Below are 72,089 nucleotides of genomic sequence, written 5' to 3'. Positions count from 1 at the left end.
TGTCAACTTAAGAACAGATCAATCACCACTGAGAAATTCAAATATGAGAGTCTTTATTAGCCTACTGGCTTATTGTCTCACACAATGGCCCCAAAATGGCTATTGGGAGAACAGTCCCAACCATAGGGTTGCAGGGGTTTTAATAACATAAATCAGTACACCAATCTTAAGTGTCTGTTGCTATGATTTAAAATTATAAACTAAAATCGTGAGATCTAAAATCATTAGCAGAGGGGGAAGTGGGTCAAAATGACCTTACTTAGGTACAAAATAAAGAATGGTTACTAACATCTAGACAATCACTGTTGACATCACTGTTGACATGGTACAGTGCTTGGGAAAATAGGAAGCAAAAAGAGAACAACTTTTCATTATACAAGAATTGCATTTTTTCATTTTGTATTGCCAAACAAGTCATGCTAAGTAACTGATGATGGGTAGAGAGGCGGAGTGTTCCCATGGGAGAAGCATTTCCTAAGTAACATGGAGTCTCAGAGTCTGTTGAGTCAGTGCCCATATAGCCTGTCCTATACTTTTCCATGGAGTCAAATCTGTCAGCCCTTCACACATAACATTCTAAAATAAATAATGCAAGCAGAAAGTAAAAAGAAAAGGCAATATTTTACTGTTTTTAATAGAAGATAGAATACCAACTGGGTATAATTGTGTTTCATACTTTCAAATATTTTCAGTTCAATAATGGGCGCACAGATGACTTGAGCGTGAAGCCATATAAAAAGTAATATTATATTTAGAAAGCAAAACACAAAACATAATGAATATTTCTTTCTGTCTCTAAACCTAGAAAAGGCTTAACTTTGAAATCTAAATTCTGTCTTCAATAATTCTAAACGGTTCCTAGTGAAATTAAAAGGAAATTCTTTTTTCTTAAATAAAAATCCCTTTCACATTCCACACAGTAAGAGATATGACTGGATATTTCTACTTACTTATCACAAACACTTGTGTAAACACAGTATTTTTCATAAAGTTCATAAAATGTTAACTCTACCTCCCAATCCTACCCCGTGTTACTAGTATTCCATGATTCGTACCTTCCTTGAGAAATAGCAGCCGAGAATCAAACTGTCATTACAAATATTCTCCATGGTGCTTTTAATTTGACTATGTTTAGTACACGTTTTTGAAACACAGCTGTATATACTAGGTATAATATTTGCAAAGTATTAATTTAAACTTCATGTATCATTACCTTTCATAAATGAGAAATGAAAAATGATTATTGAATGGACCCTGAGGCTCCCAACAGGTGGCCTCTGCTGTATTGGCACACTCAAAGTAACATCTGTGATAAATGGTTTTTACTTTAGCCATGATCTTCAACTTCATATTATTTTATGAGCCTTTCACCCTGGTTTTAGAAATTAAGATATGTGAGCTCTTCCAAACCTAGACAGGAATGTCTATGCATATATTAATTTATATTCATACATTTTATATATGTGAATGTATAAATATACATTTTTGAGACTTTGGAAAATTTTTAATTTGAAACTTTGTAAACAAAGCTAATAAAAATAAAATATTGAAGGATCATAAAATCATGCAGTGTTTAAAGTTCACACTGCATTTCTGACCCTCTAGCCACTTTTTCCCTTATAGTTAAATTTCTTGAATATTTGTCTTTACAGTTTTACATTTCACTTCTCCTTATGATTCCTTTATCTCCAGTATCTCTAATTTGGCTACTGATCCCACCATGTCATTACAACTGTCTTTTTTTCTCTAGTTTTCACTAGCGAAATCCTTGTTGCTAGTTTCAGTCACTTATTTAACCCCTGTGTCCATGTTGATCCTATTCCCAAAATCCACAGTCTACATCTGTACTGACAGAATTACAATTTTCTTTGATGTAGCAATGTCATAGACTAAACACACACACACACACACACACACACACACACACACACACCAAATTTCCTAGCTTTCAAAGGGGCAAAGTTTATTCTTATGACAAGACAGTCCAATGAGATAAAAATTAAAGATTACAGGAGATTTCAAAGCATGTTTAGATCCACCCTTATAGACACCATATCCATCTTAATTCGTTGCTATCTTCTTTCTGTTTGTAAAATAGAAAGTGAGAGGTGGATAACATTTTTTTCTATAACTTCATAAAAAGGGATTTTTTTTTTAGCATGTAGTATGATATAACCAGTCCTTCACTGATACGACCTCTTTGCTTTATTTATCTTTGATCATGGTATTTTCATGGAATTTTCATTTCTTTAGTTTCATGGCATGTTAATACTCCTCTATTTTTTTCGTTCCTCTCTGTTCCCTCTTGCTGTTGGAGTATTTTCTTCTGCTGTGTCTTCATTCATGTACTGATTGTATTTTATTTTACTTTTTGATTTTTCTGAGCACTGGCAAATCATGTTACAGCTTTTCCGTTGTCTATTTCTCCTTTCAGTACCTATAACTCTGCTTAGTTTTGTGAATTAGGTGAAATTAGGAAAAAATACTACATTTCAAATTACTTAAACTCTCTAGATTTTAGGACTTTAAAAAAAATTTAAATAGTAATAATAAAATTAACTTGTAAGAGATTTAGAGAAAACTAAATACATGTATACAATTGTATAAGTCAAGTTTTCTAGAGGAACGGAACCAGTAGCATGTACATGTAAATATAAGAGGAAATTTACCAGAGGGATTTACCGGATCAGAAGGTGAAGAGTCCCACCTTGGCCATCTGTTCGTTCAGAACTGGGGAAACCAGTAGCTGCTCAGTCTGAGAGACTGGAGTCTCAGAAAAAGGGCATAAATGCTGTAGCCCCTGTCTGAGGCTGAAGGCTTGGAAGTTCCCTGGACAGGTGCTACTGGTGCTGTGAGGCCCTGTGTTCAGACATCAAAGAATTTGGAGTCCAATGTCCAGGGTAATGCAGTAGCAAAAAAACCCACTCACTTAAGAATAGATCTCTAAGGCCAGGGTTGTGGCTTAGTGGTAGAGCACTTAACTAGCATGTGTGAAGCCCTGGGATCGATCCTTACCATCACATTAAATAAATAAATAAGTAATATAAAGGTATTGTGTTCATCTACAACAAAAAAAATTTTTTTTCTTTAATTTTTAAAAAAAGAATAGATCCAGTGTGTCTGTGAGCTTTGCTCTTCTTCTCTGACCATCCAGGTCCCCCGCATGGTGGACTATAGGGTCCAAATTCAGGGTCAGTCTTCCCTACTTGACTTCATTGATCTACAAGCAAATTGTCTCTGGAAATGCCCTCATAGACATAACTAACTTGTGCTTTACCAATCATTCAGGTGTCTCTCAGTCCAATCCATGTTGACAACCAAGGTTAATGACGATGGCAATCAAAACAAGATTTGGCACAAAATCAGCATTCAGAAAATAATAGTTATTATCATTTTATTAAACTGATTGCTTCTTTCATCTTCTAGACATTTTTATAGAAACATAATCATCGAGAGAAAATAACATAGCTCAATGAATGACAAAAATGAAACATGAGGTGTCCCCCTGACGCTCATGTGTGAGACAATCCAACAAAGTTCAGAGGTAAAATGATCGGAGTTGTAACCCAATCAGTGGATTAATTTCCTAATAAGGATTAACTGAGAGATAACTGAAGATGGGTAGGTGTAGCTGAAAGGTCACTGGGGGCATGACTTTGGGGTTCATAATTTGTCCCTGATAAGCCAAGACTTCTCCCTCCACTCCTCCCTTCTCTCTCCTTCCTGTTTGCCATGTCCTGAGCTGTTTTCCACCTCCACACCCTTCTGCCATGATGTTCTGCCTCACCTTCAGCCCACAGCAATAAAGCTGGCTATCTACGGACTTGAGACCTCTGAAACCCTGAGCACCAAATAAACTTTTTCTCCTCTAAAATTGTGCTTGTCTGGTCTTTTTTGTCACAGCAATGAAACATCTGAATAAAACAAATCATTTATATTTTTCTTCAGGTTAAATATTTTTCCTTCAGTCTGATAATTTCCCTCTATGAATGACTTTATGTCCCTTGCTCTTTGACATGAAGAGGTTTTTTTTTTATAACTGAGTTTAAATTCTTTTCCAATTTTCATTTTATTCTTTCTTTGGCCTATGGGTTATTTAGCAATTTGTTTCCTAATTTCTAATTATCTTATGATATTTTTATTGATTTGTAGCTCACTTCCTCTGGTCAGAGAATATACTCCACCTGGCTTTAAGGCTTTAACCTTTAAAAATGGGTGGTGATATATTTTATAACTCAAAACTATTTGTAAATTTTTGTAGACATTACATATGAAATTAAAAACGACATGTATGCTGCTGTTTGGGAATACACAGTTCTGTATTTATTTGTTTGGGAATACACTGTTCTGTATTTGTTGAGGTTATAGAAGACATTGCAACTAGCCCCAATTCCCTGTCTCTCCCTGGTTTCCATTTCTGCCATGGCCTTAATGAATAGAGTGTATCTTCTAGCCCTACCCATGTGATTTTCTTTGGTGTACAGCATGTGTGCAGAAGTGAGAATATATAAGTTTGGAGGTTAGGCTTTTTAGAAGTTTCCACTTGTTTTGTACACTTTTTCTATTAGCATGAGATGAACACAGCCCAGCTAACTTATTGACCCCGGGTGGAGCAAAGTCACTTTGGAGTTACCCCAGGAAACCTCTGTTCCCTGGAATAAATAACTGTTATTATAATATCTTGAATTCTTGACTGATAGCAAATTTATCTATATTTTCTATATCCCTATGAATATTTGTCTTTATTCCTTTAGCAATTCACAAAAATGCATCTAGTCATTGCACTTAGCAATGTTTAGTAAAATCATTTTCTTTCTATAAATTCTGTGTTGACCTTATTGTGACTTTTTATTACAAGAAATTCCGGATATCCTGGAAAGTTTAAAGAATTTCACACTGAATCCTTTTTTTTTTTTTTGGTGCTGGGGATTGAATCCAGGGCCTTATTGCAACCACTCTACCAACTGAGCTATATCCCCAGTTCCACACTGAATACTCTTATACCACCAATTATTTCAAAATTAATACTCTAATCTATTTGCAAATATTAAATATTTATCATATATATTTTTCTAGCCATCCGTCAACCAGTTTATTATTTAATGCTTCTCAGAATAAACTGCAGATATAAATGTACTGCTATATTGTTAATATTATATCAGTATATACATAATAGTTTAATACATACATGTTATATGCATTATAATGGTGTTGACCGGAGTTCAATTTTTTTTTTTTTAGTTTTGTCTTTTGACTAAAATTTGTTTATAATGAAACACATAAATATTTAATGTACATTTGCCAAGTTTTAACAGACACATACAGCTGTGCATCCAATTCTTAGCAAGATATATAGAATATTAACATCAGTCTAGAAAACTTATTTGTGGGTCTTTTGAGTCACTTGTCCTCAATCTCTTATGACCATCCACTCTTCTGAAACTTTTCAGGATTAATTTGTATTATACTTTGAATGTGTCCTCCAACTGTCATATGTGGAAACTTAGTCACCAGTGTGACAGTGCTAGGAGGGGTCCTCATGGATGCCCGCATAGACAGTGACCTTACAAAAAGTGTTTGAGGGTTTGAGGTTTGGGTTGTCCCTCCCTTGTCTCCCCATCCTTCTGCCATGTGAGAATGTAGCATTCATCTCCAGCTGGAAACCAGAGGCCGGAATACACAATAAGACCCCATCTTGAAGACAATGACCAGATCCTCCGGGAAACCTTGATTTTTAACTTCCAGGCTCCAGACAGTGAGAAATTTAATTCTATTGTACATAGATGACCCAGTCTCAAGTATTTTTCTCAAGCAGTACAAACATGAGATTTCCTGTTCTAGAATTTGATATAAATGAATTCACACAGTTCTATAGGCTTCTTTTACTCGGCAAAATGGTTTTGAGATCCTTCCACATTGCGTGTCAATAATTTATTTAATTAATATACAATATTGTCTTTTTTAAAAGCATATGCATTTTGATCCCCTCTGCCTTTGCTTATTATATGTTTAGTTCACTAGCAATTTATGGAATGGTCATTATGTTTAGTTTTAGATCTAATCATTTTACTATTTTTTTTTTGTTTTTGATTCTCTATTCCTTTTTTCTTTTTGTTACTTTTTTGTGTTTAAACTTTCTGTTTTATCTAATTTTTATTTATATATCTCCTCTTTGCAATGTTTAGGTTTTGCCCCATGAATTGGAATATACAACCTCTATTTTCTTAGATAATTCTGACTTTATATTGCATTTTCTCCATTTTGATAACTCATGTTTGAATTAAATGATTTCTGTTGGTCTAATTATTTGAAGGAGTATTTTTCCAAAGGATGGGCCAATGTTATAGTCCAAGTTGGTGGAAAATGTTTTTATACCCTTGGTTGCTCTGTGTGGGAAGTTTATTAGCTTTTACTTATCCAAAAATATTGAGGTCAGCAGCTGGCAGGCAGCTCACAGTGATGTGAAGATCTCTCATCTCCCTTTCGACTGATGTGCAATGTGGGTTTTCTGTATGATTTTCCATCTTCTCAAAACCAAGCCAAACCCAAGGAGCTCCCTCCATCTCTAGGCACCCTATTACCATTTTGTTGCAAACAAAAGCCAGTTGCTTTTGAATCTTAGGATTATGCCACCTACTTAAGAGTAAGCAGTGTTTATGGCATTTTTTTATTGAACACTCCAACCACAAGTATTTTCTCTGCAGCCCTGTTGGTCTCCACTCTTTGGACAATCTTTTCTCCTAGTCAATGTCAGTGTAACTTTTTGATACATCTGCATTTTTGCTTGTTTATATTTATAGAATGGATTTCTTGCTTGTATTTCTATTCTTCCTTATTGCCTCTTGATGATTATCAAAAAAAAAAGAAGGGAATAATAATTTTACTCATCCATACTAAAATAAATAATTCACCCTTCTGGTATCTCATTTTCTTTTTCACCTATTTTATTTTTTATAGCACATATTTAAGTTTTATTTGTTTTTTTCTTTGTTACTCCAACTTGGAAGTACACTTAATGAAAACAACAGTTTTGACTATCTCAAATGTTTCCGCATCCACAGTGCATAGAAACACTTCTAACATTTTAATTGACAATACTTTTTGTGATAATATGAATTCAGGAAATACCTGTGTAAAACCAATCTTCACACCTACATAAAACTAATTTTTCTTAAAAATAGGTTAGATTTCCAATTGGTTGAATGAGGTATAGGTTTAGACACAATACACAGATTTAAATTTTATTTTTAATATCTACACGTATGTGCACACACAATAAAGGCACCCATGATTTCACATAAATCATTATACTCCATATAGGGTTAAATTTTTAGAAGAATCATTTACATTTAATTCAATAAAATATTAAGAAGTAGTTTGGGTTTATACAGATATGATAAAAATCACTCAAATGATTTGGGAATGATAAAAGTTTGTCAAATGCTGCTTTGATTCATATATTTATACATCACTGGGCCACATCAGTCTGGGGCTATAAAATAAAATGTTATTCAAATTGCAGTGACTCTTATCTTCTGCCTGCCCAGACATTCTTTCCCCAGGACGTTTCTCCTCCAGTATTACTGGCGAGATCTTTTCCTACTGTCTCCATCACTGTACCTGATCAAAAGAATAAGAACTCAGATGGGTCTCAACCAGGCAGCCCACAACTGTTGAACTACCAGAGGACATACAGGAGGAAGGAGGAAGATGTTTTCAGGGTTCTCTGTTTTCATTGGATTTAGGTAATTTTTAGTAGGGGTCGCAGGCTTAAGAAAGGTAGGCAGAGATGAGATGGATTTTGAATAAATTTCTAATTTCCTCTTTTTCCCCTGCTTCTCCCTCTTCCCTAGTTTCTCTTTTTCCTGGTGGAACTGCTTCCAGACAACTCTGTTAAAGGCATGTAATTGAAGATCCACCACACCTTATTCCATATCTCTTCTTTCCCATTCCAAAAGATAAATTAGCTCTATGAATGGTCACATTTCAGAATAAGTGGCATGATCCAATGGCTTACTAATATGCCAGGAGATAAAGTAGTTAATAATGAAGTTGTATTTAAATTCTTATTTCTTGATGTTCCTAGTATGTGAAACTCCTTTAGAAAACCTACCAGGAAGGGCAATGGTGGTCAGGATAGACTATTAGCATTCCTTGGACATCTACCTAAATAACTCAGAGAGCAACATAAATTCAGATACAAGTCTTTGTGAGTTATAGAATAGTGACAATAACTATCAATGTTAACAAAACTATTATTTGCCAAATACTCCCTGTGCACTGGAAGCTGTGCTACATACTTTTATATGCAATATATTACTTAAATATTCAATCCTCCTGTTAACCATAACAAGGGGTATTATTTTGTCTATTTTACATGAAAAAGATCTGAGAGAAAAAGAAATTGTGAGCTTTTCAAGATTTCATAATCAGTAATTTTGAACTCAGAGATCACCTAACTTCCTAGTTGAGGCTCTTCACCCTGTGTTAAGAATGATATGCTTTCAAACTTTTAAGTGAATAGGAGCTAAAAAGGTTAATTTTATGTGTCAACTTGGCTGAGTTGAGATGCACAGCAGTTTAGTCAAACGCTAGTCCTGATGTTGCCATGACATCTATACTCAATTGACTTTACATAAAGGAGATTACCTTCAATAATGCAGATAATGCTTATCCAAACAGCTGATAAACTTAAAGGAAAACAGTCTCAAGACAATAATATAGAAATCCTGCTTGAGTTTCTAGCTTGCTAGCTTGCCCTAAAAGCTTCAAACTCAAAGCTACATCAACTTCTAAGTTTCCAGTTTGCTAATCATATCTAAGAATTATAAATTTGAAACCCCAATAGTGCAGGGGCCAATTCCTTAAAATTAATTTCCACAGACTATACATATACACGTATATTTAATTGGTCTTGTTTATTTGGAGAAACAGGCATAGGAGGCACTCACACCTATTCTAACTTACATTATGTACTCAGTTACTTCTAAGGTAGTGAGTGTGTTGGTCATAAAGCTGCTTAAAATAGACTTAGTGTAACAGAACCTACAAATATCTTCCTGTGTTACATAGTGACCATGTGAACCATTGTAAACTAAATTCTTCATGCACATTTTCCAAAAGTTCTAATCTCTTCTATGATTTAAAACTATACCTTGTTTTTAAATTTCAGGCAACATCAAGAATATCACCTTGTGTTACAAAAGATTAAAACATCTCCCCTAGCCCACTGCTGCTTTCCCAAAGCTTCACGATCCTGTTCTCAAATTCTTCTCGATAAAGTTAAATTCATTGACTTTAATGACACTACTGCATACCCCATGAGAGGTATTTAGTTCTATATATTTTACATTCTTAGATGAGACTTAAATTCCCTACCTTTGTAGAGGTTCCAAGATTCTATGTGCAATCTTGGTAAAATTTGTTGGTGTGCAAAGAGATCTGCTGTTCCTCTTTTCTGCTCAAATTCTGAACTAATTATGGTCACCAGTAAAATCCAAGATTCTTGGTTAGTTTAAATGAATAAATCTTGAATATAAATATGTCCCAAATATTATATAGAACATACTGACAATTTAAAAATTGCCATTTATTTGAAATTTCAGTAGGTATGCTATATTTTATATGCTAAATCTGGCAATACTTAATAGTAATTAATTGATAAATACAATTACATAGTAAGTAAAACAGAACAGAATATCTTATTTGCTATTGGTATGGTAATTAATAATATTGATGAAATAATTAACTCTTCCCAGGGAGTTTTGATTTTAATACTGATATGAATACTATAATAAATTCTCATAAAAATGATAAAAGAGCTCTAGCTTTTCCAGGTGGCACAATTGAACAGATAACTTATTCAGGTGCAGTGGGGGTTGATGGCCAATGATACTTTAAACTTTAGAACTCAATATTTTAAAAAACAAAAATTGTATAGAATAAAGAAAAATGGCATTATGTGTAATTTAAACACATGTAGATGAACATTATTAATATCTGGGTCTATTTGCTTCCAGTCTTCTATGTGGAGTGTGTGTGTGTGTGTGTGTGTGTGTGAGTATACGTTTATACAGAATGAGTGAGATGCAAATATACATGTGCAGAGTGAAGAATTAATATGTTCTTTCTGTTGCTTTCTGTCAGCCTCTAGTTCTGAAGCATATCATGTTCCTTTATTTTTGATCCCCTATGATAACTTGATATGTCAACATTTAGCAAAATCTTCTTAAATGAATGAAAGACAGGCTATTATGAAATGATCAGTAGGAGAAAAGTTAAACTTAATCACTCACTGAGTGGCAAGAACGGTACTTCACACAACCATGTGTTCAGTAAATGGTACCAGCTTGAGGACTAATATAAGATGTACTGAAGAAAAAATCTAAAGCAGGATATACAAAGGAAGATAACAGGAAACAAATTTGAGTTTGAAGGAATCTTGAGAGTCTCAATGAGAAAAATGATTTTTTGAGAAGGAGGAGCAACACATAAAAACAAAGGGAAAGACACAGATGAAAAAACTGAGGTGGGAAAGAACTCGTTCATTGGAGGAAGTGACTCTCAGGTGTGATTTAATATCTATGGGAAGTGAAGCATGTGACTGGGAAAATGGGGTGGGCGAGGCAGGAGGCCATAACGGAAACATAGCCATGGTTGTATTAAGGATTTTATATTTAAGTATGAGTAGAAGAAAGAATCAATGCTTATTATAAATGGCCAATGGCACCAACAGAAAACTTAAAAAATAATAGCAGTATAAAATTATGTACCTTAGACAATTTAAGGAAGTTCAAACCATGGGCAACATATTAAGTAAAAATATAAAATTTTATAATTCTTTCCATGAAAAAGTGCCCTCGTTGTTATAAACCAAATATCTAAATTTTCCCAAATAAAGCAGAAGCAGTTCAGATTCCAGAGATGTTTATTTGGTGATTTAGATGAGACGAAAGATGAAGTTGGTCTTTACATGCAGTGTGTACGTTAACCAAGGTACCACATATCACTTTTTCAAATATTTTGTTAATTACTAGTAAATATAGCAATAAAAATCACTTTTAAACTCCTTTTGTATGGTATATTTGCTTTTAATATCTAACTATAATTTTTATTAACAATTATGAGATGATAATATTTTAAAAAGTTAAAGATTGAATTATAAGATTATAAGATAAAATAAGAAGAAATCAAACTTATTAGCAACTTGTAAAAACTATACTAAATACCATCTGAATCTGCAGAGTAAAATTAATAGTTGGGGCATACGAAATTTGGATGATTTGGAATCTGAATCAAGCTTAGAATTAAAAGCTTATTCACCTATGCCAGTTGTGAAAGTCAAGCTGAAAATATATCATTTTGTAAACAAATCCATGAATTCATCAAAAAATTTAGAACAATTCAGTTAACCAAGTTAGACAGCATAAAGAAACTTCAGTTAAAAGAAGACCAGATATTAATCATAACACAGCCAAGAGACATTGGAGTTAGAAAACTTGGTAGCATAGCTTTAAGACTGTTGACATTAACATGCATGAAAGTCAGAAGTCAAAGAATATTCTGTAGTAAGAACATCATAAATGTACTATGTGATACAGTTTTCCTGCTTTGGCACAAACCTCTTTTGATTTCAAATGTTTTTCTTACCAAAAAAAAAAAATATTTGCTAAAGGTTACAAAATTTATTGAGTTTATGTATAAGGCAGACAGTGTGTGGTTACACTTGCAGACTAATGCAGAAACCCTTCCTTAACTAGAAGTAGTGACAGTGGGAGGGATAGTTACCTTAGCAATCATTTCATTTTAAGACAGTCTACCCTTAGCCCAGTATGATCCTTTATATTTAGTCTATGTTCTAACTGCACCCTGAGAACTTTGTAAGGGCTTGTCTCTAGTACAGTGCTTGTGATAACAGTAGGAGCTTAAAAAGGAAAGCAAATCAGTGAGTAAATGAATATACTAATTTGTGTCATTGATATAAAGTGACAATACTGAAAAAAATTAAAAGTTTTAGATTTACAGAAAAATAACTCAGGTATATAGAGACCCTTCTGCACACACTTCCTCTACTATTATCTTGCCTTAGTATGGAACATTTGTTTTAATGAATGAATCACTATTACAAAGTGTGCATTGTTTATATTATAATTCACTACTTTTGTTGTGTGGTTCTATGGGTTTTGCCAAGTGCATAATGTCCTATATTCACCATTACAGTATCATATATAACAGCGTCAGTGTCTTAAAAATCCCTGTGCTTCACCTGTTCATCCACAACCACCCTTTCCAAATTGTTGTTCTGGCAACTGTTGATATTTTCACTGCCTTGTAATTCTGCTTTCTTGGAAAGTAATATGTTTGGATTCATATATCTAGACGTTTTGAATTGGCTTTTATTTGTCAGTGTGTTCAGTTTTCCTCTAAGGTTTTTGGACTTGTTAAATTTTGTTTTAATTTCTGAATAATATTCCAACTACATAGAAATACTACTTTTTTTATTGATTCACCTATTAAAGGATGTCTTGATTGCTTCTAGACTTGGACAATTTTGAACAAAACTGGTATAAAGAGTATTCCCAAATCTTCCTCCCCATCCATTACAGCATTGATGTTGTTCATTTCATTTATTCATAATCACTCAATGCATTTTTGCTATTATTATTTTGAATAAACTTATTTGCTAGATACATTATGCATAAGAGAAATAAATAATTTTACTTCATCATCACTTATTCCTTCTTTAATGATTCTTCTTCCTTTACATAGGTCCAAGTTTAGGACCTATATCATTCTCCTTACCTTTAAAGAACTTTTAAAATTTCTTCCAAGGCAGATTGTTGGGGACACTTCCATCAATTTACAATTGTGTGAAAAAGTCTTTATTTCTTAATCACTTTAAAAGACAATATCAGTGGATACATAAGTAAATTTTATCTACTTTTCCAAACACAAAAAATGATAAGCCATGCTAGAAGGTAAGAAAAACCACTTTGAGGAGACAAAATAGGCATCAGAATAAGATTCAGATATGACACAGATTTTTAATTATTAGAAAGAGGATGTAAAAGAATTATATTTAATCTGTTGACAATGATCATGGAAAAGTTGATAACGTGAACAGATAATGGAAGGAAATTCTAGAAAAAAAGATATTTCTAGGACTCTAGGATTTGTGTTTCTCTTTTATTCCACACTTCAAATATTTCACTCTCTTCTTGCTCATGTGATTTCTGTTAAGAAGTTTCATACAATCCTTATTCTTAATCTTCTAAAGATGCTTCCTTCACTGTTGAATTTTTTCAAGATATTTCAACGCTTTTCTTTGTCTTTGATTTTGTGAACTTTATATATGATATTTCCAGGTATAGACTTTTTTGATCTTTATCTTACTTGGTTGTCTGAATTTCCTAGGTATGTAGTTTGGCATCTCTCATTAATTCTGAAAGAAAAAAATCTGTCTTTGTTACTTCAAATATTTCTTTTTTTCCTTTCTATATTTCTAATACTTCTGGTATTTTTTATTAGTTATATGTTACATCTTTTGTAATTGTTCTACTGTTCTTGGGTAATCTATTCTTTTTTAGTATTTTTTCTCTCTGTATTTCACTTATAAAAGTTTCTATTGATGGATCTTCAGGCTTCTGATTCTTTTCTTGACCATATTAAGTCTACTGCTGGGCCTATCAAAGATATTGTTTATCTCCATTACAGTGTCTTTGCTTTCTAGAAAGTTCTTCTATTACCAATCTGTTCTATAATGTCATATACTTTTTCATTAGTGATTTTAACATATTAACCATAATTGTTTTAAATTCTCTATCTGATACTTCAAAATCTGTGTTATATCTGAGTCTTACTGGGATCCTACTTTGTTTCTTCAAACTCATTTTTCTTGAGCAAGTACTCAATATACATCTGATTAAATCTTAGATTTTAGTACACCTAAGTTCCTGGGCTACTGTTTCAGAAGTATCCCCTAGACCTTTCTTTTCCCCCCTCCTCTCATTTGATACAGGAAAACTAAAGGGGACTGATATTTGCTAATTCTGTTTATTCTGGGTCAGATAAGGCTTTGTTAGGGTAGGTTTCCATGGAATGCAGTGTGCTGTTACTTTGTCTTGGACATATTTCAAAATGTTTACTAAAGTTAATAGAAGAATGAAAGGACCAAGAAAATAATAAAATTTCTTGGAGTGAAAAATGATGGCAATGGAAAAAAGAAAAATAAATTTCAAGTATACTATTATTTCAGAAAAAATTTGAACACAAATAATAATTCAAAGGGGGCTAAGCCTGGGGAAGTAACCCAAAGTCCTGTTCTCTATCAGGTGGGGTGTGGACAGGTAAGGGCATTGATCATCAGAGCAGTCCAGAGGTCCACAGTGGCAGATGGCCGGTGAGTGGACAAGGCACACATAGGGCAGGGATCATGGTAAGAAAACAATAAAGACAGCAAAACATTACATTTTTGTAAATAATTAGCATAAAAACAATCAGTATTTTAGCCAGTTTCTGAAAACCATATCAGTGAAAAAACAGATCAAGTTCATCAGTGTAGGAGGTTAGGTAGATTCGTAGGCCTTTGAAATCATACTCAAATTAACTTAGTACAAATTTACCACACTCATGATCATTATTATTAGGCACTCTCACAAAAGAACCCTTCCTCTACAGCCTCCAACTTCATTTATTTTTGTTAGGGCTCACACAAGTGTACATCTTAAGTTACATTAAAAAATTTGTTTTTCCTTTTAAATGTCCATGTAAGACTGTGGTTTTAGGTTATACTCTCTTGCCAGGTATTTAAGACCAAGTTGATCAAAACTGACCTTGTTCCTATCTACTTTTAAGAGTTAGCTGAGATTCCTCAGAGATGACTCTTGGGGGCATGTGTGAAGCCTCCTGACTCCTTTAACTTTCTTCTACCGGTGGTGCCACTTGTCAGGATGTGTTAGGGTCTGCCTGACCATTTGTGGCTTTGCTTGGAAGCATCAGGGACATCTGCATCTCCAGTAACCCTCCTCTTTGCAGAATGTGCACTGGTTGACTTCCTGTTCTTCAGGGTCCTCTCATTCTCACTGATCAGCAGATCATGTGACCCTCCAGAATTATAGGGCCCATAGATGGGTCCTGTAGTCCTCTGGGTCCTGACTGATCTTAGAGGGCAAGAGCCAAAATATTGGTTACTTTTTTCCTTGGCCCCTTTACTTCCTTAACTTTGGTCCCAAGTTTTTGGTTTAACCAGCAAGCCAGTTTCGCCAGTCTTAGAGAGGGAGTAACAGGTTATAATTTTAATATCAATGATTTTACAGATGCCCCTTACATTTAATTTGGGTTAGTTTTAGCACTGGAAGTCAGCATTATATACTATCTGTCCTTGCAGTGATGGCTTATTGTCTCAAATTAACTGTCCATGCCCCACCTGAGAGAGAACAAGGACTTTGGATTATTGCCCCCAACTTTGTCCCTTTTCATCAGGAAGCACCTTGGAGATGTCATCACTCATTTTTCCATAAAAACGGAATGTAAAAATTAACAGTGGTCCACCTTACGCTTTGAATACAGCCCTTGCTGCTGTACTACTGCAACATAAATTAACATGTTCCTTTCTCTTCCTCTCTCCCTGGTCCCCCCTAATCTCTCCCCATCCCTAGTCTCAAGGGAAACGGGATTACCTTTCTTGCCCATTCTAGGCAGAGTTATCTGTCCCTGAGTGCACATCCACCATAGGAATGAAGTAATCCAAACTTAGGGGATGGTACCAGAAGATTTCAGAAAAGACTCTCTCAAATTATCGAGTGAATTACTACTCTAGACAGAGAACATGTGGAATGTAGCTTTTGAATCACCTCTTTAAAGCCCCCTGTTACTGCTGATGGGCACAATCACAGCCTTTGAGACAGTAGTCTTCTGTGTTTCTCCTTTGCTAGCAAAGCAACAAACCTTTTTCCTGTTTATTAAAAACCATGTCCTTGTTATTGGATTGGCATCAGGGACAAGGACTGAGCTTTTGACAAGAATGGTATTGTGATAATGATAACAGAGACAGGTCAGGCTCAAATATATTCTATGCTCCTACCCCGTGAATGCCACCTGGGAGACAAAAGATTAAGACACAGTTTTTGTATATTTCTGATTATCTATTCCCTCTCCTGGATGAAATTTGCTGTTTAAATTAAATGCACAGATGACATTCATAAGGATTGTTTCAGAATCTGAATTTAAGAAAGGGTCCAAAACTAGAAAAGATAAAAGATAAATATATTTTAATATGAAAAATTAGAAGGTAAAAGAAATGTTTCTGGATGAAAAAGTATTTTGTCTGGCAAAGTAATATTTATTGGCTAAAGTCCAAGATGAAGGAGGACAAACTAAGGATGTACAGTTGTGAATATCTAAGTAAGTCACAGAAGGTTTGTGGAAGGTAAATCTCAAAAAGTTTGTGTTTGTGATTAAATTGGCTATAATTAGCAGTCAGTCAAAATTATTTGAACTATAATGTACTGATATAAAGCAAAGTGTGAAAGACTGATTGGTTCTTATACCAAGATAATTTTCTTATATTTGTTAGGTTTTATTGGTGAAACTAAGACTTAAAGGAATTAGAGTTTGCAGCTGTTTTAAAATCATAAATGATTACTTTGTACATGGTTAAACAAACAACTGTTACTTAAGTTATAACAATATAGTTGACACTAAATATACATCACTAGGTATATGGATGCATATAAGAACTGTCTAAGTCTTGTCTAAGTGTTATGAAAAGTTTACAAAATGAAAGTTTATGTAAGTTTATCAGCAAGATAACCAATAAGTGCTTTCATTTATACATTGTTTCTGACATAAAAGGGCCAAACTGTCATTTGAAGACCTGTCTTTTATATGTTTGCTTTGAGTAAGTCAATTTCTGATCATTAATACTGTTCCCTCAAAGTTGAAGAGATTTAAGGCTATCCTTTGATTTTTGTTAACCCACAAAGACCTGTGACTATTGTTACCATACACTCTGGATTCTAAATTGTACTTTAAAAGTTAAATTTATAAATGTAAAACTTAGGAGAGCACTTTGCCAAGTTGGTGTTCTCCAAACTAAAATTATGTGTAGCAACAGTCATGGATTTGTATAAAAATAACAAATTTGGTTGGTATTATTCATGTCATTTGATGTTTTATAGCTGGATAAAGTAATCTGTTGTCAGTAAGTTATATACACAATTTTGTGTTACTCTTCACATTGGAATTGGAATTTAAATGTTTTCTTGAAAGATAATAAGGAGAGCCTGATCTGTTTAAAGATGATATTGTAAAACATGGATGCATTCTGTTACTTTTTTCACAAAAAAAGAGTTAAAACTCTTTTAGTCTTACTTGAGTAATGTTTCAGATATACTGTTGTATGTAATGTGAAGAGACCACCTTTTCTGAGATAAGACTCTGTCTCCACCTTATTCCATGTTAGAACGGCTCCAAAATAGGCTAGTCTTCAGCTCATTCAAAGTTGTGTTCAAAAGATTGTTTTGATTATAATGACTATTGTGATCTCAAAAAGGGATATAATGTATAACTAAGTAAAGGTTCAAGATTATAAAATTTAAAAAATAATTCAAAGATACAATAGGCGATATCTGCAGTGAAATAAAAAATAAAAATATGCAAATAAAAAATGCACCTTTATCATTTTGAACAAACTGGTAAGAAACAAAAAGGCCAAGTCATTAAGTGATGATGTTATCAAAGTTAGAGTTCTCAAAAACACCTTATGAGCCCCCAGAGAGGAAAAACAAGTGTCCTAAAAAGTGGAAAACAATTAGTGTGATTTCACATATTTTCAGTCCAGAACTACAAGTAGACAATGAAGCAATGTCTCCCAATGTTCTAAGGAAAATGTGAGCCAAGAATATCCTCCCAAACAATTTGTCCTTAGAATAAAAAGGTCACAGATATTTTCAAATATGAAGGGACTAAGTAAAGAAAATGGAAGAGTGCAGAAAAATCTGGAAATGAAAAGAACTGAAAAGAGAAATGTCTCAAAATTATTCTGAGATTAGGCAGAAAAAAATCAGTATTAAATATCACTGGGCATATATCTGAAGTCAAATATCAATGACAAAGTATTGTATAATGAGACAAAGAGATTAGTATAGATCCAGATCCGGAGACTTACAGTATAATTTAAATTATGAGACATTTTAGTTATATAATCTTGGGGAAATTAACAACAGTTACACATTTTATATAGTTGCCCAGAAGATTAAAGGTGTCAAAACAGACACACACTACACATCAAAAACCCTCAAAACACTTTAAAGCACATAAACAGTGTGCAACTAGATATAGGAAAAAACCCTCATCAGTCCCTCTAAAGTACATATATAACAGAAATTGAAAGTAGGATGAAATACAAATGTAAATTAGTACTTCCATATATGAAATATTTTAAAGTGGGAATTCCCATTTATATTTTTCCTTATAAAACTTTATATTTTTTCTTTATATATTTTTATATTTTTGTGATAAATCATCTATGTGATTTTCACCAATTCCTTCAGATAATTAATTAAAATTAAATGTTTTAATTAAAATAAAATTATATTTTATCACATTTTGTAAAATTAATCCAGTTATTGGCATTATGTCTCTTTTACCTGTAAATATGCAAACATAATATTTTGGGTGCATTTACTAAGTGATTATTTCCATTTTACCAAAACAATTATAATCTTTAATTTTTATAAGGAGGATTATAACAATTTATTTTAAAAAATTGCAACATAACAAAATTTAAAAGGGACATTTTGAAAACAAATTATACTGATAAAATGAGCTTTGATGGTGATGAATATAATTGTAATTTTAATTATTAATCAGGCATGAATAATGTAAACTATTATGTAGAAAATTTAACGTGTCATAAGTTAAACATGAAGCAGAACTTTTAGCAAAAGAGACTTCAGCTCAGCCAAAATAACTTCCAGAAAGCTTTTGTGATCAGGTGCAAAGAGCTATTTTACTCCAGATTCTTTGGCTCTTCTTTACCTATTCCCTACTGGGAGTTGCTCTCCATTCTTTATTCAGTTCATTGAAGATTTTGAAATAAAGGCATTTGGCCTAAGGCCTAAATTAGTTCATTTGTTTATTTGAAAATATTTATTTATTGAGTGCCTTCGCTGTGGTATGGGCTGGCAATACAGCAGTTATTAAAATCAAGTAAAATAAGTTCTCATGGAGATAACATTTGGATGAAGGAGATGAACTAATAATTTGTGCAATGATATCAGATAGTTTTAGATGTTATAAAGAAGTCGGTCCTATTTTAAATAGAATGGAAGGGATAAAGTAAGAGGAGGTCACATCTAGCAAAGCTTGGTGAGAAGTCAGCCAATTAGGATCTGAAATTCTCCTGGTGCCTTTTTTTAAAAAGAATTTTTGAGTGATGTGTATGTGACTTGTTTAGAACTAATGACATAAAGGGAAATATTTGGGGTGGTTCTAGAATGAAGAATGTCCCTGTTTCTTGGTGGATTTTAACCTGAAAAAATACATCAGACATGCAGCAGCTGTAACCCTCTTCTCCTCTTGGAGGCTTATTTCAGGGTACTACCAAGGAAGATCCATGGAAAGAGAAACTTGTGCTTTTAAGTTACTTAAGTCAATCAATTCCCCTTTTCCTGAGCCAATTTGATGTTTGGTTTTCTCTACTTTTAACCAGAAGGAGAAATAAATAGTTGAGAAACATCACAAGTCCATGTCATTTATCTTTGTATGTAACACAAGAAAGACTTAGCTGCAAATAAAGGTAAAGCCTTCCTTCAAGAAGCCCTGGAGTAACAGCTTGCAAAGTGTCTCTGGACAGCTTGACAATCAGTTAGATCAGAAAAAGAGTAATTAAAGAAGAACAGAAAAAGTAATTGAGTACCTTAGTCAAGAACCAGCTACTGCTACCTCTGTACAGGACTCAAATGTGATGTGAAAGAGGAGGGCCTCCTTCATTTGCAGGGCACCAGGAAAGCCTCTTTGCAGTGATATTTGTGTAGAAACTTACACAGACTTAAAAGTGAGGCAATCATTCCAAAATAAGAAAGAAATACTTAAGTGTACCATGCTTAGAAAACAATGATATGTCATTATTCCTAAACAGAAAGATTGTCTGTAAGTCTGTGGTCCAGAAATGGAGGCAGAGGTGCCTGACGTTAGCTTGAAATAGAAGGCAGGTCAAAGCAGAGAGGGAATTCTTTGGACCATTGTCCAGGAGTCTTAATTTTACAAAGAAAAATATGAAATGGTTGAATATCTTTTTAAAAAGCATGTTTTTTATATTTACATTTTCATAACTTCTCTAGATGGTATTTGGAGCATACATTTTTTTAGAAGCACAGAAGAGGAAGCAGGAAGACTTAGTAGTATGTTTTTATTGTTGTTTTGGTATTCCAGATGGGAGATGGTGATGGGAAGAGATGCATTTGAAGTAGAACTGATTTATTTTGATGAACTGGTTGGGGAGGAAATTAATAATAATTTTTGTTTTGGTCTGGAGCCAACTAGGCAGATGTGATATCACTTAAAATGCAAAAGGCAAGAAAAGGACAAAGTTCAGGGTGAGTCCAAGAGCCACCATTTCAGGCATATTGTGATTTTCCAATCAGATGCTACTATGGTTTGAATGTCCATGTGGAAATGTAGTCCCCATTGGGAACCATCAAGAGTTTGGAAATTTAATTTAAGTACAGCTTTTGGAGGTGAGACCTCTGGGAGGTAATTAGGGTTAAATGAGAACAAAAGACTGGGGCCCTATATAATGGGACCCTGGTGTTATAGGAACAGATAAACCTGCATTAAGACTCTGTCTTGCCATGTGATGCTCTGGCCCACATTAGAACTTTGAAAATGGTCCCACTGGCACAAAGGATCTCACTAAATTGGGGACAGTAGTGCCTGCCTGTAATCCCACCTGAGAGGTTAAGATGGGAGGACTGCAATTAGAGACCAGCCTGGGAATCTTAGTGATACTGTCTCAAAATAAAATAAAAGTGGTGGGGAGTAAATACAAGGTCAGTGATAGAGTTGGGTATCCCCAGTACTGAAAAATTTTTAAACACTTAAAAAAGGATACATCATCTTCTCAAATTCCCCAGTTTTCAGAATATGAACCTTTTAAACGTCTATTCTTTATAGATAACTTAGTTGGTGGTATTCAGTTATAGTAGCAGAAAACAGATTAAGACAATGTATATCCCAGTGAAGATACCAAGTTCCAAGTAGTCAGTGGCAATAGAGAAGTTTGCAGCTGAGAGTGCAATGTGGGGACCAGAGATGTAAATCTGGAAGATTTAAACAGAAGATGACAGTTTTGTGCTGTGGTTAAGAACCTAGGCTCTGCTGCCAGATGGCCTCAGCTTTTGATTTTGGCTCTGTCTCTAACTTGTTGAAGTCACTTAATTTCCCTAGACCTTAGTTTCCTTTTCTATAAATGAGGCTAATGAACAATGACAGGCTCATAGTAAGTATTCAAAATGTTAGTTATCATTAACACTGTGATTGTTTTCATTGTAATTATACTATGGAATCAAATGAGGTCACCCAAGGAGAAAGGAGAAACAGAAAAGACTAATCAAAAGACTAAAACACCTGAGGCACTCCAAAATTGAGAGGCTGGATAAAGAGATGGCAAATGAAGAAACTGAGAAGATATAGCCAATGAGGTAGGGGAAAAAAATAAAGAATTAAAGCCAGCATAGGCTACGAGACACTAAGACAAACCAAGAAATTACAGTGGAAGGAAGAGGGAATAGGATCACAACAAGGGAAAACAGCCCATGAATAGCATTTATTTGGGAATTTGTTTATTCTTTAAAAGGGGACATAGAAATAAGATAGTTGTCAAATAAAAATTTGGAGTCAGGAACTATTATTTTTAAAAAATGGGGCATAAATGGGAAAGCCAAAATTTAATGATTCATAGGTTAAATCAAGTCAGTAAAGAAACTTTAAAAATACTAGAGTGTTTTAAAATAATTTGATTTTGAATTCCTTTAGATTTAGTATGTGCTTGTGCTTCCATCTTGTTCTCCTGACTAAGGGTCAGTTCACTTGTTTTACATAGTGACAGAACTACATCTGACCTGAGCCCAGAGAATATATCTATCTTCACAGAATTGACCTAGGGAGGGGGATATTGAGAAGGAGGACATAATAGACAAACATAGATCTTGAGTGGATGAAAGAGAATAAGGTTCCAGGCATCATTTGGAGAATATACATTTTAAAATTCTTGTACTATACAGAAGCAAAGTCAAAGAAGAGGCATATTAAGTGAAATGTGGTTTTGAGTAGTAGAAAGTCAATTGTTTCTTTGATGACTTCTCCATTTTTAGTGTTGAGAAAATAAATAAAGGCTGTTTGAGGACAAAACAAGTTATAAAATAGTAATCTTCGTGTTAGGGAATCAACATCAGAAACAAAGTAGATCTACCACATGATGAAGCTCATCTTAAGAATGAATGAAATGTGAATGTCACCATTAATATAAATCGCTTCTCAGATGCAGAAGGGAAGAGAATTGAGAGTTACATTCAGCCAAGACTGAGGTTTTCCCAAGTGAGTAGGACAGAAAGAAAAGAAGAAAGGACAGAAAGTGTTTGAGCAGCATCTATGGAGTGAAGGTCTCCTGAAACAGAAAGAGGCACGATTTTAGCACCACCCTAGTAAAGATTATGAAATGCCTGGTGACGGCACTCTGGAGGACATGGCAATGATGGTGGGTAGCAGAGTAGGAAAGTGCTAACTTTACCATACATGAGAAGACAGAACCACCAGGCCGCCATGATGGATGGATCATGTACTTGGAGGGTCATGTCACTGGGGAGGATGGAGTGGGTGTGTGTGGAGGGGTTGAGTGAGCGGAGAGCAAACATCATCATCCAGGAGAAGGCTTGTCAAAAGAAGGTCAAGCAGTCAATGACAGGGAAGATCTTGTGGGTAAGCCAAATTTCATGACTTCCAGGGTAGATAGAGTTTCTGAAAAAATAAAGAGAAGATATCACTTGGAAGAGAAAATATTAGTGCAGGCCATATAGCCCAACTTGTAGAGTGCCTGCCTCGCATGCTGGAGGCCCAGGTTTGAGTCCCCAGCACTGTGGGATTGCGGAAATAACAAACAAATGCAACCAATTCTGGAAGAGAAAATATTGAGAAGAAAAATCTCCACATGCTTGAGCTATATGAATGAGAAGGAACAAACAGCCAAAGCTTTAAAAGGACTGCAGAGGAAAACCTTTGTCAAGAGGCAACCAGATGGTTTTAAGGCCAAGTAAGTACAGGGATAATTTTCTTAAGAAATTGAGGACATGGTGAGTTTTTTGATTACATACCAGGTTTGAAAGATTCCAGGAGGAGATGACTGGATAAGATTAAGGGATATGGGCCACACAGTGCATATGGGTTCACAGTGATGATGGAAGGCCCTGAGGTTTGGGCCTACTGGTGAGTAGACCTCCAGGGTAACATGGAGTCATCCTAAAAGTTCTTTTTAAGAAGGAAGCTGAACATTGCAAGCAACAGTTTTTGTTTTTGTTTTTTTTACTTATCGTCAGTGGTGTGGGGTATATCCACACCTCCTGCAGGTATAAATGATGTGGTATTTTGGGGGGCCAGGGAAAAGGGCAGGAAGAGGTGGGCTCCCTCGGCATCACTGTTCCTCTTTGCTCCAGAAGAGAAAGAACAATAATTAGCAGAAAATCCTTCTGGTTACAGTTAATTCTGTTACAGCACATGGGATGGTTCTATACAAATTTTGTAAAGAGTTGCAGTCAAAAGCTTTTGTAAAATGTTTGGGAACTTAAAAAGAAAAATAAAAACATAAAACCACAGATAATACAACTAGTCATAATAACTGATCCCCTGAGGGTTTCTGATAACCATGCTTGGGCTCTATTAAGAAAATTATCATGTGAGGGGAAGATATTTACCAAGGACAAAATAGACTGGAACTTGTAATTAATCTTTCTTCACTACTCAGTAGAGATTAGGTCTTCATGAGACTTAAAAACCTTGAGCTCTCCCAGTTCAAAACAGATTTTGAAATGTTGGAAAGAGTCCAAGTAAGACCAAGAGAAATGATGTAAGAAGTTATCATTTTGTATAAAGAAAGGTGAAAGTCTTATTTAGTTGGAAGAATAAAAGTTTGAAGAATTTTAATTTCTGCTTTCAATCCTTCAATAAGACAAGTAGCTTGAGTTTTAAATTGTCATGAAAATGGGATTTCAACTTCATTAGCAGACAGTGTTTCAAAGCCTAAGGAAGACATCATTTAAACATCAAAAGTTTACCACAGGATAATAGGTATTATTTCTGGAAATAATTTTACAGGTTCAGCCAGAGCCTTTCAGAAAGCAAAGGGTACATAGATCCTGCTTCTCTGTCACCTGAAAGTATGCAGAAGAATGAGATTAACTAATGAGGAAAGAAAAAGAAGTGTTTGGGATATTCTACTAAGATCTTTTTCTTATGAACTATCTGAAAAATTCTAAAGGCTCATGACAGGTAAACAGGCCTTGAAATTAGAAGCCAAGAGCTACCACAGCCTTTATTAGTCTCTCCATATCCCTCATATGGGGACCGAAATGAGAAAACCCAGTTTGGCTCTTTCTTTGTGTCACAAATTATACTGAATCATTTCACATCAGAATCTCAGTTTTACCATCTGCAAATAGTGATATTCATTCTGCTTAAGAATGTTGAACAACCATATGTGAAGTCAGTGTGAGACCTTGCTGCTAAACAGAGCTGGCACAGGAACAGATTTAGGGCTTGTATACGATGGGGTGAGAATTTAAGGAAGCCAGGATGAAGTTCCTGCCTCCAGGACATCCTCTCTACCTTTTGAAATGTCTTTGTAGGCCTCATACCCTATCCACTATCACTGGTCCCATTCCAAATGAAATTGGTCCCAAGAACACTGATGCACACTGAGAACAGATCATTTGGAAGCAGAATTGGTTGATGGGTATAATGAATCAGAGTGTTATGAATAGATCAGGTGGACAAAGATGTTTTAGGAGCAGAAAAGGTTGGAAGGGAAATAGACAAGGGAGTGAGAGAATCCAGAAGACAAACATTTTCTCCCCCAACACTTTGGAACCAAATCTGCTTTCATAATTCAATATACTTATTCATTTTGGTCCTGTGGGAAAGATTCTTGATGCATAGTAAGTACCTCAACCCTAGATTTGTATAAAATACACCAGAATGTATGATCTAAATTTCATCCTTCTCTAGAGCAGTGTGAAAGTGAACAGCAGAAATGTAAAACGCATTTTCCTTCTTTATATCTGTAATAAAATTCAGTTTCACAAACCACATTAAGTATCAAGAACCTATAACAAGTCTTGAATTCAGTGGGGAAATTTTTTAATGTAATTTGATTTGTTTGGCTCTGATAGATAAAAGAGTGAAGAAAAAGAGCCTTTCTTTCCCCTCAGAACACTAGGATCCTATTTATGCTTTATTTCTACATATTTTTAGAATTTCATGCAAAAGGTTCATTGTTCATTGCTATCAAAGCATTCCAGGCAATCAAAATAATTTGGATATCTTTCTTTACATACACAAAGTTAAACAGGTAAGGCTTTTGTAACATTTACGAAATTTCAGCTAACATTAATGAAAAGTGAAGAAGATAACTTAAAACATGCAAGGTTTAAGAAAATTATTTCTCATCAGAGCATTTATGAAATGCTCATTTATAGTATCCCTGAATATATTAAACTTCCTTTCATAATTGTTGAGTTTGCTATAGATAAGGCATATTAAAACCAAGTTTTTCCACTTAAAAATTTTAAGGTAAAACCTTAGCATTATAACTCCATTAACATAATTTTGGGGGCTTTATATACTATGTAATTGAATTCTGCTGCTTAGTTTGGGTGATCATAAACTAATTTGGGGTTTTTAAAGACTGAGAAGGATTTCTCAAGGTTAGCTCTCCAAACAGAAAGTTGAGTGTTATATTCCACCTCCCACAGACCAGAATTCACATCCATTGGTCAGGGGCAAATACCACTGGCTCTACATCTTCAGTTACTCTGCCATTTCACCAAGTCGGAGCCAAAGGTAAGTTTTCACACTTGCTTTCTTCTTGGGTTAGAGAATTTTTCCCCCTGCTATAACAACCTTTAAAAAATAATTAAACTTGTTTTAATATCTCCTTGTGAACTTTGATCCAATGAATATGGTTTAATTTTGCTGTTGATTTTATATTTATGTTATTCTTGGAAAAATCCAAAATTCTGAATCAGCTTAGGAATTAATAACATGGGGGAAATTGTTTATCTTAATACTCATAACAGATGCCAATAAAATTTCAGTAGTTTCCAATATATGCCTTAAATCAGGAGCCCTGAAACAGACCACAACCTTTGGCAGTAGATACAGGCACTATTGATTAATATTGATTGAAATATTATGCAAAGGGAGAAAGTAAGGATAATTCAGGTGTTGAAGATATGCTAATGATCATATGGCATCATGCATTTAAAATGGCTTTTCAAACTAAATATTCTAAATCTTTAAATAAACATACATTTTCAAATTATTCTGGAATGGTACAAACTGAACAACAAATTCAAATTTCCAAGAAACTACATTGAATATTAATGTAGTTTTTTAATGAAACAGATAAATGCTCTTCACATATGTAAGGTTCACATAGACAAGTTTATTGCTGATAGTTTTAGGGGACAAATGAAATGCAAGTAAACTCTGATATTTAGCCTTTTATAGTCACAGTAGAGGATAGAATGAGAGAAAGTATCAGCAAGTGCATGATTTCTTTGAACAATGGAAGTTGCCATAAATATACAAGGAAAATATTGTTTCAGGTTAGTGGCCACTATTAATGCTTCCCTCTTGACTATGAGAAAACAGTTCATGGAAGATTTGCAAATCATACTGTTTTATTAAGCAGGACTTTGTTGGTAATCACCTAACAGTGCCAAATCTGCAATCTTGCAAAGGCCAGTGAAACAGAGGCTGAGTTTATCCAGTGTGAGTGAAAAATTTACTTGAAGAAAGCATAGGACAGAAGGGTAAAAAGGAGCTCCTTGTACTGCTTCTTATTCTCAGAGGAATTTCATATCCTTATGCCTAAACCTGCTTCATAAAGACTTTCTTTCAAGTCACTGAAGGTCAATTTGTCTGCCAGTGCATTTAAGTTTAAAAGTAATATTTATCGTGAATTCCTTTTTATATGCATGTATGGTACTAACACCACATGCACTGCTCTTAAAGTGAACTCAAGAAGTGTATCCAAAATATAAACTCTTTAAAACTAAGACATGATTGATAAAAAGTTTTATAGTACTTTGCCTGCTGAATAAATGATCACAAAGTAACATTTTTGATAGAACAAACTTGAATGTTTAAAATAAAGCATGAGAATTTTTCCTAAATTAAATGTAATCAAAGGTGTACATACAGAAGTAAAATAATTCAAATTATCAGATCTTGATTGAACCCCCCTGAATAAAACATAATATTTGTTATCATGGAAGATAAGAATGGTGCTTCCCAAAGAATTAAAAATATTTTTTCTAATTCTACCTGTGTGCAGGTCATTCTCTAAGGGAATCTTGCCAAATAGTGCTTTTAGACATATATTACAATTGATTCTACATTTAAACCTTTGACAGCTACCAAGAAGTAAAATAAAATATTAAGGACTAAAGGAAAAATAATTTTCTGCTCCATTCACTTAAGAACATTTTGAAAACTATTGCATTAGATATTAATTTATGTGCACATTAAATTATGTATCTCTTCAGATTCTCAGAGTCAACAGAGAACTAATAGGTGCAATTTTTTTAATTATTTTGCTTTGGAACAAGATTTAGCCTCAAATGTACAAGAAAGAGTTGTGAGTTATGTATCTGTAGACAACTGTGCTTCAGTTTCCTCAACTGTATATGGTATGACAGTTGTGATCATCATCATCTTCATCATCAACTCTATATCCCAGAGTTGATGAGTCCTAACATTTATGAAATGACAAAACTCTGAGATGCTTTAAAGTCTTTTTTTGAATAAGTGTCTCACAATCTTTCTGCATTCTATTTTCTTAAAATCAGTTTCTCTATAATTGAAAACTCCACTGTGAAAATGTGAATAATTTTGTGAATTAATTCAAACATCTGGTACCCATGGTCCTCAAAAACCATCCAAATTTCATGTATTATGTTTATAAATTATCCATGTAAAGAAAGCAACCAGCTTGAGTTCCTTGATGTTGACATTGATCTATCATTCCTATTTGGTGTGAACTATTCCAAAGCTATTACCAATTAAATATTTATGCATTTTAATATTTTATGACTAGGAGTGTTTAAAAGATGAAAATGTTAGCAAGATTTGTTCTGGGACTTGTCATCTTTGATGCTGCTGTGGCTGCCCCAACTCCAGAGCCCTTCAACTATGACTCAGAATCCTATGATGCCACCTTGGAAGATCTGGAAACCTTATACAATTATGAACACCTACCTATCGATGAAGCAGAGGTAATGATTGTTCCCACCCTTGAGACTTTAAAGGCATCAAAAGAGGGATGGTTGAGGTTTGTTCTCTTCAAATAGATTCATGCTATTTTTTAAGTAAAGAGGTTTTATCTTAATTATTTTATAGGAATGATTTCCACAGAACATATTTAATCTTTTTAGATTAAATTGTCTAAGACTAAATGGGAAGTCTTGGTTTCTGGCAATTGACTCTATTTTCGTCAAATCTTCTCACTAAATTTTTTTAAAAAGGAGTTTTTGTCACACTATAACAGAACAAATGAGAAGAAAAGGTAAGAAGCCAGGATAAGGAGAGTTTGGGGGTAAAGAAGTTGTGAGACTAAAATAAATGAGGAGAAAATAAAATGAAAGCAGAGATAGGTCAATGGTTTGGAACTGCACTCCTCCAGGGAGTATGTTTCTCTGAATGACTGACCATCTCCCCAGCAACTGTGTAGGTACTGGCAAGGTGGCAGCCCATTGCACAAATCTGATGTGACATGTTCCTAATTAAATTCTGGACTTTTGGCATAACTAAAGGATACAGGATAATTATTATGAATCAGGAAACAAACAGACCTTGCAATCCTGGAGTATGATTAATGTACAACATTGACAAAAACTAGTACTAAACAACATGGGAAATTACATCACCTTTAAAGGATCATAACACATTGTGGGCAGTTTGTCAAGTGTATGTCTTAAAATAATTACTTTTAACATGGGATAAGATATTTTTAAAAAACCATGTTTAACTTGCATGGAACTTAGATTTATCTTGATGAAGAAGATAATAAAAATTTTCAATATTGCTTATGTTGCCTTGTGAAATGAATCAGATTTTCACAATATAGTGATCTTATGAGTCATTTTCTTCTTTTCTCTCTCTCTCTCTCTCTCTCTCTCTCTTCCCCTTTCTTTGTTCCTTTCAATCTGATTCTCTTTGTTCCTACCCAGTCTTCATCTCTCAGTTCCCTTTCCTCTTCTTAATAAAACTTGATGTTCAAAAAACAGATCAATTTTCTGCTGCACATTTGATTGTGACTCTTTTTTTCCTAAATCTGTGTTAACAATTCTCCCTGTTGGATTTACTTCACCATTTGGCTTCTCTTACAACAATGTGCTCTTCTGTTGAGACTTTATGGTCATGAACAACAATTTTGCTCTATATGGCTTCTATATCACCAACCTGAAGCATCAATGTGGAGTATAAGAAGGCTTTACTGTGGCCAACTCATCTGCCATGCTCCTTTATAATTATACATTAAAATAAAACCCTCAGTGCATATGTGCATTTATTGACGAATTAAATATTCTAGTTTCAACTTATTTGCCATTCTACAGAAAAAGCAATCCATAAATTCAAAGAGACTTGATGATTACTATTAATGGATCCTTTATTTTGAATAGAGATGAGAAGTGGATTCAAGGTTCTATTTGTTCATTTCAGTAGACCAAATGCAGAATAGATAAAATATTGTTGGAACCAGAGCTTTCCTAGACAAAATTATGGAGGAGATGAGCTTTGCCTCAGAACTTTTTAACCCATTCCTTGCCTTGCTGTCAAGATCCTTTTTATTGCTTAGGAAACCTCAGATATTACCAGGAGGTACTGATGTTTTTTGTTGCTATCAAGAAATTTAAGCTAATAAATATATCTATACAAAGAAGATTTAATATAGGCCCTTTTTCTTGGTATATGCTTACTCTGAAGTAACAAATTCCTGCAAGATACCAAATATGTGGCAGTGTATCCTTACATGCACATACCCTATACAAACATCCCTAATTTTGAACAGAATTGTTCCTAGAAAATTCTAGGTTAGTAAAATTCAGAATCCTTAACAATTGAGGGCTCCAGAGAGTCACAATTCCTATAGTTAAACAAAATATATTAGTTATCCTTGACTTACTCCTTTGTGATGGGTTCATCAACAGAAAACTGGTTTATATGAAGATGATAATATAGATCTAGATCTATATATGCATATACAAATATTATTATGAAAACTAATGCATTTTTTAAAAGCTATATAATTTTTAAAATGCAAGTTAAAATTTAAAAAATCTTGCAAAAAGCAACCAAACCACTCATCTATTATCTGTGGAAAAAAATATAAAAGCAATATGTCAGAGTACATAAATGACATGCAGAACAAAATTTAGAACTTTATCTCAGATATGGACAAAGAATTAATATAATTGATTTTACAAAGAACTAGTATAAAATTCCTTATGGAAATCTGTGAAATAAAGCCAATATATGTAATCATATGGATATATTCTAGACCTTAGCATTCCTGTTATGAATTTCTTGAATCTAGTCTTAGAAATCCATTTTGGTGTCTCCTAGAAAGCTAATATTATCTCATCCTTATGACTTTAGTTTATCTGTTTCAGATGTTCTTGATTCTATATGAAAGTTTCTGGCTCAGTATGACAATATATTCATACTTGGGACAATTGGTGAAGAAAATCATGATAAATAAAGCACATGGGAAGTGGTGGGATTATCATATTGTTTAGTTTTTATCTTCAGTTCTAAAGGTACATTTCTGCCTATTTTAGCCTAGAATTTATCTTATCTATAGAAAATGAATGTTGAATGCTACATTGTGAATTTATTTTATTTTATTTTATTTTTTGCTTTTTGGTACCAGGGACTGAACTCAGGGGCACTCCATCACTGAGTCACATCCCCAGCTCTATTTTGTATTTTATTTAGAGACAGAGTCTCACTGGGTTGCTTAGTGCCCTGCCATTGCTGAGGCTGGCTTTGAACTCCAGATCCTCCTGCCTCAGCCTACCAAGTCACTGGGATTACAGGCGAGCTTCACTGCGCCCAGCTAAAATTGTGAATTTATGGGATAATTGAAAAATTCTTCTAAAATATATTCATTTTCTTTCTTATATATTACAAGACTTCGTATCTTAGGCCAAAGTAGTAGGTAGGCCCTTTGGTTTAGGCATTGGCTGATTAATCTTTAAGTCCTTTATGCCCCCAAAGAAAGCACATACTCTGGTGTATCTATTCATTGTATAATACTTAGCATTGTGGAAACATTGGGATATCAAACTTGTAATTAGATATGTTGCATGGTAGAGTTGAATTTAAGAAATGGAAGTTACCTAGGTGGGCCTGACCTATTCAGGAGGCCTTTAAATAAGCACCTGATGTAAGGGACAAAATCAAAAGCATGAGAAAGAAAGCAAAAGACACTATTCTTGCTTTGAAGATAGATAGATCAATGGGGTAAGGAATGCAGAAAGCTTTTAGATGATGAAAAAAAAATGATAGGCAGCCATCATCTCAGGACAAAAGTCTTACAGGTAGAGGACAGTTAGAGAATTCTACATATCATGCCAACCCTGGACATCACCTTAATTTGGTCCTTTTGAGATCCTGAACAGATAACTTAGTCAGGCCATCCCTAGACTTCTAGCCCATAGTATTTGTGAGCTAAAAAAGTGAGTATAGTTTTATGCAACTGAATTCATAGCAATTTGTTATGCAGTAATAGAAAATTAATTGAACTTGTAGCAACTTAGAGTTTTTTCCCTGAAAACCAAATTTCAATTATACTGCTTCGAGACTTGTGTTTGAGAGCCCAGTGATTTAAACTAATCAATAGAACAAACCACTCCCCAAAACCAGTGTCAGAATCTCAATTGAGCTTTGCTGATTTCTACTAATAGTGGTATATTTATTGCCACCTTAGTTGGCAGGAAAAGCCAGTAAAATATTACTTTCTTTGGAAATTTTATGCACCAATAGTATGCAGACTACTTAATGATTTCTAATAAAATCAGGGACCATCAAACTATTGGTTAAATTCAGGCTTTAGAAAAAATTCCATTATAGCACCATGTACTACCCAGTGGATAAATTTGTTGGTATAGATTAGATGATTAGAATTGGTTATAGATTATATGATTAAAATATGGACTTTTTTTTTTTTCTCTAACAAACAATCCTTAGTGAAGGCTCATTACATGTCATGTACTGTTGCAGGCATATTGCACATTATCTCATTTATTTATCACATAAAATTATGAAGTGCTGTCATTATTCCCTTTGAGCATATGAGGATATTTAAACTAAGAGCAATTAAGTAACTTTACTAAGATTAAACATAAATCATATATAGTCATGGCGATGCAGTCTTTTCATATCAGAGAATAATAGTCCAACAGGGTAATAAAAGATTGTATTATCCTCCCTCCTTTTTCTACCCTTTCAAATTACGCTTTTAACTTGAAATTGGTTTTAACTGAACTGAATGCCATATAGTCTAACACTCTTAAAAGAGAAAGAAGAGCATTCTTCTATGTGTTCATAATGTGAACTACAAGTAACTTTTATAGGCAACTGACACCATTAACTAATTAGGAAGGAATGACTAAGGAGTAATTATGAATAGGTATTCTCCAACAGACACTTAAGTTCTGGAGAGTGACCTAAGTGATATAAGGAAACATCATTTTTTAAATTTGTCTTAAAGAATTCACCAAAAGTCATATTTTTCAAAAGTTGGTAATCTTTGAGTGGTTTAAGTTGAGATTGTGCTTTTGATGAAGGTGCTTCTTTGCTGATTCCATTTTCATGGATTAGCTTATGAGTTATTGATAGTCTATTTCTCTTAGGTTGGAGAGGTCTTCAAATTGTTCCTAAGGAAAGCATTGGACATGCCCAAGAGTAGTGTGTTTTGCCATCAGTGTGCTGAATGACAGCCTTAATACTCACGGAGCCCTTCTGAAAGAGGTGCTTTTCCATTCCCCCAGATCAATTTCCTTGACTCCATGCAATGAGACTTCTCCTCACCTACACTGCATTAACCTAGTCTTACACAGTTACTTTTACTTAATTTCACCTTCAGTATTCCTATGGCTTCAATAAACACCAAGAAATGTTTTACTGTAGAGCTTATGGGGCTCTCAATTACATGCACTGTAATGGACAGTGGAGGGTGTTTACAAGGACACCACAAAATGTTGCTTATAAGAATATAGAGAAAAGTTTCTCTCAGGGTTCAGTGTCAGAATTCACTGCAATGTTTAAGGAATTTGCTTGTTTTCTGGGCTCTGTATTATGTGAGCAAATGTGCTTGTCATTTTACCTTGTCTTTCCAGGGATCCGGAGCCCAGTTTTCACTTCATTTTTCCCTGGTTTCATAGAAGGTCCTCCATCTTTGTTTTCTTATCAGCCTCAGTTCTCATGAAGAGGTTTTAAAGCATTATCATATACTGTTTTAAAACTGACCTATATATTTTCTGGAATGTGATGGGGTATACATTCACAAGTAAATTACAATAAGAATATATAAGTGAGCATTAATATAAGAGTATAGGAAATTTATTGCATGAGGGATGGTTTTCTTGCCAATACCCCTCCACCAATCTTCAAATTGAGCCCAACTTTTTTTTCATGAAGAGAACAAGTGAATAGATTGCTTAAAACCATTCTTATAAAACATTGCATTTGAAAAAATAGCACCTGACAGATGATGATGCTGTATAAGTTTCTTCAAAGTGATGCAAATGAATTTGACACAGTTTTAAGAATGGGAGAGAACTCAATGAAATTCATTGTACCAACCAACAATTGAGGAATAGCCCCTTTTTCTCCTGTGATTATTGTAATGTGGTGCCACTAAAATGATCATAGAATATATGTTGGTTCACTGTGATACCAGTAATTGCTTAAGAAGAATCAATTCTGGACTATTTACAATTTCAAAGTTTATTTTACATGATTGTATATAAAAGGATCTTAACACTAGATTTTATTAATATAATAAATCATATAGAGCTTTATTAAAATTAAAGCTCTGTCTCAAAACTTCTCTCTATATTTTAAGAACCAAAGTACTCACATTACTAATATTTCTACTTTTTTTTTCTGGGTGACAAAGGTTATATGATACTTAGAATTATGTCTCACTTTTGACAATATGTACAGTGTATTTTGACATTTCAAACATATGGTTTGCATGTCCAGCACCTCATGCTGGAGGGAGAAATTTTAACTTTTATCAGTTTGCATTAAATAGTTTCCTAAATATGGTGGAAAAGAAAAAAAAAAAAAGCTAATCTCCCTCGTCACTGAAGATACTGTGAAGAAAGTGAGGAAAGAATTTTGTTGATGACCTTTTAATGTTACTTTCTGATAGGCCTTCCTTGTGGTTGTTTTAAAAACATTTGATTCTTATTTTAAGTTTTTTTAAAAACTTTAAAAATGAAGCAACAAAAAGCATACAATCATGAAGGCTCATTAGGAAAAAAAAATAGTACATATAGCCTTTTTCAGTGACCTCTTTGTATTTGTATTATATGTTATTTATGAGACCATAATCATAAGTGAATTCACACTGCCCCTGGAAAGAAGATATTATTTACCCAGTTATTAAGAATGGATGAGAACCATAATTTTACTCAAGGTTATTTGGCTAGTAGATTCAGAGTAAAATTTAGGCCAGATTTTTTTTTTTTTTTCACTCCAAAGCAGAGACTTTGACATTAAAAAGCCTTCATTATTTTTCTGCCTTTTCTCTGTCATTTTGGCATCTCCTAACTATGCCCAATATTAAGATTTATTTTCTCTGAAATTATGCAATATAATTTCTAGCAATCAGAAAACAGTAATTTTCAAGGGATTTTAATTGATACAATATGGCAACATCCTTTAGCTTTCAGACTATTTGAGGGAGCAAGAGGGTAAGACGGTCATTCAGAACTTTAAGTGGCTTTGTCAGAAATATGCCACAATCTTTGCCAAACACATTTCTTTTCCTCCGTTTTCAAGATAAAATAGAAAATAAAATGCAGCTTTTATGGCCAGGTGTTCATGGCCACATTCTTTTAAATAGCTAATATAGATCACTTAAATGAATTTGAGCACAGGGCTCATGTTTAAAGCAGAATTCCAAGTGCTTAACATAATTACATGCCACATGCAAAACCCATAAGAGTACACCTTTATAACCTTGCCTGAACAGCACAGAGCCTTTTAACACCTTCAGAGCCAATTGTTGACACAATGGTAACAATGAGGAATAGTTTCAAGACTTATTCAATTGTGTGAAACAATTTGGAAGGAGAGTTAAATTCAAAATTCCATTACTTGAATAAGAACTTTGGCCTGTACTGAAGTCAATTTTCAAATAATAAAAAGGGTTTAAAATACTTTCCCCCCAAATAAAGAAAGAAATACAATGGGAGACAGACCTTTAATTGAAATGTTGTCACACTGGTGATGACTTGAGCTTACTTGTCAGGAACTGACTGGCATGGTGGGTGTCCTCAACTAGATAAGTAGGTGAAGATATTTACTTCTGGATCTGACTTTGGGCAGGCAGCCTGTTAAGATGTACACTATCGAGAATGTCAGGAAAAACTATTGGATTTGGGTGTAATCCACCTTCTTGTTGGAAACCCATCTGTCATAGGACTGTGTAACACAGGCTCTGGAACCAGATTCCCTAAATGTGGGTCCCAGTGGATCACATCAACTATATGACCTCCAACAAGGCATACAACCACTCTGAGCCTTGGCTTCCTATTTAACTGTTAAGGATTACATAAAATAAGCATGTCAACTACTTAATACAGGGCTTGGTTTAATACATAAGTAACTCTCCAGGGGAATCATTCAATTAAGAGTCACTGAAACTTACACACAGGTGATGACAAATGACTTAATGGATGGGGTGGGATTTTAGCCATGATGAAGGATAACCTCTGTTGTGCTTAGGTTCACTTTAGGACTTAGCATTCTCTTGCTGAGAGCCAGGATTTGGGTGAATGCAAGTCACCTCTGATCTGTACTCTCAGTCTATTAGTACTTGCTTTAATACATTGGAGGAAATGTAAAAAGATACATGTAAAATGCACATATGCAAGCAAGATCTATAGTTATGTATTGGTGTATTTAAGTGGTTCACTCAAACAATGCATGTTGGGGATTGTGTCCAGGAATCTCTACTTAGTCATATACATGATATCTATTCTAAGACGTGAAGAATTTTACTTGTGTTTTTATCTCTCACCTTTTCTAAACAGTATTCAAGGGCACTTTGAATGAACACATGTGGTAATGTATATACAAATAAATATATAAAGATAAAAATATAAATATGTATGCAATGATTTTATTACATAAAACAATATAGAAAGCATACTATTATAAATTATATTGTATTATATTCTCAACAATGTCATATTTTATACTATATATTATTATGAGTTATAACATCATGAAATGACAAAAGTAAATTAATTATCAAAGAAAATCTAGGGAAAAAGAAAAGTTGGGAACATAGCATGAAGTCAGTAGTAAGGCACATCTCAAAATGCATGCTGTTCTGTATTATAACCCATAGAGATACATATGATATTGAAGTTTTTCTAGGCAATAAATATTAGACTTTAAGGAACATAATTTCACCTATGCCTTCACTCATTTTAGGATTGTTTGAAAGGAATGAAACTCAGACAAGTAGATCTCAAAATATACCCTTTAATACTGATAAACGCTAGTTTGAAATATATGACATGAATTTGAAGCAAGTATGGACCAATACAAAACCCCAGAAATCAAATATAGCATCAGTAGGAGGCAGCGCTGATCAAATATGGGTCTCAGAACAGAGTCTGTCCCAGCAAATCTTACTGCATGGAGGATGTGTGTTTTTGGCAGGCAGGCAATTTGCCCAAAAAGGAAGTCATTCTTTTTCCGTCATGCCCTATTCTCGAGGATGATGTCTTCTCAAATCACGGAGTCCAAAGTGGCTTAACCTTCCAAAAGGGGAAATCAGATCATTTTAAGGACAATCATACTCCCACATTCATTGACCTAGGTCCATGCCAATCACCACTCTTAAGTATGTAGATTTTGATTCCAGAAGACTTGGAAGTAGATCACAGAACCATCAATGAATCTATCTCAAAGGTCTCTCTTGTACTCAAGATTAAGAGTTCATTCTTTCAGTATAAGTTCTACATACAACTACATCAAGACAAGAAGATCCTGTGAGAAGTTCTGCAATGAAATCAAATGCTAAAGAAAAATATTTCAATACGATTTCAGAAATATAAAGATGACACAAATTTGTAAATTAAACCCTACATCTATGAAGTTTTTGAGGAAAGGTTAAAGACTACGGAGTAATGCCTGTTATGGTATGAGAATATCCCCAAGAATTCTTATGTTGGGAGTTTGGTGAGAGACTTTTAAGAGGTGAGGCCCAGTGGAGTACAGTTAGATCACGGAAAGTGTTGCCCTCAGAGGGAACTGATTCAGTCTTCGTGAGACCCAGGTTAGTTGTCCTAAGAAACTTGTTATGAAACTGCAGGACTGGTTCCTTCATGGTCTCTCTGACTTCCTGCCTCACCTTGTGATCTCTCTGCTTTGCACATGCTCCCTGTGTAATACCATTCCACCACCAGGACCTCACCAGAGGTCAAGCATATGGGGTATCTGATTCTTAAACTTTACAACCTCCAAAACTGTGAACTAAATAAACCTTGTTTCTTTAGTTTTATTCAACCTCAAGCATTTTGTTGTAGCAGTGAAAAAACTAATACATCTTGCAAATAGACTAATTTTATACAGATTTAAAAGATTGGGGTGCAAAATTAGATTTCTTGCCTTATATTTCAAGTCCAAAGAGTACACAGTATATAATTCCTCTTCCTCAATTACTTTGCTTTATCTCAGCTGCATGGATCCTTAATGCTTCAGTCAAGCTGGATTCTTTTAGTAACTACAATCTGAGTAGATTCCTACAGTTATGGTTCATGCAGTGGTACATACATTGTATTAGTTCATTACCAAGTTGCCTATGACCTTCATATTTAAAGAGAATGATGCCTTAACCACACACACAATATTACCATAATATGGGACATGCCTTCATCAATTATAAAGAGCATGTTATTCCTTATTCCCTAAAATGGTGATATTTACCCAAACTTATATTCCCAGAAACCAGTATATAATGTTGCCAGGGAACCAAAAAGTGACTTGATGAAACCTGAGGAAAGAAGAAAGAAAAGAAATCTTGGTTAAGCCTCATTCAGATGTTGGTCAGTTCATATCCATCGCCTCTGTCCATAACTCATACACTTAACAAACCCCAAGTTAAATGATGACACCATGTTTTACCGATCTTAGGCACATTCCTCTTTAATTATCATACCTGAACAGGAAGACCTGCATCACCTGGTAGTTAGGAATGCCAAAATTCAGGGCCCACTGCAGATCAAAGAATCAGAAGCTAGAGATGGTACCCAGTGACCAGCGATTTACCAAGGTCTCCAGGTCATTTTGATAAACCCTAATGATAAACAGAGAACTAGGAACCTCCCAACCCCATTCTACATTATTTCTCTTCTCTGAGAACAGGGCTTAAGATCTCCCTGATTTTTAGCAGTATACAAGTGTAAAACAGTAGAAGCCCAGTCACCTGATCTTACCTGAAGAATCTTAATTACTTATTTATTTATTTTTGCATATTCAAAATCTTTGGATTTCCATTTTCCTGCCAAGTCCTGAGTTTCTGGCACCTAATGCCAGAATGTGTATTCAGTCCGGTGACAGACTCATGTGATCAAGAATTTTCAGCCAAGAGCATTCTCTAGACTGGAAATGATGGCTTTGATACTTTGATACATCATTTCAATGTCCCAACATTTAACTAGCATTTCTACCCTCTGTATCCTCTTCTGTAGAATAAGTTAATTCTCTATCGTAATGATTCTCTACTTTGACCAGATATTTGGATCATTTTTAGAGAATTTAAGAATCTGAAGGCCTAATCCACATCCCATAACACTAAAACCAAAGTACATTTGGATGAGACCCAGGTTTGTGTTTGACTTCCTTCAGCTTTCCTTCAGTGTCATTCACCTGGGCTTTAAAAAATTCTTAATATGCATCTTAATTCAGACCTTTACTTCTCTAGTACTATTTGGTAGGTAGGAGACTTCCTTTCTTTCATTTTCTCTTTTCTTCATGGTCCACACTTTTGTTTTTCTAATATAGTCCTCTAGATTTTGTCTTGTGGCACCTTCTCTAGAGAAAGTATAGTTGAGAATCTGTTCAAAGTTTTGTTATTTAAAAAGTAGGAAATCCTTATACATCTAAGTGGGATAATTATTCTTCTATGTATTTTCTCATTGGTTAATGTCTAATCCAGGATTAAACTATCATTGTCCTGCCTAGTCTTCCATTAATCTGAACAATTTCCACTGAATCTTCCCTAATTCCCCAAATTTCCTTTTTTTTAATAGCCCTAGAGCAAGTTCAAGTAAATCTTGCCTTGAGTTTTCTAAAGACAGTGCAACTTATCCTGTGTTGATTAACATCCACATCTTAACAAAGATATTGAAATAACTCAAGAAGTATTGCTTGTGATCATGGTTATCTGTCAGGTTATATAATTATTGGTTTGTCAATAATTATTATCAACATACCAATGAGAGATGCAGATGGGTGAACTATAAAGGATAATCACAGTGCTAGCATGCCAATCTCCTTTTTAACGTTCAAGGTTGGCTTTATAGAGTTAAAAGGTATTCATGCAAATATATAGTATATACTCCATTCCTTGATACATGTCATAAGAAAAACAAGGAAAATGCATCTAAAAGATAGTAAGAAGGGTAGATGAATTCTTTCCAATAGTTTTGTCCTCGGAGTTACGATATAAAACTCTGATTAAGGACATAAAACTGAATACGAATCAAGTCTAATACATTTAAGATTTTTTTTTTAAAAAAAGTCTGCTATAACTACATTGAATCTGAAACAAATAAAAAGAGAAAATGGAGATTAAAAGGTCTCAGTAACTTTAGGTAGCAGAAATAAAAATGGAAGATCCCAGAGGCTAATGTTGTCAAGGCCAATACATCACTATCAGCAATCTTCTCCCATTGGCGGGTGATTTCTTCCTTGCTAATGACTGCACAAATTTATAATAGTATAAATTGAGAGATTCTGATCCCTTGTAAGAGAACCCTTCTTTTGCCACATGTTATTATAGGACTGATTTATCTAGAGTCCTTTTATCTGTTATACTTTGTGCTTCAATAAAGGCTGTGTTAGGAGGAACAATTTGCTTTGTGTTAGAGTTGGAAAGATTGAAACTTAAAATGTTACTAAATTACACCATCAGAAATAAAGAGTTGAAGTTTGGAAGGTTCCAAATATCTTGGTTTTTCAGTCCAACTTTTTGTTTTCAATTACTGTGATTGACTCCTCCTTTTACCCCTGTCTTAATGAGATTACTGATTTTAGCCTACAATAAATTGTCTAAATTGTTCTTCTGGCATTCTTACGTGGAGAACAAGGGTGGCAAGGGGACAGGGAACATGATCTGACTCTACTATTAGATAATTTTTCTAAAACATTTGCCAAAGTGCCCTACTAATATTGCTGGGAGACATTCAATTAGAAATAGATAGTATATTTGTGGAGAACTAAGATATTAGTTACATTTTAAATTTCTGGAGCCTAAGGAGGTGATGGTGAATGGAGTGCTAAAAAATCTGGAATAAAACTGAAGTTGAAAATCTTTCTGGCAATTAAAAATGGAATACTGCCATTTTTCTGACAGCAATAAAAGGAAATAAGAAAATAAACATGTGCACACAAGCAAAAAAATACTGACATCCCGAAAGAGGGATGTCATTCTAGAGGGTATGAGTAAATAAAACCTTCAGGTCAGTTATTATTTCTTTTGAAATGAATTCTTCACTTAAACACCACATTTAATACAAAGAAGCATTACATTTTATAGTTATGAAATTATGAAGAATATCCATACATTGAGGTAGTTTCAAGAAAAAACAAAAAAATCATTTGTGTGTCCTTAATACACAATAATCCTAGCAAACCAATGTTAAATATTATGATGATTTTATTAAATTTGACATAAACAAAATCTATTAACTAATTTTTATACTCAAAACACATTTATTCATTATATAACTTAATTCGTTTTGACTTAAGTAACTGTGATGAGATTTAAAAACTGAATTGAAATAATGGTGAATTCACTCAACTTTATGGCATAGTATTTTAGTAAATACTATTCCAATCAGGACTATGAAACAGTTGTTTATAGAAGAGAAATCAGAGAAGATATAGAAACAAAAAATGTATATTTATTTTTTCCTAAAGTAAATGGTATGTATTAGATAAATCAACCCTTAAAATATTAAAAATTATTCTTTCCATATATCTAGGAAATGGATAAGAAAAGAATAATTGAAAGTATCTATATTCAGACAAGTTACATTACTACCTGTAATAACTATAAGATTTCAGTGGCTTAGTACAATAATATTTTATATCATTCTGACTGATTACTGTCCAGGGAAAGAAAACAGGTTTACTTTGCTTCATGTAGGGATTCAGAGATCCAAACATATTTAATGCTATAACTTCACTATCTTCAACTGGAGACTTCAAGGTCCACTTGAAGTTCAATGGTCTAATGTTATCTTTCACCAACAGATTTAGCAAAGAGAAGGAATGTAGAAAAAGCACATTTGCTCTTCACCATCTTGGACCAGATATGCCACAGCATTTCTTATCCATTCAGTTGGCTAGAACTAGTCACATGACCCAAAATGTAATGTTCAAATGAACAAGTTGCAGTTTCATTCTGAGACAATATTCATTTCTCGAAAGATGAAATATAGATTGTGATTGTATTTTGCAACTGGCCTCGATCTATGTTAAATAATATATTCTACCATACTTGTCAATTTCAGAGGACAACGAAGTGCCCAGTGCACCGCAGGGATACGTGGCCTTGGTAGGGTCTTTAGCCTTCAGGTTCAGCAGCTGAATTCGTGCACACAATCAGTTGTGATTAGATCAGATTTTAGGCTGATGAATGGTTCCAAGCAAAAATAATATTAATCATAAAACAGGGACAATAAAGTCCATTTGTGAATTTGTCGTGTGAATTAGCAGAGATGATAGGGTTCACTTGTTCTCAGAATGAAGAGACATAAAAATTGGGTTATTCAGTAAAATTTTACTTGACTGAGTACAGAATGAAATTTAGTGAAATCTTTCTTTGTGTCAGATGTGATCTCCTTAGTATATTGTTCATGTTCAACAGATTTCATATTTCTTTCCACCAGACAGTGCTGGCCACGATAACAAACTACTTTTCCATGAGCCAATTTTTCTAGGCTTCGTCCTCTTTAGTTTACTTTTCCTTTCTTCAGCTATGTTATCATCACTAATGCCCTAGAGTAAAGCATTAAGAAGAAGCTTCCAAGAGCCTGGCAGGAGTCATTTCCTCTCATGGTGTCACTTTGAGATCAACTTTCCGTCATAAGAACAACTTAAATTAACTTCAGATTCTTGGGTTAGGGATGTCAGCATGGCTCTATCCCTGCTCTTAAGTGTATCCAAAACATGCATTAAATTTCCTACTCAGATAGGAATACTTTTATCCTCGTTAATCAATGAATATCAAAAATTGAACACAATTTTGGTGTATGCATGATTTAACTTTCTCTTTCGTTAGGAACTATCTGGACTGTCTAATTTCCCAATTGTACACACAAGTAAAGGAAAGAGTAACAAAATGTTTCCCATCTCTGCCCAAATCAAAAAAGTCAAAGTGGGAAGTATGGTTGAGATAAACAGAATAAGAAAAAAGAAGAGGGGAACCTAGGTAAGGACTGTTAATGGGGACACAAGACCCAACCTAGATTCAAAGAAAGCAGAAAATGCAATTTAGCTGAATTCCAAGATTCCATCATCCAAAGGTGGAGCCATCACCTTAGGACATATTATACAAATCCATTGTAAGTCTAGGGAATACCCTTCACATAGAAAACCTCATGAATGGCGCCTCTCGAAATCGCACAATGGAGTGATTCTAATTCTAGATGTAGAGTTCCATCTTACCCTCACATATATACAACATAGCTAATCAATACTGTTGGATTCACAATGGATTGAAAACTAGTTTTATCAAAGGAAGTCAAAGTACACCTTTAGTTTGCATACGCAATGTTTGCACCTGCAAATGTGGAGAACACCTGAGCCATAATTTATCTCTTTTCACACCTGCTCTTTCATGTTCCTTTAGTTAAGTTATAAAATTTTCTTACTTTAATCATAAACAACCCTTTAACTTATAAAAAATTACATTGTTTTCTGTACTGATATAGCAGTATTTATCAGGAAGTCTATAATTGCTAGGCACATTGGGGTAAGATCTGAGAATATAATGATGAAATAGAAAAAGTATAGCATTTACCTTCTTGGGGAGAAAAATATTAATCAAATAATCACATATATATATAAAATTCTGTATCAGTTAAATTTTACTGTATAACAATTCCAAATTTTGTTGGCTTAAAACAATTACTTGGTTTGCATTTCTATAGTTCATCTGTTCCAGCTTTTCTGTGCTTCTGGTTTGCACTTGGTTCACTCTGTTTCTGCAGTCAGCTGCTGGGTTGATTCAGGGCCTGCTGGACGGGGTCGGCCTCTTCTGAGATGTCGTTTCTCTCTACCACATCTTTTCTCATCTCCCAACAGGCAGTTTTACCTTATTTCTGTGATGAATGGGCAGAGGGCAAATGGAAATTTGCAATGTTTCAAGAAGACTACCCTCAAACTTAACATGACTTCAATACATTGTGTTGATTAAAACCAGGAAGTAAAGTAATTTTTCCAAACTCTCACAGTTAGGCTAGATCCAAACTTACTTAGTCTGAGTCCTTCCTCCTAACCAAGATGTGATAATGGTTATGTAAGGCCATTGCCATTTGTGATTAGGAAGAACAATAAAAAGGCACTGAACAATTTGAAGCAGAGTGGTCAGCTTTGTCTTTATACAGGTTCATTCTCAGTGCACATGAGAGAATATCCTACCTTGGTGGAAATAAATATTGCTGTATTCCAGGCAAGAAAGGTGGTAATTTAGATCATGGTGATGTTGGCAAATGAAGTAAAGAAAAAATAGTGCTATTGATAATTAGAAAATAGTATCAACAAGTAATATGGACAATGGGTAGTTACTTAAGCATAAAGCTTGCCATAGACATTGGTTGATTAGATAATTTTAAAGACAGGCAAACCTTCCATAATTTAAAAATTCACTCATATATTCATAAGTATAGGACTCAAATTGACTAACTTGAATTCCTTTCTATATATTTTCAATAATACATATATATATTACATTTCACTGAGATCCTCATTGGACACTGAACTAGCTAAACATTAGTGGCTGAGACTAATTACCAAAATATCAACAATAGAAACCACATTGAAGTTTATTAATTAAAACACAATGCTGAATGGCATAAGAAAAGCTCAAGAAATCATGATATTTTATATAAAAGGGTCAATTTTATTAATTGAGAATTCACAATTGTAGCTTCAGAAAAAAGGTGGAGATATTTTCTGGTTAATTGTTTTATGTCCAGATTTAGGTCTCTGCATAAAGCTGTGTAAGCATAAAAATCTGCCACATGGACAGACAGGTGGCCCTGATTCCCTGGCCTGATTTGCTTACATTACTTCACAACTCAAGTCACAGTATGAAGGTTGTTAAAAGGGGAAAAGGCAGAGGCCCAAATAACTTCTGTTTCATAGTAAGAATAAATGTGTCTGCAATGCAAAAGACTCTCAGGGCACAGTACAATGGGGTTACAGTTCTGCTATTTTGCTGAACTGAAAACACATTCTTTTTCCTTGGTTTTAAAGGTTGTTCACTTTATTTGCAAGCAAGCATGAAGAGAACAGTTACTGATAAACACAAAAGCTGTTTTGCCTCATTATGTTGGATGACAAATGAGATCTTACAGCTTCCCATCAAATCAGTGGAAAAACAATTATCTGTAGAAAGTATGTGCAAACGTTTCCCTACATAGTTAAAGATTCAAGGCAACGTGTCCGGAATGTGCTTCTCCCTTTAGGCTGCCTCCACTCCATCAAACATCTGTCTCAATTTCCGCCCTTCCTGGAGCCTCCTTTTGGTCTCTCTGCAGATCCATTCCTTCTGAATATGCCTCATCCTGACCCTGCTGATGGAAACCATGTGTCTCTGTTTAAGGAGAAGCGCCCAGTCTTCTCAGCTGGAAATTTCTAGCCAAGTTTTAGAATATCTTCATGTATGGTTTCCAAAGTATCAAGTACAGCATAATCTTCTTTGGGTTTGATTTTGTGCTTTAAATGTTTGAAAGCAGGCATTCACACATTTATTGCTTCTTCTCAGCAAAATCTCTAGTTAAGCATTGAGTTGTGAATTAAATTTTTCTTGGACAAGCAAATTCTTTTTAAAATTATACCTCAGTAAGTACTTGTTGATTGCCTATTATGCTACAGGCTAGAGATTCCAAGGATAAAGACAACGCAAGAGTTTACCAGCCAGCCTCAGGTATGCACAAAACTGGTGGAACCATTACAATACAGGATAGGGAAAGCTGAAATAGATTCTATGAAAGCACAAAAGAAAGTTTAGTGCTTCTTTAAAAGTATTATTTTTATTTGTGATAACATATATTCAAATCTATCAAAAATGATATTGAATGATAATTTTCCAAAAAAATCTATGGTTATCTAAAATCATCAGAAAATGTCTGATATAATTATGTAACTACAAATGAAAGTCACAGTTTGCACATCATTTTGGCATTATGTTTTATAGAAAGTAATTTATATATATATATAAAGGACAATCTGGGATTTCTGGTGATAGGATGAAGACAATGGACCTAATAAAATGAGTGAGTGCTAGATGTTGTCGCCCCAAATGTCTTCAGTAAATTCCCAGCCCGAGTTTACAAGCTTCTCATGGTGGAAGACTTATATTAAGAAGGCAAAGGAATTAACATCAAGATAAGTGTGGGTTGCTGGAAGTGAAGATTTGTTCTAAATGAAAATACTGTTCTTTTTATTTATTTATTTTTTTGTTATACATGACAGTAGAATGCATTTTGGCAGAATATACATATATAAAGTATAACTTATTCTATTATATTCCCACTCTTGTGGTAATACATAATGTGGTGTTACCCTGGTCATGTATATAAATGCAAGGCTAGGAAAATTATGACCAATTAATTCTACTGTCCTTCCTATTCCCCTCCTACTCCATTACCCCAGGTTTGGGTTAGCATCCATAACTCAGAGAGAACATTCAGCCTTTTGTTTTTTGGGGCTTGGCTTATTTCACTTAGCATGATACTCTCCAGATCTATTCATTTACTGGCAAATGTCATAATTTCATTGTTCTTTATGGCTGAGTAATATTCCATTGTGTTTATACACCACATTTTCTGTTTTCCATTCATCCATTCAAGGATACCTAGGTTGTTTCCATAGCTTGACTATTGTGAGTTGAGCTGCTAAAAACTTAACACCAGAAAAATAACCCAATCAATAAACGGGCAAAGGAATTGTACAAACACTTCACAGAAGAAGAAATATGAATGGTCCAAAAATATATGAAAATATATAAAAAATATATGAAACATTCAACATCTCTAGCAATTAGAGAAATACAAATTAAAACTATACTGAGATTCCATTTCACTCCAGTCAGAATGGCAGTTTTAAGGATACAAGTAACAATAAATGTTGTCAAGGATGTGGGAAGAAAAATACTCTTATATCGTTGGTGGGGCTGCAAATTGGTGCAACCACTAGGGAAAGCAGTATGGAGATTCCTTAGAAAATTTGGAATGGAACCACCATTTATCTGACTTTTCGGTCTATACCTAAAGGACTTAAAAACAGCATACTACAGTGACAGAGCCACATCCATTTTTATAGCAACTCAACTCACAATAGCCCAACTATGACGATAACCTAGGTGTTGTTTGATGAATGGATAAAGCACACACTATTCTTAGAAGCAAGAATTCATTACATAAAATATGCAAGTAAAGAAGAAAGTCAAGCAAGTGTAATTCGAAAAAAATCTGAATTTTTTTTGCAATTTTATAAATGATGACTATTGTCAAAGATCTGAGAAAGGTCAAGTTTAATAAAGTCAATTATTGTTTGTGGTAGCCATTATTCAAATAATATGAAAAATGTGAGAAACGGCATATCACAATCAAATCATATAGCTTTCATGTCACTATGTATTTTATTTTAGTAGAAAGGATACTTTTTAGTAAAATGTCATTAGAGGAAATATAAATTGTTGGTAAGGAAGAAAACATTTGAAACTAGAAAATGAAGGACTAAAGGGAGAACATTTCAATTTCTTATTAGGTGCTATTTTCTAGAGAGTAGAATTTAGGGCTGGAGAATAAAGGGGATTTTTAATTTTACTTTGCACACTTCTGGATTAATTTGAATCAGTCACAAGAATAATCCATTCTCATAATGCTACATAGCATTAGTAACAAAGGATGAGATTTGTGTTTTTCAAATCTATCAAGTGAACAAACAAGATGTTAAAAGAAAAGAAAGAGCATGAATAACAAGAAAAAAGGTATTGGAAATGATTTCTAGAATTTAAGGAACAAAATTAATTAAAAACACCAGTTAGTGGAACCAAATGTGCTCTCCCAAGGAGGCGGCCAGGAACCTCGCGCTGAACTCCAGGACACCAGTGACATCTGGTGGCAAGGATGGAGGAATCTGAAACTCGTGTCTGCGTCAGGGATGACACTTTGCCTAATTAAATTCTGCTTTTTTTTTTTTTTTTTTTTTTTTAACAGATTGAAAGAGTTACAGTGATGCCTTCTGGGAGCAGAGAGCTCCTTAGTCAGGCCCCCCATCCAGGAGAGGTCCAGGAGGAGGAAGAGGAGGAGGAATCCACCCCCAGGCTGATTGACGGCTCTTCCCTGCAGGAGCCAGAGTTCACAGGGGTTCTGGGTCCCCACACCAACGAAGGTCGGATACCTCAATGCTGAATTATAATTGAGAACACTTTAACATCTCTCACAACTGCCAAGTTCCAACTTCACAGAGAGCCTATACGCCAGCCACTCAAGGACAAAGTTGTGAGATAGACCAAGTTTGCAACAGGAGTTACACATGTATTTTCTATTCAAATATAAAATAGATTTTCATCATTCATCTTTAGCCGGACACAAAGGGTCAAATAACCAAAGACTTGCGATGGCAATATTTGTCTGGCATCCTTAATCAAAACCTTTGTGATGGAATGCATTACTAAGAGTATAGGGTTAGCAAGATGAAATCTATGACTCTGAGATAAAGCCACCTCAGTCCAAGGTGATAAGGCCACTACGATGACGGTGGTAATAATAGCATTTTACACTGATTGAACACATGCTATCTGTAGGCCATGGTAAGCAGCACTTCATATTATCTCATTTGACTATTACTGCCTCTGTGGACATGCTGGCATTGCTTATTTCATTATTGTTGAAGAAACTCTAACTCAGGGTAGTAACTTGCCACATGCCCATGGCTCTTGGCATGCTGCACTGAAAACCAGACTGTTGGGATTCTTGACTGTGTTTATTGGAAAACAGGCTTTTTTCTCCTCACTCAGTTCTAGGAAGCAACAGAGAGAGGGAAAGACAGTAAAATATTCTGTAACGTGAGACTCTACCTTGCATGGCATGAAGGTGGAACCAGACAGACTCTTTGAATGAGACTCAGTGAATGAGAAGGATTTCCTCAAGAGAACTCACACCAGAAAATTTTACACAGACATTTGTGGTGAGGGCTGTGGGAAAAAATGAGAAAGGGTCAAGGGTTTCTGCACATTATTTTTAAATGGCCACTCTTGTCACACATATGTCTGTCTAGTAAAGGGAGGCAGCCATAAATGCTATCATGTCTCACAAGTGTTTGAGAAAAGCCTGTACCAAATACACTGGGAGACAAAACAAGAGGGGTGGGGAGACATTATGGCTTAAGGCAAGATGGAAAGCAAGCGCACTGAGAGTGTCTTGGAGAAGCAGAGTAGCCGAGGTACATGCATTCAAACCCCTGGCCTACAACTTGATCCACGTCAAGTCTTGAGCAAGGCATTCAGTATTTTTATGCCTTAGTTTTCTCTATTAAAATGGTTTAATAAATAATAGAATTTACCTTATAGGGTCATAGCCTATGATAAATGTACCAAATGGTAGATGTTAACAATATTCTTTTATTGATAGAGAGGTAGATTCATTTTTAACTGTTAATGAATTTCTCAGTGTACAATATGGTACTGGGAACACAGCATCTCTCTAGTACTTACTAATGCCATGTTAAGTAAAACTGTTGAGAAGCTCCTCATTCTGCTCCCCTCTCCCACCAACTCCTGGTCACTGTTGTACTCCTCTCTGCATCTAGGAGTTTTTAACTCCTAAACACTACTGCACCAAGAAGTAATATAAAATGTGACCTTTTATCAAATGTTTCCTAAATGCCAGCCACTTAAGGTGTTTTATGTACATGAGCTCTTTGAAGAGCTTCAGAAACACTACATACTAGGTATGGTTTCCCCCAATTTATACATAAGAAAAATAAAACTAACATATTGCAGAATTTTTCCATGATTAGTGGAAGTGGTATGCTGTGGTCCTGCAATGCCAACATAAACCAGTAAACTCTAAGTCAATGTTGAACACATCATATTCTTTCCATATAGTAAAGTTTCTATGTAGTAGGGTATCATATAAACAGAGCTAGGAACTAACATATTCAATGAGAAGGGTATATAAATGCCCAACAGAAAGCACCCAAAGATATGAAAATTAAGTTACCTTAGAAGATTATCTACTGTGTAAATTCAGATACATTCAGATCTTTCAAAAGTTGACTCTACGGGATCCATACCTGTACCTGGGGATTTTTAGCTGAGCCAGCAACAACACAAAAGTATAATGCCTCTTCTTTCAAGAAACTTAAGTCAAGGTTAAATAATGTTGGTTTTGCAACAATACCAATAAATCAAAGATTTTTTTCCCTTATTTTTTCCTCTAGTAGTGTAAGAATGAATAATAAACTTTAATTTACATCTTAATATTGAGAGAAAAAGTATAAATTAATCAAAGTAAAACAGTTTGTGAATATTTAGAACATAAAAATCTAAATATATTTTTAGTTAATAATTTCTGCAAGAATATTTTAAATCCATATAGGCTCAAACTGTGAGTGGAGAAACCAAAATTAAGTTATAACTAGTGTGACTATATGTGAATTATCCTCAGTATTTATTACTAAATTAGCAAGACCAAGAAAATAAAGAATAATCAAATGCCTTACTTTAAAAAATTTTGTGGTGAGTGGAAAATGTTCATGTATAATGACTGGAGAAATTAGCAAGCATCAACTATTTCACAGCTCCCCCTTGAATGAATTTGTTCTGACTTTCCATTCTTAAAATGTTTTTTATTCCTATGGTTATAATAAGAGGTTTTTCTACCTTTAGTAGGTGCATTATTAGTTCTTGATCACCAACCACAAATGGATCTTTCACCTACACTAACTAAATATCTCATTTAAGTCTGGGTATTTGGAATCCTAAAAGTGATTTTCAGTGCTTAAACCAGGACAGTACCAGGTAAATCAAAATAAATTAGTCCCTCAGCAACTGCAGGAGGTTTCTTTCATCACTTTCCTCTGCTGGTCTCTGTCATGGCTTTTCCACTTACTCCATTCATCTCAAATCTTACAACTCTTCTCCATCTCCCCAAAGGCCTCCAGTTCATCAGATAACTTCACCTCTTACTGAAAATGCAGTCTCCTAGGCAGCACTCCATGGGCTTTCTATCAGCAGATTTATAACTTTCATGTCAACATCTGTGTAGCCTACCTCCCTGTGCTTCACACAGAAGCAAGGTCCTGTTCATCCTCCCACATGTGGCATGTGAGACCTTCCCACTCTACTTTCAATTCCATTTCCCACTTCTCCCTCAGGACCTCTGCTCCTCTGGATCCTTTCCTTCTAGTCCCTCCCACTTTAGTCACCTCTCTTCATCTGAAGAAGCACACAAACATATCTTACATCTACTTTCAGTCCTGATTCTATACCACCACACACATCAAAAGCATCATCTACATTTGTTATGACTTTTTTCTTCCTTCCAACTTCCTCCTGAATGGACTGTAATCTTCTTTCCAACCCCACCACTCCACATATTTTCTAAAGTCTCTCATCGAATTCAAGAACAATTCTCAGTCCTTAACTTACCTGACATCTCAGTAGACTTGGACTGTGGATGATTTCATTTATCTTCAAACTCTGTCCACTTAGCCTCCATACAGTGCCCTTCCCCAAGTTTCATCCTTCCTGCTTGTGACAGCTTCTCTATGTCCTCAAGAAGCTCCGACATTCACTACATAGCTATTAAACAAATAGAGGAAGGAGGGGAAACTGTGTGTGTGCATGTGTGTGTGTGTGTGTGTGTGTGTGTGTGTGTGTGTGAGAGAGAGAGAGAGAGAGAGAGAGAGAGAGAGAGAGAGAGAGGTCAATGTGTTGAGATATAGCACAGCCTCACCATCTTTGGGTCTGTTTCCTTCCCAACAGACACCCTGCTAGGCTACCATTATGTTTTGTTGAGAACACAACTCCTCTTCACTCTTCCACCTGCTGTCTTTCAGTCTTCCACCATACCTTCAAGTAGAATGACTTCTAAACATGCAAATCAGTTTGCATAATGCCCCTGATCACCCTTAGGATAAGGAATAAAACCTGCAGCACATCCTACAAGCCTCCTGCACAGTATGGCCTACCTATTCCCCTGTTATTTAAGCTGTGCCCACATGGACCAAAGTGAAGGGACTTGGCACATGCTGCTTCCTCTGCTGGGCACACTCTTCCCTCCCTACCTACATAGTCAATTCCTTCTGTTCCTGCAGATCTCAAGTCAATTACCATCCCTCCAAGACCTCCTTCCATTACTCCCCACTTGGCCAAACCACCCTAGATTTTGCTCGTGTATTTCACCCCATTCATCACCATTATAATCTTGCTTGTTTGCATGATTAGCATTCATCTCCACATAGCAGATATAAAATAGAACTGTGTCTGTGCTTACCACTGCTTCACTGTTAGCACAGTGCCACTGACATAAAAAAGATTCAATAATATGTGCTGAATGAATAAATATCAGTTACTATATCTTTTTTCTTGCAGCACATTTGTTTCAGCAGGATGCTTAAATATTGAATCCAAACTCTAACTCAAATATTAATTTTAACTTTGTAAAAACATAATCTTTACAGTTTGAAAACAGAATTTCTAACAAGTATAAAATTCACTATAATTTAAAATACTCTTTAAATACTCTATAATTTAAAATACACTTTAAATATGTTGGGGCAGCTTTAATTCATGTATTTAATATCCCCTTTATGAGAAAACTGAAAGAGAGAATATAAAATGGAACAGGATGGTCTGTGTGAGATTCCAACCTTGTTTACCAAATATCCCTAACCATCTTATTTCATAGGAAAAAATATTTGTTACTTTCCTATAATTATTTACCTCTTTGTTTTAGACTTTCCGACCTGCCTTCTGTGTACCTGTATAAGCACCACTGTGTACTGTGATGACCATGAACTGGATGCCATTCCTCCACTGCCCAGGAAGACTGCCTATTTCTACTCCCGCTTTAACAGAATTAAAAAGATCAACAAAAATGACTTTGCAAGCCTCAGTATGGATGACAGCATTAATGTTCTTCTTTTCTTTACACACTTGCCTGATATTTTGACAATGTAAAATCTTAGCATGGACAATGAAATATGACTCATAAGTCCATTACTTTTTCCTATTTTAAATATTTGAGAGTTTGCTTTAATAATGATAAGAAGAATGACTAACTAATGGCTATTATAAAACTATATAGCTAATATTTTCAAGTGAGCCACTTTCAACTAAATATAAATCATGAATAACCATATTTATGTGCTAGAATGTATTTCATTATGACATTAAAAGAATAAAATGTCATGGCCATGTATTTACAAAGATTTGGTGGTTTTGGAAAAGCTTCCATTAAAGCATAGTAGTTTTGTGATTGATAAATGTAAGCCAAAATTCTGACTTTATAGCTGTTGCCAACTGAGAATTTCAGTACTTGTCATTGTAAAACATTTTAATCACTTGAAGATTTCTTTTTCTATGCCTGTATTTGGCTATTAGAAAATTTTACTCTTCACTGAGAAAAACACTATCAATAGTAAACTCTATCTCTAAATAAATATAAAATAGAGCTGAATGTAGCTCAGGGGTTGAGTGCCCCTGAGTTCAGCCCCCAGTACCTTCCTCAAAAAAAAAAAAAAAAAAAAGGTAGTAAATCCAAAGTTTCTGAAGACTATAGAGAATAGACCAATTACTTTAAATACAAAATGCCAATTTCATTTCTAAAGTTAAAATTTCTTAGAAGTGCATGAATGCACATTGTGTTTGAAGGAAACAAACAAGTTTTATAAAATAACTAGAGAGATAATTATGTCCTTAACTATTACTAATCAAATTCATATTCACATTTTTATTATGTGGGAAATTTTATATTCATATTTTACATGAGGTAAATCATATTCAAGATAATTTGATGATTTCCTTCATTTTTTTCATCTAGCTGATTTAAAAAGGATTGATCTCACATCAAATTTAATATCTGAGATTGATGAAGATGCATTCCGAAAGCTACCTCAACTGCGAGAGCTTGTCCTGCGAGACAACAGAATAAGGCAGCTCCCGGAACTGCCAACCACTTTAACATTTATTGATATCAGCAACAATAGACTTGGAAGGAAAGGGATCAAGCAAGAAGCATTTAAAGTAAGTTTTTAGGTTTCATATGAAAAACTTTTATCTTTTCATCTTATTTGCTGTCAATTAATAGCCATTTTACTTCTATAAGAGCCTAAACCAGTTGACCTGTGAGGTGGTGAGTCAGCTCTTTGAGAGTGTTTGGCCAGGGTAGATGAATTATTATCTAAGTTTTGGACTTGTGTTAGAAATTCTATTTCTCCATGCTTATAAAATCAAGAAATGTCTTGTTGTGTTTCCAAGTTTCACCATAGAACATGTTCTATGGGAATTGCTGTCTTGCTTAAATTGAGAAAATTAGGCAACAGAGGGAGGTTCTTCCTAGAGATAGAGAAACACTTTCAATTTTCATAAAGAAACCTTTGCTCACAGCCAGTTTTTCCAAAATTTGACTGGATTTTCTACTACCTCAGCTAACAAGGTCTAGATGGGCACATGCCATTTTACCAACAATTGCTGGAGAGGGAACGAAGGGTAAACTGCGGCACCACTAATGTCTATTACGTCCCTTCGTTTGGGCTGTTCACAGGATATGTATGAGCTCCACCATCTCTACCTCACTGATAACAACTTGGACCACATTCCTCTGCCACTCCCAGAAAACCTGCGAGCCCTTCATCTCCAGGTAGGCTTCTGACAGGAAGGTGAGCCCCAAAGCTCCAGGGAGAACAAAACCAAACAGAAGGAAGACAGGACACAGAAAGCTGTCTAAAATGGCCTGTTGACACACTGTGATGACTTTTTTCTGGTTTTTCTAGAGAGGGCACTTAGAAAAAAGTGTGCTCTATATCTGAACACAAAGTATTCATATGTCCGTGGACCTATCTATCCCACTTGATTTCTGAGTACTGCTACTGCTGCTGCTGCTCCTCCTCCTCCTCTTCTTTTCCCAGTACTGAAGCTTGAACCCAGGGGCATTTTATCAATGAGCTACATCCCAGCCTGTTGTTGTCATTTTAATTTTTTGCGGGACAGTGGGGAGTACCGGGGATTGAACTCAGGGACACTTGACCACTGAGCCACACCCCCAGCCCTATTTTGTATTTTATTTAGAGATAGGGCCTCACTGAGTTGCTTAGCACCTTACTTTTGCTGAGGCTGGCTTTGAACTCATGATCCTCCTGCCTCATCCTTCTGAGTCACTGGGATTATAGAGGTGTGCCACCATGCTCAGCCAATTATTTTAAACTTTGAGACAGGGTCTCATTAAGTTGCTGAGACTAGCCTTGAACTTGCTATCATCCTACCTCAATCTCCCAAGTAGCTTGGATAAGTATGTGCCACCCAAACCATCAACACAGTATTTCTTAAAAAGAAAAAGAAAAAAAAAAAATATATATATATATAGCCTCCCCTGATGAACAATTGTATAAGGATTAGAAGTGGAGGAGAAAAGGGAGAAAGAAAAATTGAACCTGACTTCTGTTTTTCATGAAAAGTGTCAATTTTAGCTTTTAAGTTCAATGTATTTAATTAAATTCAATCCTCAGGCATTCCCATGTACTCAGAAATCACAATCCTCCATTTTTCTGCATAAATAAAATAGAGTTGGTTCTTGTCTTTCATTTTTAACCAACATATTTGAAAGTTTGGGTTATTTTAATCCCATTAAGTTGTATTTTATCTTTGAAGGGATGAGTGAAAACACATTTTCAAAACATTATGATCTAATAGCTTCTAAATATATTTCGTTTTACCCAAATGATTAAAATGTGCTGAAATGAAACATTTTTGGTTATTGAAAAAAGAAAGATAAATTATTTCTTTTCAGATGTGAAAAACTTTTGCTCTACAGTGCAATCAATAATCTCTAATAATTTCATCTGTTCCATAGGATAAATGTGCAGAGAAGACATCCATTAAATGCTCAAGTAAACATCATAGTCTAATATTATAAACTTTTAGCACAAAAAGTACAGACCACAGAAGTGATTTTGCTATGCAAGAACAAGTCTCTTGTTCTTATGTTTTTCTCTATGGATTCTATGAATATTTATTGTGTGTCTTTCTTTTATTTCTATTAATATATGTTATCTATTTTATATATAGTATATTATCTGTTATGTAGATATAATATATACATACATATATACTCATAATCTTTCCACATTTTATGGTGTTTGAGCATATGTCTTGGTCTTCTGTACTTTTCTCTTTTGTGAGTTTATCTTATCATTTTCTTCCATAATCAATATCCTTTAATGTATATTCTTTCTCACCCTCATTCTGTTTCTGGATGGATGCACTTTCCTTCCCTTTGGAGGGTGTATGTTTCTGTAATTAAGAGTTCTTGCCTTATTTGTGACAAAAGGGAGGATTTTTAAGGGAAGTCTTAAAAGAAATTTTGGATTATATTTTCCAGTTATGAATCAAATTTTATTGCTATTGTCAGGGATAGAACTGACCCTATAAAGTAATTAAATCTCTGATGTTATATTTGAACATAGTGTGCTCATCTGTACAAGATGATATGAATTTTTAAAGTAATTGGCTTTCCTTTCACATTCTAAGTTTTGGAAGGTAGTAAGTACACATTTTAAAATATTTTACTGTCAAGACTACTTCACCAACATCCAGAATACAGCTGTTTTTAATTTAGATTACTCTTATCTCCAACCTATATGTGCTTTCAATACTCATATAAAGAAATTATCTTTTTGATACAATCGAAAATTTTTTATCAACTGAAAGCATAGTAATTAAAAGTGAAGGTTCTGGCAAAAACATATTCTCTGGGTTGAATTTCAAGTACCAGTACTATCTAATATCTGAACCTTTCTGCCCCTGAGTTCTCTCATTTGAAATGGAGATAACACACTGTGTAGGAAAGCTGGGTGGATTAAATAAGATAAAGTTTATAAAGTGAACACTACAGTTATTGGTACATGATCAAAACTTAAATGTGAGGCACAGTTTTTACTTACAACATGTCTCTCACCTATCAAAGGGAACAGTAGAACTAACAAGCACTAAATCTGTATTTTTACTCATGAACACTTTATAACACAAAGGGGTCAATCCACTAAGAAGTTATAATGAACCACACATTCATCTAGCAAAAGAACCCTAAAGTTCATGAAACAGAATCTATCAGAAATGAAGTCACAAATGGAAACTTCAATATTCTACTTTCAACAATGGATAGACAGCTAGCTAGAAGATTAGTAGTAAATGGAAGACTTAAACAACACTGCAAACCAATTTGATTAACAGTTGTTTACAGAACATTCCACCTCACAATAACAACATGCATTCTTTTAATATGCACAAGGAACGTGTCCTGGGATAGAAAAACTAAGAGACCACAAAATGGCTCTCAACGAATTCAAAAGAATTAAAATAGCACAAAGTACATTTTCTGATTCCAAAGAATTACATTAAAAATCAATCTCACAGAAAACTAGAATTTCACAGACATGTGAGTATGAAACAACACTTTCCTTAACCAATGGTTCATAAAAGAAATCCCCAGGAAGTTAGAAAAACATTGAGAAAATAAAAATATAAACAGAGCATATGAGAACTTATGGAATGGAGTTAAAGCAGTGCATAGAGGAAATGTTTAGCTTTAAATGACTATTAAAAAAAATCTTGAATTTATAATCTAGTCTTCTATCTGAAGACACTGGAATAAGTAGAGGAAATTGATCCAAAAAGATGAAAATAACAAAAATTAGAGCAGGAATAAATATACAACAGAAAAATAATAGAGAAAGAAAACAAAACTAAAAATTGACTCCTTGACATCAGCAAGACACATTATCAACTATAATTACCAAGAAAAACATCTCAAATTATTAAAGTCAGGAATGTAAAAGGAGACACTGCTACCAACCTTACAGAAGCAGAATAGCAATAACAGGAAACACTATGAACAACTATGAATGCCAATAGAGTGGATCAATAAAATGGACAATCTCATAAAAAGACAGAATTGACTAAAGAGTAAGTAGCAATTCTGAGTAAATATATAATAATCAAAACACATGGATATAGCTATTTGTGAAGATTTTCCAAGAAACATCCAATCACATATGTATGGATAAATATATATGTATGAATAGATATATAAGATTTATTTATATATAGAAGATTTATTTTTAAATCATGAAAATGTTTTTAAGTTAGTTTGAAGTGGTGATTGTACAACTTTGTGAATATATTAAAAACCAGAGAAGTGCACATTTTAAGTGTACAGCATGTGAAATACATTCAATAAAACTATTTTTAAAAAGTCAGTCCTGGGCCTTAAGCATCTTCCTGGTATTTGCTTTCCCACTTCTTCACTTACCTTCAGCCCAGCTGACTTGAAGTTCAAATGCAGAGAATAACATTCCGTGCTGCCTCCTCAGGACTTTGAATATCATATTCTCTTGCCCTGAATTTCCTTCCCTTGGTTCCTCCTATGTCTTCTAGTTATTCTATTCTCAGTTCCATTGCTACTTCTTAGGATAGCTTTTTCTCCTTTCTTCATAGTGTTCATCATTTTGTAAATGACTGTTATTTAAAAAATTGATCTCTTACCTACTTATATTTTCCTTTTTAAAAAGTCTAAATTTCATGAGGGCAAGATATGTCTCCTTTGTTGTTTGATTCATCCCCTTCCCTTAGAAAGTGCTTGGCATATAATAATTGAAAAATAAGTAGTTTTTTATTGAGGGAAGGAACAGAATAAAAACAAGGGTGAAGCTAAATAGACAATGATATGAATCAGTACTAATGATATACAATATCTTGTCTTATTTATGTTCATTGTTTTAGAATAATAACATTCTGGAGATGCATGAAGATACTTTCTGCAATGTTAAAAATCTGACGTACATTCGGAAGGCACTAGAGGACATTCGGTTGGACGGAAACCCTATCAACCTGAGCAGAACTCCTCAAGCCTACATGTGTCTACCTCGTTTGCCCATCGGGAGTCTCGTGTGATTTCAGATAATGGCTAGCTAGCATTATGATGCCAACTACAGCAAAATAATTTTTTCTGCTTTACTCAGAAACAAAGCTTAACCTGACACTTTCAAATTGCATTTCGAAAGCTGTTATGATTACACGAAATGCAACTCAAAATGTTATGATGAAAATTTAATAATTTAAGGAACATCAGATCAGGAATAAACTGATAACTATACAGAAAGAGCAAAACTAAATGATAGAACCAGTTTTACAGATATTCTTAAGAATCAGTTGTAACTAGCAAGTGTTAGGAATTTGCTAATTTCAAATTAAGTATACAATAAAGAAAATTTTAAGATTGAACATTAGATATTTAGCTAAGAGTTAGATGTTTTTCATTAAACTCTTCTATTTCTTTTTTTATTTTTTACTAACACGTTTTCTCCTATTTTGTTAAAGAGCATGAAGAAAAATAATAAAAGTGTTTGAAAATTACAGTGGCTTTGTGGGGAAATATTTCTTATAATCCCATTATGTACATAATTATATCCAACAATAATACAGATAACTCCTGTTTTGAATCATTTAAATATCTGTCAATTCATTTTATATTTTTGCTCATCTGATTGGTTACTTGGTATATTTCTGTGCCTGTTAGAAAATATATATATATAAATGGAAAATAAAGATGATATGGTAACCACACTAGGAAATAAGGAATACTTCATAAGATGAGTTGAGCTTTTAAAAAATGTATAACAATAATACAGGAAACTGATTTAAAGCTGAAACACAACAAAAGGATATCTATAAAGGTTGAACTTCCTTTCAGCTGCAAAACACTAAGTTCTACTCACTGAAAATGTCTTATTGTATATCTTTATAATATTTTCTCTGAGAAACAAAAACTTGTATATAAGTAAATTCTCCTTCTGTACACAAATAGATATGTGCTACTTGAATGTACATATATCCACTGCATTTGTATGTATATGTATACATGAAAGCAGGCATTTAGAGTACGAGTGATACTAACTACTAACTATTGGTAACCTGGCTCATTTCATTTTAAAATATTTCTTGATGATATTTCCAAACCAACACAACTCTACTGATTCTGAAAACTATACATAATGCCTTTACAGAAATGTATATATTTTGCACTGAACACCAAAACTGCAAAATATCCTTGCTTAAACATAAATAATTTTGTGTACATGTAAAAATACATAAAGTAGAATTTGCAAATATTATTATTTTACATTTTAATAAATGTCACTACATTGCCTTTAAATTAGTACACACACCTTTTCACCTACAGTGTGGACTGATACATGATTCTGTACAACCTTGCAATAATAGTTTAATATCAAACTTTTCCACCACTGCATAATCTATTTCTGAATTAATATATTATAGTTAAAATCAGATAATTATCAGTACATCTCAAACATTTAAAAATACTCTATTTTTTCAATTATCTTTCTCTTTCAATCAATTTCAATACCTAAATTATCTGGATTTTTTTCCTTATCACTCCACATCATTTGTTGTGTGACATTGTTTATAGACACTGGAGTTAAATCCAAAATTTCTATAATGTAACAATTAGAGAATACTCCTCTAAGTATATCACTTAAGGTATATAAATACTTTCTTTTTAATTAATTATTTTATTTGTACAGACTGCATTTTGATTCATTATACACAAATGGGGTACAACTTTTCATTTCTATTCTTGATTCAATCTAAAACTATGGCACCAATATCTGTCCAATAATAAAAAGTATGTGTTAATTTTCTTTAGCCCTAGGGAGGAAAACTATTCATAACTTTGATCAGACACTGAATACCCACAAAACTGAAAATCTTAACCATTAAGCATCGAGTGCCACAAACCAGTGACATTTAAAAATTGAATTTTTGTTTTGACATTCTAGAAACACTCCCTCATAATTACATTACTGTGAACCAGACTAAAGTGGAATTTGTTCCAATGCTTTACATCAAGAATAATTTTTTATTACAACCTCACAAAAATTTGAACAAAACTCTTGTCTTAAATTACACCCCTTAATTATCTAACAGTTCTCTTGGGCAAAGGTCCACATGATTTGCCTGAGTTCTCTACTTGGGAATTTACCAGACTGACATGCAGGTGTCATTGGCTGAGCTTTTACTTGGGGATATGGAATCAACCCACACTCAAACTCATTTAGATGGCTGGAAAAATGTGTTCCTGTGGTTTCAGGACTGAGGTTTTTAATTCCTGGTTGTCAGCCTAGGGTCCTGCATATCTTCTAGAGGACACACCCATCCCTCACTTCATGGTACCTTCCATCCTCAAACGTCAACAATGGCACTTTGAATCCTACTTGGCTTTCTAATCTCTCTGATTTACTCTACTGTTCTCTTTAAGGAAAAGTCTTTCTTTTAAAGTTCTCATTTTTTAGGGTCACGCCCATCTGGTTAACCTTCCTACTTAAGGTCAACCTCTGAAAATGAAAACATATGAAAATTTTTTTTCAAGAGTACTTTGATGAATGTTTGAATAAGCAGAGGATAGGAATTTTGTATAGCCATCTTTAAAATTCTGCTTATCGTATCTCCAGGTCCTAATAGTAGTAAGCAAATCATAGCTCACCCTGGGTGATGACTTTCTTTCTCTATCCTTAAATCTTCCTAGAAATGCACAGAAAATATCAGTGATAGCAGTGTCAATAATAAGGAACATTAGTAAAATTTAATGAATCAAGTTTACTATTATATCTCTGAAGTGGAATAGTTATTCTTTGGTTGTGTCTCCATGTGGACAAGAAAATAAACAATAACACTGAACCTCTAGCTCTGTTATGCCAGTGAGGGAACCACATGGGTGATTAGATTTTTGACTCATTTGTTAGTGTTTAAGAAAAGGAATTGCAAAGATACCTAGAAAATAATTACTTTAAAAAAATACATAGACATAATTTTAACCAGAACTGTTTTACAGTGTTACTTTTGCTTATATATGTGGGAAATGTGGAGGAAAGTAATATAAGAGAAAGAAAAATCATCTGATAGATTCTATGCATGCATTTTAATGAGGTTAAATGATTAACTCTGTCAGTAGATAAATTAGTAGTTCACAAGATGTCTATAAAGCTGTTAGGACAACTTTGTACAATGTTATATAAAATACTAAGAGCTACAGCACATCATTAGCACAAAATAGAAGACGGTAAAATACAAGAGACCATTAAAATGGTATATACTTCAGAGGACAGTGACAGAAAATCATTTTTAGGTCTAGGGTTAACTCTGAAGGATACTAAATGTTGTTTTAAAAGTAATCCCTCTTAACTCACATTGTTATAATAGCAATCAATTATCAGATTAAACTATATGCCAGGCATTCTGCTTAGGTTTTCAACATGTCTTAATTCACAACATCCTAAAGTTGGGGAAAATTACCATTCCAAGTCACAGACCAAATAAAAGAGTTTAAATAATGTGTCCTGGGTCATGGGCAGTCTCCTAAATCCAGTCCTTTCCATCCCATTGTTGTATCTCAAATACTACAGTTCTGCCTTTTTCCTGTTTTACAATATAAGAAAATGGTGTACAGATTGGATGGAGCTGCAAATATCAACATGGTCTTTTGGATGTGATGAAAACCTCCAAAGGACCAATAGCCTTCTTTCAAGTCACAGTAGAAAAACCATTTCAGCAGTTCTGTAGACTGCGGACTGCAGAAAATCAGCAGGAAGATGGATTGACATCTTTATGGTCATACGGCTGAGAAGAACCTCCTAGAAGGCTGTGTTTACTTATTCTTTAGGCACAGTATTTCAGTAGCTCACAATAATTTTCAGGATCAATGAAAGTGTTCAATATATTTTTTAAAACAAAAAGAGAACATGGAAATAATATCATTGTTGCATATAATAATCTAATTTGGATTATACTCTTAACAGTAACAAATAATAAAATATAAAATTGTTTTATTATCTTTATGAAGGAAGGTTCCTATGAAAATTATAATGAGGCCCAGCCTGCAAGAACATTATTGATGATATCAAGTCTTCCCACAAATGCTGCAGAATACATTTCCATCCTCATAGCCTCCTCAGTACAATATTATTACAAGATCAAGGGGATTTGTAGCAGAAAGTAAAATATTGGTATAAAAAGGATATTCTTATGCAAACTTGAGAGTGCTAGTTGATATTTACACTGGCAAAGTGATCACACAGTCACAAGGCTGCTTAGTACTTGCTGTTCACCAAGAACTGTAGAAGGGAAAAGTGCTTATTTAAAGCCTGGGAATGAGATGATAACACTTTAGCAATCTTTCTAACTAATTAAATTTAAGTGGTCATTTCAAACATATCACACTTTTCATTGACAGCACTAACTCTAAATTCGACCTCTGACCAAACACAGTGTGTGTGGGTTTTTTAAAAAAATGTTTTTGTTGTTTCTTTCCCTAATTAATTGCTACATGTCATTTTTTTTTCTATACATTGCAGACTTTTTCTACTGTCCCAGAATATTTAATGCTTTAAAATCAAGCAAACTTGTCCAGGTTAACAATTTGTATCCAATCATTACTGAGTACACTTTGGAGGTGTTAAGACTATCATTGTTATCAGTTCTCTGAAAATCTTGAGTTGCTACAGGATTAATAATATCAAAAGGTGACAGCAAATAATACCTACACACAGTAATACTATGAGTATAAAACCAACATCTTTATTTTTCTCTAAATCTGTCAAAACACTCTTTTTGTAATTATCACTAAGTTAACTTTCTCTTCATAATTTGCTTAAAATGATCTGAATTTGTTAATGGGCAAGTCATAATAGTGTTTCCTGATAGACTAACGCTCATCGATTTCCAAACTAACCCCTCTACTTCCCAAATTAATAAGAGAAAGCAATGAAAAAATTTGAAATTCCTTAGCTCAACTTTGAAAAGCTAGGAAAGCTTAATATCGTACACTTAGTCTCTGTGGCTACAAAATGGGGCCAACATTTTTAGTTTTAAATTTTTGTATAGGGTTGTCTTTATTGTGGAAAAAGGCGAGCATTTGACCATGCATAACCTGTGCTCTAATTGTTTATTTATATTTGCATCACATAGTGCAGCATTAGTTGCATAGATTGATCTAAAAATTATTTATTAAATTTCATTATCTAACAAAATATATCAGGTATACCCAACTTCTCTCTGAAGAATTTTATTTATAGATTTAATCAGCTGAGGTTTTTTAAAAGCCAAATATAAAATGCTTAAATCTAATAAGTACACCCAATTCCACTTTGCCATAAGAATAATTGATACTGCCATATGGAATATTTTAAAAATGGAATTGGTGGTAAAAATTTTCAATAAGGTGTTTGTTCCCTTCTCATAGTTTGCTTTGTGAAGGGATGATTACCGACTGAATTTTGACTGAGCTACTACTGCCACCAAGTGTTAGAATTCATTCAAGTCACATAAATGAAAAAAAAAAAAAGACAAAATAACAAGATTGTAATGTTTTTGACTTATATGAACATAACGTTCTGCACAACATAAAGTGTAGTATAACCTATGTCAATATGCAGCATTTATTGGAATTTCACAATGCCAACATCATCAAAATTTTCCAAATAAATTGGGGAACATAAAGGATATATTTTAGACATTTTAGTGGATTAACTTTGCATATATGGCAAACAGACTATAAGGTCACCCCCCAAAGATTTTCTGCTTCCCGGTGTTCATAGCTTTTTGTTTTCCAGCAACCACCCATCTACTTGTGTGCTGGTAGCTCTGAACCTTGTTTCTAACCAAGAGTGGCAAAGATGGTGAATGATACAAATGTCATGCCCATGATTATGACAGACATACACATGCAATATCTATTTGTACATCTTCATCTGCCGAGGAAGAACTGGGGAGATTCTCTTTGTGGGCTTTATGAAGTGAACACTGTGTTAAAGAAGGTTATGACAAGGAACTATGGCAATATCTAGGATCTAACATTGAAACTTGCGGGTAGCCTCTGCATCCTAAAGGTGGCTTCCAGCCGACAGATAGCCAAAAGGAAGGACTCTCATCATAGATCCCCAACGAAATGACTTTTCCTTTAACTTGACTGATCTTGGGAGTGGATTTTCCCAAACTGTGCCCTAGGGTGAGAACTCAAATCAGCCAACACCTTGATTACAGCCTGCTTGACTAAGCTACTCTTGGTCCTCTGACCCTTGGAAACTTTGAGATAAAAAATGTATGTTGTTTTAAGCAACTAAGTTTGTGGCAATTTTTAATGCAGCAACAGAAAACTAAAACAATATATAACAATATGGTAAATGTGTTTCATTTTAATATTGAATTTGAATATTTCATTTTGCAGTATTCTAAGAATATAGGTCAATTAAAAGTGTGTCTTACTTCAATTAGATTTCTGACTGTTATATTTAACAGACTCTGGTGGTAAACTGTGGTTTACCAGTGCATTACAAAAGTTGCAGTATAATTCCAATTTTATGAAAAAAGTAAAAATTATGAATCGCATCTTACAGTTTCACATAACAAGAGGTGGGTATGACAATACTGATTTTAATATGGAGAATGAATGAGAAAGATAAACCAATATTGTATATGTAAAAGTCAAATCAGCTTATCAAAAACATGATACCCTTAATCATCTGTAAAATAAATCAATCATCATTTTTAAAAACAAAAAGAAAATAATGGGAATTCCATTATAGTAATATGGTCTATTTCTTAAAGGTCTCAATTAAAACCCCATATAGTTTGGCATGTGTCCTTAGAAAAGTAAATCTGGACTGTCACCTTTCAATTTTGAGTTAAGTAGAACAGGTTAGATAACTGCCAAAGATATGAGTCTGTATCTAGAAGGGGTCACTAGAGGCTAAAAGTGTCAGCACTCTGCACTTTGGGTCAAGAAGTTTTATCTTCAGCAAATCAAAGAGCAAGTGCAAGTGAATGACGCCTGTGGAGTTGAGAGGTCCCAGGGCAACTGTGGGCTCCTTAACCAAGAACCCCCATACTGTTTTCAGTTTTCGGCTAGAACTGCATAAATGGCCTTTGTAAGCTTCAGGACTTTCACAAAATTTGCTTTCCTGGAATTTAATGGACAGAAGTTCCAGCAAACACTTTTCTATTTTTCACGACTTCATTCACTGCAGAAAAGTAATAAAGGGAAATAAATACTCTGGGCTAGTTTTCTCTAGGATCACATCTGGTGATCCTTGATACTTCTACAAAGTGGGAGAAGAAAAGAACACGAGGGTGGTAGGGATGCCTATTGTTGCATCACCCAAGAGGTTAGGTGTCCTTCCGAAGTAGTCCTGAAGTAATTAAGTATGATAATGATAACTAAATGACTCAGTATTTATGGGTTTCTGTACTAAGTGCTTTTAATGAAGCACCTTATTTAATCTTTCACACAATCCTTTTATTATAACAGAACCATACGAATGGTATGGGTAAAGAACCCGAGGCTTATGAAAGTAAGCTGAAGTTGAATCTCATACACCTAAATCAAAACTCATATGCTTAACCATAATATTTCAAAAGCTCTCAATATATGCTAAGGTCAGTGAAGGGACAAAAGGAAAGACATAGAATATTCCTATTCTCAAGAACAAACCCATGCCGCTCTTCAGGATAATAATGTTTGTTTAATCAACATATACTCATGGTATGTTAAAATGAACAAAATGCTTTCCGATATGTTTTACATTTATTTATCACAAGTGTCCTATTTAAGTTGGGTTGGTAGTATAGCAATGTCATTAAGAACTCTGGGGTAAAAAAGATTGAGGCTTAAATATTAACCCTGAGGATCATTAGCCCCACAACCTAGGGCAAAATACTCCCTCGGCTCCCTAATCTCTGAAATGTGTTAATGTCTCAACAGACAAGATGATTAAATGCCATAAGCACACCTGCACTTAGCAAGCACACTCAGTACATGCTTGTAACCGATTTGTATGTGATGAATCCCAACTTCGGGAGTCAGAAGAGTGCAAACTGGCCAGAAAGTAAGGAAATCCAATCGTAGATTTTCTTTATACTTGCACCTATCCCCAGTAGGGGTAAAATATTGATTTTTCAACACCCAAGTTCTTCCACCTCTGCCCAGGTTCAATGTAAAGTCAATCTTCCACATCCCCGCTCCTCAAGAAGATACAAAGGAATTTAAAAAACTCCCTCAAGTGTCGCCTGGGTTGGGCAGCACAAACCCAGCCTTGGCCCCTCTCCCCACACCCCTCAAAAACTGCGTCACAAGCCCCTTGAGAATGTTCACGGGATACCTAGTTCAGGCCGGAACCCCGCCTCCACACAGGGAGGGCCATCTCGATCCCAATTGGCTGTCGTCCTGGGCAACCGAGGACGCGGTGGGCACGCGGGGCCCCCAGCCGGTATTTAAAGGCTGCCGCGGCCGGGATCCCCTCAGTCCGGCCAGGACCGCGACGGTGAAGCACCTGGGTTGAGAGGGAGTGGCAAGGTAACGCGCAACCACTAGCTCCCCCGTCCCCAGCCCAGGCCTCTGCTGAGGCGGGTGTGTGTGGGACCCGGGAGCAGCTCTCACTGCGTGTCGCCAACCAACACCTTTCTCCCCCACCATCCTTACCCAGCCCCAGTCCCACTCAACCCGCCTGGGTGAGACAACCCAGGTGCGAAGGACAAGAGGTCACTTCTAGCAAGCGGTGAAGAGGGGGGCCTCCTGGAAAGAGAGGAAGGCAGGTTCCCAGCCGCGGGCACGTGGCGGTCCGCCGAGACAAGCTGACGAGGCTCTTCAAACCACCGGATCTGGGCAAACCCGACAGCTCCTACGACGCTACCATTTAGACCTCTTGGGGCTCCCTAAACCATGACCCAGACCCTCTACAACAAGGAGGACCCTCTTAATCTGGGCGGCGGCTGGTCATCTGCCCCCTTACACACCTGGTCGTCCTGCCATCGAAGGCGCAGAGGCGCTCCGATTTACAAGCGGCGGTACCGCTATGGCCCCAAGGCCGAGTATGAGCCTCCCAGGAAAAAGCCCAAGCAGCAGTACGGTCCAGGCCCGTGGTTCCAACATCCCCGACGGCCCTGTTGGGCCGTGTACTCCAACTGGGGACGTTGCGGAGGTCCCTGTTGCCCACCTCCAGCAGGATTCCGGAAGCCCCCCTACCAGATGCACATGATCCGGGTGTATGGTCTGCACCCACTCTGCCCTTGCTGCTGCTCCTGCTGGCGTGGGCCCTGGAATCCCGGTTGGGCGAGGCCTCCGGGCAGGAAGAAGCGCTGGGGCCGCAGAGGCCGCGGCCTGCGCCGCCACCCTCGCCGCTCTGTCCCAAAGAGCCCCCCGGTCGATGTGAGCACTCTGCTGCGGCCGGTCAACCTCTATGGGTGGCGGGCGCCAGGCATGAGAGCGCCGCGGAACACCACCCAGTTTATTATGAACCAGATCTACGAGGACATGCGGCAGCAAGAGAAGCTGAAGCGCCAGCAGGAGGCGCTGCGGGTGCAGCAAGCCCAGGCCGAGGGCTGGGCGTCCTCGGCCGGCTCCTCCGGAAATGACGCGCCCCCTAGCGGCGGCGAGGAGGACTCGGAGCTGCAGAAAACTTTGTACAGTTTCATGCAGAATCCCCTAGTCTTCAGTCCTGCCCCAGTGGAGGAAAAGCAGTCTCCCAACCCGCTACTGCTGGAGGAAGAGGAAGAGGAAAAAATTGATGAGGAAGAGGAGTGTGACCAGGAGGTGTGTGATGGAAAGGAGGATAGTGAAGAGGAGGAGGAAGAGGAAGAAGAAGAGGAGGAGAATGGAGAGACAGAAGATGAAGAGGTGGATGAGGAGGAGGTGGATGAGGCTGAACAGGGGGAGGAAGACGAGGAGGGAGTGGAAGAGGGCCTGGAGGAGGAAGAACAGAGACAGGAAGAAAATCACTTGCCTCTGGAAATGCCTTTATCAATCCTAGTAGGGGCGGAAGAAGAGAGAAAGAATTTTATAAACTATACTTATTTCAGTACAGAACAGATAATTCCCAAAGTGCCACAGAAAGCTCTCTTCATGGTACAGGACATTAACCATTAGACATCTGAAAGGGAATTGAGGAATGGGATGGAACTGATTTGAGGCTAAAATCGATTAGCAACTTATTAACTAATTAAAAAGTGAGTTCCATTAATAAAACATATTAATGTAAACCCCTTCTTTGGCCACTATAAAATGTTTAAACATTGGTGCGTTTGTGTATGCCTATGGGTGGGGGTGGGGAGCTTTCAAATATAAATTTATTGGAAGTGATTAAAGGCCAAATATTTTATTGCTACACTTTGAATATTTTCATTTGCTCTTTTCTCCTCTAGGCAATTAAGGTTTTTTGTTTTGTTTTGTTTTAATTTTGGCAATGCTGAAAAATATCCAGTTTATACAACTTAATGAACTTGGTATCAAATGTTTCGAGTGTTGTATGGTTAAACACATAATGGCTATTGAATGTCTACCAGTGCTCTTTTACATCTTAAAACCCATTTTTCCTACATTATTTTTTCTTGTAGATTTGCTACCTTCAGAGTTCACTTTTGAGGGTTGTATTTGGTAACCCCATTTTCAGTCTTTTGTGGCATTGCTCATTTATATTCCTTATTCCACAGTGCTATGGATCTTCCTCAGAAGAACATGAAGTTGCTTCTGTGGAACTGGTTATCTGCCATGGCCTCAACAATCCATAATCCATGCATGGAGAGGATTCCCCATGGTCAGAAGTCAACTTGCACATCTAGTTAAAATCCAAGGTAACTGCAAACAATGGAACATAGTTCAGGTTTTGAAACCTTGTTCCTGGATATATTCCTTGCATAAATACAGAGGAATCATAAAACTAGTTTTTTGCAGAATGGTTTTATAAGAAAAGATCATTGTCCTTTTGGGGGTGGAATATCTTATTTTGTTTCCCAGTCTGTCTTCCTTATGAGGGAGAGTTAAAAAAAAATGATGTGTAAATGACAGCCTGTGTGAGCTAGTTTCTGATGTTATCTATTACCTATGAAGAATACATCATCAAAGATACCTTTTGTTCAAACACTTTTAGGAAGTAACACATTTGTTCCTAGACACTTAATAAAAAGTTCCATTCATAGCACATTTCCAGAATATCACTCGATGAAGAATTTGAACCTGCCTTCTCCAAAATGTCATCTTTTGACAAACTATGCTGCCTAGTTGGAACCGCATTTAATATTTGCTGGTTGAAGAGAAGACTTCATTGATATTTACCAGATGTTGATTTTCACTCATATATTCCAGTTTTCTGCAGCTTTCAGGATAACAAATTAAGCTGTTGAATAAAAATAAAGTATAATTTCTCATTTGTTATTTATCAAAAATCGATGCAGCAGTGCTTCAGTGTCCAACAGTGTGAACAGAAGAAATGAACAAATATCTTAGGAATTTTACAATTACACCAAATATGCCAAATTAAAGCAATTGATGACCAGTTAGTAGTTATACTTTTCAATGCTCAATTTCTCAGTGACCACCAAAGTATTTTAAGGTGGCCATGAAAATAACTTCCTATTACTGTTCTAATGTGTATAAATAGAGTCAATCCAAGAATCATGTTACTGATATTGGTCAGTAAGTCCTTACGAATTAAATATTCAAGACACCAAAATAATCACTATGTCAAATGTATGTTCTTATTAAGCCCTTTCATTTAGGACTGAATTTTTTCACAGTCATATCTGGAGAATTCAATTTCTTCCTGCAAAAGATTCTGCTTTAAAATTTAAAAATCCAACACTCATTGTCTCCCTATGTACAAGGCATTGTTCATTAGTCATTGAAGGGATATAAACATTAACAAAACTGCAGGAGTTTATATTCTTTCTGTAGACCATGATTGAGCATTTATGGAACTGCTAGAGAACAAGCACTATGAATAATTATGATGAGACAATGGTAAGTCAACAAAATTCCTACTTATGTCTTAATAGGAAAAAGACATTAAACAAAAATAGACATCAAATGAAAAGTTAAATTAGCCATTGCATTTATTCTGAAGAAAACCACTATGAAAGCATAAATTACAGGGAATCCAGCAGTGCATTTGGGATGTGTACTTTGTGGGAAGAGGGAGTATTGAGTGTAAAGATCAAGAGCAGGGGCAGTTTGGGGACATTGAGGAACTGAGAACTGAAGGATCAGAGTTGGAAGGAGCAACCAATGAAAAGAAAGGTAGGCAGAAACCATATCTACTCATTCCTGTGCTATGCATGCCTTCTAAAATAGACATCCACAAAAATTAATGAAAGAAGAAAACAGTCATTGATGATTCTCTATATTTTTTAGTAGATATTGTTATGATCCCTTTCCTGATCCCTTAGACTATGAAATGATTAAACCATGTTGAAAGGTTAAGGGTGTTTTAGTCTATTTTTCCACTTTGTGGCCAAAATACCTGACAAGAACAACTTAGAGGAGGAAACGCTTATTTTGTTTCATGGGTTCAGAGGTCTCATTCCATGGTTTTTTTAGTTCTAAGGCAGAAGCATCAGGGCAAAGGATACCACAGAGGAAAGCTGCTCAGCTTCTGACAGCTGGGAAGCAGAGAAAGAATCCCCAAGGCCACACCCCCAGTGACCTACTTCCTCAGTCAAGACCAGCTTGCCTGCAGCTTTTATAACCTCCCAGTTAATCCATTCAAATTATTAATCCATCTAGTGGATTGACCCACAGATGAGGTCAGAGCACTCTCAATTGAGTAATTTCACCTCTGAACATTGCTGCATTGCATAGCACATGAGCTTTGGGGGCACATTCCAGATCCAAAACAAAACAGGAACTGGCATTCCAGTACACCCCTCATTACCCTTCCCTGTTACTTCCTCTCCCACTATCCTTAATGAAGGAATCCTAAGGTCT

The 72,089-nt window shown here is 35.0% G+C and overlaps 2 protein-coding genes across 2 annotated transcripts; both read left to right on the top strand.

Annotated features, from left to right (window-relative positions):
- The first annotated feature begins 28,382 nt into the window (after positions 1–28,382).
- Positions 28,383–59,435, top strand: Epyc (epiphycan). The gene is made up of 6 exons (XM_047550437.1): positions 28,383–28,547; positions 48,258–48,432; positions 53,004–53,162; positions 54,090–54,292; positions 54,813–54,908; positions 59,045–59,435. The coding sequence occupies exons 1-6, from the start codon at positions 28,383–28,385 to the stop codon at positions 59,213–59,215; spliced, it is 969 nt and encodes a 322-aa protein (XP_047406393.1). The 3' UTR covers positions 59,216–59,435.
- Positions 59,436–68,054: 8,619 nt separating this feature from the next.
- Ccer1 (coiled-coil glutamate rich protein 1) lies at positions 68,055–69,257 on the top strand. The gene has a single exon (XM_047550436.1). The coding sequence runs from the start codon at positions 68,055–68,057 to the stop codon at positions 69,255–69,257; it is 1,203 nt and encodes a 400-aa protein (XP_047406392.1).
- Positions 69,258–72,089: the final 2,832 nt, after the last annotated feature.

Source organism: Sciurus carolinensis, chromosome 4 (assembly GCF_902686445.1).
Source record: "Sciurus carolinensis chromosome 4, mSciCar1.2, whole genome shotgun sequence".
Classification (NCBI taxonomy): Eukaryota; Metazoa; Chordata; class Mammalia; order Rodentia; family Sciuridae; genus Sciurus; species Sciurus carolinensis.
This window is presented reverse-complemented; position numbering and strand designations above follow the sequence as displayed.

Bases quoted from the DNA above. Each gene is read 5' to 3' on its own strand.
- Epyc (XM_047550437.1), top strand. From the start codon at position 28,383: ATGAAAATGTTAGCAAGATTTGTTCTGGGACTTGTCATCTTTGATGCT. The intron at 53,163-54,089 runs GTATGGATGACA...TTTTTCATCTAG, and splicing joins AAATGACTTTGCAAGCCTCA to CTGATTTAAAAAGGATTGAT. The intron at 54,293-54,812 runs GTAAGTTTTTAG...GGCTGTTCACAG, and splicing joins TCAAGCAAGAAGCATTTAAA to GATATGTATGAGCTCCACCA.
- Ccer1 (XM_047550436.1), top strand. From the start codon at position 68,055: ATGACCCAGACCCTCTACAACAAGGAGGACCCTCTTAATCTGGGCGGC.